General features: G+C 47.9%; 1 protein-coding gene across 1 annotated transcript; it reads left to right on the forward strand.

Moving 5' to 3' along the window:
* The first annotated feature begins 21,498 nt into the window (after positions 1 to 21,498).
* On the forward strand, positions 21,499 to 55,428 carry NAT8L (N-acetyltransferase 8 like). The gene is made up of 3 exons (XM_065060377.1): positions 21,499 to 22,083; positions 23,458 to 23,622; positions 47,221 to 55,428. Exons 1-3 carry the CDS (start codon positions 21,750 to 21,752, stop codon positions 47,586 to 47,588), a joined length of 867 nt encoding a protein of 288 aa, XP_064916449.1. The 5' UTR covers positions 21,499 to 21,749; the 3' UTR covers positions 47,589 to 55,428.
* The last annotated feature ends 7,558 nt before the right edge of the window (positions 55,429 to 62,986 follow it).

Raw genomic sequence — 62,986 nt, forward strand, 5'->3', positions numbered from 1 at the left:
AAGTTTTCTGATGGTCATTAAAAAAAAAAAAATGTTCTGCTTATTTTCTGTTTGAACGTTTATAACAGGATCAAAATTGTTAATCTGAAGGAGAAAATTTCAAAGATTGGAAATTGCATTGCATTCCCCAGCTCCTTGCAGCCAAAAAAGTATTGACCAACAAGGTATGAATCCTACAACCAGCGTGGTGGAGGATTTGGAAAAAAGTAGGTAACATTTGCTGGAAAGAGAAAGGTTTTATACACAACGGGGAAACTGAACATCATTTCCTCAAATGTCAGCGGAGTGAATAATCACATGAAATAAAATTTAAAAAAATCTTTTCTGCACCTGAAAAAATAGAATACTGCTGTGGGATTCCTGCAGGAAGTGTATGACTTAAATCTGATTAAATCAGATTTTGCTCAGCTCAGCTTGAGAGCATCCAAAGAAAAAAAGAGCTGATCTTCTGTTCCATAAAAACACAGCTTTTCCGCTATTTAGTTTTGGGACTAACAAAAGGAGAAGATTGTCATGAGTCAGAAGTAAATTGCTTTAGTATGAAATAATTTTTATTAAACTCACTGACCTCAACTGTTTTAATTTTGCTTGCCTAAGTACATTAAAGGGAAACTTTATCCAACATTGATACTCTGGTGTCTCAGGGATTATATATCAAGCTCAATTTAAATCACAGGTTTAAAAAATCGTGTGTTAGCTTTCCACACCTTATAAATGTTACGGGTTTCCTACTGCTCTTGCAGAATCGGAACCACCAGTCACTCAGCTCTCTAACTGTTGTTTGACTATGTGGCATTAAAGGTTGAATATTTTATTAGCAAAAGGAAAACAATCCTGAAATTAAAATAAAATACTCCACCCAATAGCCCAAATGCATAATGCTCATCCTCAGATCCAATTTGTGCTCTTAGCTGTCTCCAGAATATACTAATTGGATAGTTTTGACAATGAAAAATGTTTTCTAGTAAGATGCTAAGGGTGCACAAGATTCAATAACCTGCCAGAGTCCCACCTGCTGCAGTCTAAGGATGTCTTTTTAAAAGGAAAATTATCATAGCAAGAGAGTTTCTGGAGCTGAAATAATAAAAGGCTGCAGTTTGCTAAGAGCACAAGCATCATTTTGGGCACTTTGCACAGCAAGACTGAACTAATCAAACTTTCAAGCATAAATGCTGAAATTGAGTGGAAATAGCCCCAGAATCATAGTCCCAATGGCTGGAAGGGATCTCTGGAGGCCTCTTGCTCAACCTCCTGCTTGAAGCCAAACTACTGCCAACTCTAGATAAGGTCAGATGTGGCTTTGCTGGCCAAATTTTGAAAACCTCTGAAGACAAAGGCTGAAGCAGCCTCTCTACAACTTGTTCCACTGCTCTGCCATATTCCTCCTGAAATTATGTTTTCCCCACTATCCCTCCCAAGCTGCAGACTGTGGCCATTGCCATCTCTTGCGCTGCTCTGGTGTCCTGAGGACAGTTTGGCTCCGTCATGCTTATGATTGCCCATCAAGGAGTTGTAGGCAACTTCTCCATTTCTCTTTTATCTCCCTTTTGCCAGACTAATCAAGCCCAGCTTCCTCAGCCTCCCCTTCTAGAAGTGCAGGAGGTGCCAGACAATGGTTGTAGAAATGTGCTATACAATTGGGGCTCCAAAGAAGCCCAGGCATGGTGTTCCCATGCTGAACGCAGCAGAGAAATGCCGGTTTTAATGCATGGTTAGAAGCAGGTCTCTCAGTCCTTTGGAGACCTACACAGTGATGGAAACCTCCAACTAGCTGAAATAAAGAGCACAGCCTTTTCGGCAGAGCAGGGATGAGGTTGGTTCATGGACAAGGGGAAGGGGAGGGTTTGACAGGGCCATAATCTGTGGAGAAATTGCCTCCTGCTGAAACTTTCATTCCTCTGAAAGCATCTCAAGCCAATTAGCTTGCAATCTAATCTCCTGTCTTTCTTCTCAGGGTGATTCAGTTTGCTGTGGGTTTTATTTGCACATATGTGGTTAGAAGTTAAAGGGATGTCAGTTCTCTGTCTATGGGGACTAAGGGAGCTGGCTGAATGTTAGGCTGGAGCAGGCAAGCAATCACTGCACAATAAACAGCTTTTCCAAATGTACCTCTTTCATTCCCTCCTCTCTCACTCATTTCTCCCCATTTTTTAGTTTTTTGGGGTTTGGGTTTTTTGTTGTTTTTGTTTGTTTGTTTGTTTTGTTTTGTTTTGTTTTGTTTTTTTCCCCTGTCTTTTTACTCCTCTTTTAAAAACAAATATCTCTCTTCTTCCCCATCCTTGGTTTCTTTCCCCATCCTTTCTGCCCCTGCCCTTCACAACCATGTGGAAGCCTTGATGCCAACATTTGAGCCAAACTTATGAACCCAACTGCATTTATAAACTAAAGGAAAACTCCAATTTTTTTCTGCAGTGGGTCTGTTAAGCTGAGGTGGATTTGTAAGGGAGATATATTAGAGCCAATGTCTGAAAGCACTTACTACGTGTTCACAAAACGTCACCAGCAAGGGAAGAGCAGCCAGATCTCTGCGTTTCTGGAGACGTGCTCTCTGTCTCTGTCACAGTGGTATTTGTAGATTTGACCATAATTTACGGATGTCAGGCAGCCCAACTGGGGCAGTCGCTCTTACTGGGTCAACAGATGTCCAGAAAGCCTGACATATCCACCTCACACCAGAACATCTGTGCTGTAGCATCAGAGCAGTTTGATGGAGACTCCAGGAAGCCACAGGGGATCCTCGGTTGTGGCAGTAACATCAGCTGCTGCGTGACCCCCGGCATGGATGGCCTGGAGGGCATATCCCTACGCTTCTGAAGGCTTTTACAGCCATAATGAGCAGACAGTGTCAGGGCAAAATAGGGGACTGAGGAGATTTTTATCTGTGCCAGAGGCTTGCTGTGTTGATGTAGATGTCACTGTATTTTTGGTGCCTGGATTTGCTAGCTTCAACATGGGGATTGTGTTTTGTTTCTGCTTTTCCACTCAGATAATCAGCAGTGAGAGTTTCTTGGTGCCTCTTAAGCCCAGTAGAGACCTGATCTTTGATGGCACATCCCCTGAGCCATGAGGCCAACCTGCAGCACAGCCTGGAAGTATGTGGAGTTTCTCATTTTTGGGGCGCTGAAAATAAGCAGCTTTATTCATATAGACCTGAGACCTTCTTAACTATTGTGGAGGAAGAGACATGCCCCAAGCCCAAGTTTTATGAAGTCCCATGTAGGTGATGCTGGAATAGGGAGAACATGATGCCAAACCCTGGGGGTTGCTGTCAACTGGTAGCACTCACTCCTCCTTCACCACTGTCCCAGCAGCAGCAGCCCCCATATGGCAGATTCCTCCCTGCCCTCTCCATCCCTGCACAAAGCTTTCTGCATCTCTAAAGCCAACAGAACTAGGTCTGGAGAGGCTTTGGCCAGCAAGGAGTCCTCAGCCCCATCCTGCAGAGCTGTTCTGAGCAAGGGAATGGAGGCATCTCCCCATAATTTTCCCAGAAGAGGCATGGCCTTGATGGTGATAACCTCACCAGCATATATCACTTTCCCCAGGGAACCAGGCAGCCAGGAATGTATAGCTGAAAATGGAGAGGGAGCAATCACTGCTCCAAACTTCATAAATAGCACCCAGTAGCCTTGATCATTGCAATGACTGTCACTGGAGAAGGTGGGTGATAGACCATGGCAGGGCTAGAGGACAGTGTTTCAGCCTCGCCAAGTGTTATCACCAGGCCACACGTATCTCATGTTCTCAACAGGCTGCAGAGCCAGTGTGATACAAGGTACAGGCTTGTATAGACACATGTCCAGGACAGAGAGAGACTGTGAGCAGGTCATCCAATTCTGCTCCATCTTCCATGATCTCATTGCTACATCTGTCAGCACCATACTCCAAGGAAACCCCTCGCTGATAAAAGGTCTCCCCTCCCACTAAGGCAACAGTGCCCTGGCCAGACCTGGGGAAATCCAGCCTCCCTGGATAGACTGGTTTCCATGTTTGGTCTTCTATGCCTGTAGAAGAAACAGTGTCTCCATAAGGGAGCACCAAAGTGGGCTTGAGTGGGTCTCCTCATGTTGAGGAGCAATCTGGCAGTTTCTAAACCAGGGAGCAGTAAAACAAATGGCATGTCCGGTTGGGATGAGCATGCTCCTCTTTCATTACCTGGACCTTACAGCTCAGCAGGACGCTTTGCTCCTGACACACTGGGTCCAAAGTCTGACCCAGCTAAAACTCTCTTAACCAGCTTAAGGAGAAGGTTGTGTCTATTATAGATATAGATGTAGCTATTTTTATTGTAGATAAAAAGTCATATTAGACATTGCCAACATGGAGGAACCTTTTGTCTTGTGCAGAGCATAGAAAGTAAGCATGACTTTACCCAAAATTTTCTCTCAGATTTTAATATTCTGCGTTTTTTATTCTCTCAAACTCCTGGAGAGTGAGTGGTCATCCTGCATTGTGTCACCAGGGTTTTGCACCAGCCTCTTCTGCAGCAGTCAGGGTTCCTTAGAGGAAAAGTGTTGTATGAAGGAAACCACTTCAACTGGGGCTTTCAGAAAGAGAGATGTGCTGAAATTAAAGACTACTCTTGACAATGTTATATTAATAAATAGTCTCTTCCCTTCCCAGTCCCAGGGAAGAGCTCTCTCCTAGACGGGAAAAGCAGCTCCCTGTGTCACAAGCAGAACATCCGAAATTAGCCGAGGGGTTTGAAGTATTTGCCAGCAGTGCTCAAACAGCATTACCTCCTGGCAGGGTGCCTGGGGCCTCTCTGTCCCTGCTCAGAAGCCACAGCTGGTGGTGGCTGTTAACCCTTGAGGCCATCGCCCCATCCCCTAGCCAGCACAGAACATGATGGGGAGCTTTGCAGACATCCTTGGCCAAGCCTTGGGGAGAAACACACACAGACTGAAAGCCATCTGGAAGAGCCAACATCTACTGATGTGTCGGAGAGGAGCCCACAGAAATGCTGGGTCCCACAAGACCGCAGCAGAGCTACATGTTCCTGCCATGGTCAGAGAGACCCCGGGGGAGAACATGCCTCTGCTGTGTTACGCGTTTTACAGATGCAGCACATGCGGTCTGGGGAATTTGTCGTCTCCAAAGAGTTTAGTATCCAGGAGGAACTTAAAAGTACTGCTGGGATCTCAGCTCCACTTGGCTTTCTTCTTAAGGGTGATGACTGCAAACAGCATAACTTGAGATGTTGAATATGCCCTTGATGGTGACTAGAGATTGAAGGAGCAGCCAGAATATCTTTGTTTCTCCCCTTGTGGGGATTTGGTTGTGATTGCTGATCTCTGGCTGCCTCAGCTTGATTGCCATGCCTGTCCACCCCGAGGGACTGCTCATCTGGGACTCTCTCTGTGACTGTGGAGCTCAGCATGACACAAAGCCTGACTGACATGTGCAGCCCCTCTCCCTCCTTCTCCCCTGTTCCCCGTTAGATAATGCTAAATATTATCTTGTCCCAGGAATATCTTGTGCTTGAATTCACATCTCAGATCCAGGAGAAGCCCTGCATGTCTCAGAGCTCATCAGAAACCCATGATCCTTTTGGATGCCTAATAACAAAATGAGCACCTCCATCTCATTCCCTGACCTGATGTTTTCTCATGCACAGAGGTGATATCCTCCCTCCAAATATTTAAAAGGAGCCTATAGGAAAGATGGGGAAAGACTTTTTAGAAGGGTGCGTTATAACAGATCAAGGGGTGATGGTTTTAAGCTAGAAGAGGGGAGATTCAGGCTGGACATGAGGAAGAACTTTTTTACAATGAGGGTGGTGAAAACACTGGCCCAGGTTGCCCAGAGAGGTGGTAGATGTCCCATCCCTGGAGATGTCCCTGCTCATTGCAGGGATTGGACTAGATGAGCTTTGAAGGTCCCTTCCAACCCAAACTATTCTGCAATTCTATATTTTTCAGAAATAGACTTGCAAGTGCCACTAGCCCCAAAATCCTCTGTGCCACTGCTTCCCTCAGCCTCGCGGTCCTCTGATTTCTCCCCCTTTCACTGCCGGGGGCAGAGCAGGCTGGTGGGCATGCTGGCTCACACACACACACCTCTTAGCTCTGCTCTTGGGTCCCCATTTTCCACGCTCATGGCAGTGACAGGTTGATATGGCGTGGGTGGGCTGGGAGACAGGAGCACAGACAGGGACCCAGACAGCCCATTCTGGAGCACAGCAGCAGGGCGAGAAGCAAAGATTCCTGGAGAGTGTCAGAGCTGCAGGGGAACTGCAACCACAACTGGGAAACACAAGTGAACTTGCATAAATCACTCCACATGCCACATTTATTCCTCCAGTGCTTGTAGAAATGGCAGAGCCCAGCTACAGCTTGGAGTTTATTGGATTGCTCCTGGGCTAACGAGATTCGTGGGAAAATTAAAAATTGATCAGATGAGCTAAAAACAATGTATTCTGCTGGAAAAAAGTTGGCTTCAAGTAATTTTGCAACTCAGAAAAGTATTTTTTGAATATCGTTTGACATTGCTGAACATGTATTGTTTTGCAACTGGAGCGGGGTGATGGAAATGGAAGTGAAACAACTCAGTTGTGCTTGCTGGAATCTTTCTTTCAGGTTTACAGCTTGAAAAATGCTTCTGTGATTGTGGCTTTTCATTGCAACTCATGACAGATTTATTATTCTTTTTGCTTTGATACCCTAACAAGTTTCACAGGGAAAGAAAACCACACTCTGCCCAGCTCTGGCTGAGAGCACTTCGGAGTCATTGTTTTGCAGGAAAGGCTGTCGTGTGTACGCTGAAAACAAGGGTTACCCCAAGCCCAGTTATGCAACTGGGTGTTTTACCCAAACAGTGGTATTAACAGTCAACAAGTCAAAGCAACTGGAGCTGCTTGGGTCCCCAGCAGTGACAGGCTGTTCCAGTCTGGATGTGGCTGTCCCCACTGGGCATTGCCTACCTGCACCAGGGTCTGGGATCCCATTCAACTGCCCATGCATGCTCAAAGAGAAGATTCTTCTCTACCTGAATATTACTGTGGGAGTGAGATTATAACTGTCTACATAAACCTTCCTACAGAGCTTCTTCCCATCACCAAGGCAGTCAGATCTAGTGAGTGGATCTCATTGATCTCCTGACCTTAAATGCCACAATTAACCCAGACACTTAATATAAGGCCTCCAAATTCAGCCCAAAGTTCTTGCAGGGCCCCAGCACTTATTGCCCTAGCACATTTCACCCCAGCCCTGAAGCTCTGGCAGGAGGTTTTTGTGGCTGATGCCTCACCCTCTGCCACGCAGCAAGCCAAGGCTGGCTCAGGAGGAGAGGAGGATGTTTGTAAAGCGCCTTGGGGTGAGAAGCACCAGCAGCCCCGGGACAATCCCCTGCAATGGCCATCCTTCCCCCATGGTGAGAAGGCAGAGGTCCCTGCAAGAAGCTGTAGGACCTGTACGCAGCACGAGTTTTAACAGACTTTACAACAGGGATTGCCTCTGATATAAAAAAAATTAGCATTGTTAGCAGTACAGTCAAAAATCCTGGGAATCACTGAGCATCAAGACTGGTCAGAAAAGAGCGGTGGGTCCTTTGAACAGGACCTTCCTTGCGGGGTCGGGTCCCTTTTTAAAATGAAGGTACTGGCTCTTGCTTGCCTCTCACTTGGTGACTTGCTTGGGGTCGTTTTTGGTTTGATCTGCTGGAAGGGAGAGGCAAGTCAGGGCTGCTCTGTTTAGTCTTACTCATCTGGCATCTTGCTATCACATTTCTCTCCTGGCTGGACCAGCTGTTCCCCACAATCAGTCCTGCTGAGATAGCAAAACCAGCTAAACGTGCTGTTCCCAGTGTGTCCCTCCACCCTACAAACCTTACACTTTCTACAAGCCACCAAGGGAGGTCTCTATGCAGGACATGGGCCCCCCCATGGGGCCTCTGGGACAAGCAGAGAATTGCAGAGAGCAGAAGAGTAGTTTGCAAAACTTATCCTCAGCACTGGGGACCCAAGGACGCTTCACTGCAGACCCAGCCATAAGGAAACCAAACCTCACCACGGTAGCGATGTGTTCTCTGGGTGCTGTCTTGCCTTTCCTCCTTCTCCAGCCCTCACTTTCCCAGAAGGTGCAGGACATCTGGCCCAAGTGGCCTCCTGTGATGGCACATCAGTCATGTAAGCTCCCACCTAGAGAGGAGAAAGGAAACCTGTAGGGAAAACCCAAGGAGAGAAGAATTCCATCTTCTCCCTGCACATGCATAACTTTTTTCACACAAGAGAAGGGTATCCAGGGAAAGCTATTAAAAGCCCATGGCATCTCTCAGAGACCTGCTGTAGCACAGAGAGCTCCAGGTCAGGGTGCAGAAGGCATGGGCTGGGTGTCCCTGCAGCAAGATGGACAACCAGCCCTGGATGCCTTGCTCCAGGAGCACTGCACGGGCTTTCTCACCGAGAAAAGACAAAGCAGGAGCCTTGCAGAACAGATTCTTCTTCACTTCCTACCCTGTCCACAGCACCAGAAGCAGCCAAAAGCACAAGGATGCTCAGAGCCAGAGGCACAGGTTGTGTCCCCCGCCTGCCCCAGGAAGCCTCTTGGAGAAGTCGAGCGGTGGCAATGCCACTGGAAACCAAGGCAGAAACGTGCTGCAAACCACCATGGCTGCAACAAAGAGCTGAACCTCTGAGTTTCAGCTGACTCAGCTAGCAAACTCCCGCAGAAGGGCTGGCTTGTCTTCCCCATGGTTCTGTAACCACAAACAACACCAACAAAGGCCATATGATGTACGTAGCCACATCTGCTTTATCTGCTTTCATGATTTTTCTGGTGAGACTGAAGTGATGAGAAGAGAGAGTTTTTTGCTCACAGTCTCAACCTAAGCACAGCAGCCAAGGCTTATGCTCTAAATTAAGTACAAATGGTTGGGAAAAAAAAAAAAAAGTTTGTGGCTAAAGTTGAAGGAATTAGCCTTGTTTTGTCTACAAAAGGAGGCTAAAAAGCCATAATAGTCTTCCAACATGTAAAAGGTTGCTGTAAAGCAGGAGGGAGTCTGTTGTTGTCCCTTACCTCCTGGGAAGAAGACAAGAGGCAAGTGGAGTAATATCTCGCAAAAGTGACTCAGGTTAGACATGAGGAGTAAGTAAAAGGAAATTTAAACACCAGGCAATGAAATTGGAGATTAAGGTACTAAAGAAAGACACAAATCTCTGAAGGTTTTAATGACAGAAGAGACTAACTTTGACCAGGAATAATTTGGGAATACTTGTTCCTTACTTGGTGAAAGAATTCTGGCCCCATCTCAACCACAGATTCTGGTTTATGTGCTGAACGTGGGCAAATAGATGGGTAAAACTAAAAGATAAAGCTACTTTGAGAAATCACTGCTCACAAGAACAAGCCACTCTATGAAATACAACATTCCAACATTCTATACTCCGCTTACTTCCCATCTGCTGTACTGCAGTTACGTGTGTTGGTCAGTCCCTCACCCTGCCTTTCTGTCCTCTCCCCTTTCCCAAGCCCTGGCCATGCAATCCCTGGAAGCAGAGCTGCTACATGATATATAGTAGGTATTTTTAGCACGTGCATCACTATGGCATCTCCTCCTGCCTAAAAAAGCTGAAGTCAGGACCCAGTCCTGCTGTGATATGAACCTGTGGCTTCCAAGAGCCCGCGCATGAGTTGCTGAGCTGCACTTTTCAGATTACACAGTTTACTGAAACTTCAGGTCCAGACTGATTTATTGATGCTGCTGGAAGCCTGCAGACAAGGTGGTGACCTCGTGTTGGTGAGCAAGGGCCAGCTGATCTTCCAAGGTGCTCCTTCTTGAAACAGGTGGATGGAATCCCTCCTCACCCCAGCAAAATAAATGTGAGCATTGAGCATGTGTCAAAGTTGCATCCAGTGACCTCCTGATAACCAAGTGCTGAACCAGCTGAAAAGGTCAATAGCTTATCAGCCAGAACAGCTGGATCTAGTAAAACATGAGTTAAGATGGTACATAGTTGGCATTGCAGGAATAACAGATGTAGCCTGGGTTGTTTGTAGCAGCATGTTGATGTACTGAAGCAACTGAAAAGAGACTTACATGACCACAGGGTATCACTCTCTTCCCATCTGCTGAAACTGAGATGACCCGTGCACGTTATACAGATTTTCTGGTGACCAGGTTTCGGCACATGGCAGATACAAAGCAGATCTCACAGCAAAATGGGATCCTGGGAAGGGTCATTTGCAATGAGGGATATCTAGACGGAGCAGATTGCAAGGTAATGGATATAACCCATAGTTCCCTTTCGAGTTAGGAGTCTGCAGTCTTCAGTCCCAGGACTGACTACATCACCATGCGTGCCAAAAATCCAGATTTGCCATTTCACCTGTTGTTGAAAAGATGGTGATGTTTGCAGGTGAAATACACACACACACACACACAAGAAAAAAAAGGCAAGCTGCTGCTTAGCTCAGAGGATCTTTTATTGTCCAATTTAAAGAAGGCACATGGAGCAAGGTGAGGAAAGCAGCTTGCAGGGAGCTGTGAAGCCCCTAAGTCTTCCTGTGGGCCCTGTGATGCTGCACTGGCAGCACCTTGCTCCCAGAGCTGTAAAAGGGATTAACTTAACAAATTTAAAAAGAAAAATAAGGCTAAAATAGGAGTCTAAAATAAGAATCAGAATCCCTCTGGTAAATTGCTGAGCTTGGTCCCTGCTACGGAGAGCCAGTCATCTTGTGGGGAGTGAGCTATTTTCTGGAGGTGTGCTGGAAAAGGCACGGGGTATTCAGGGAGCAGCAGTGGGTGAGTAGCAGCAAGGGAGCCTGTGGTCCCCAAAAAGCTTTCCCACTAGGCTGGGCACTCCAGTGCACACTGTGGGGATACAGCAAGAACCAGGTGGACATGGGATGAGATGGGATGGGATGGGATGGGATGGGATGGGATGGGATGGGATGGGAAAGGCGGTGAGTTCAGTGCTGCTGATTCAAGACTCCCAACTCAAACTCTCAGCAAAATCTCCCTGTTTCTGGGCAAGGCACTGAGCCCCAAGCCTGGTGTGCCATGGAGGCACAGCGGAGTGCAGTGGAGTGCTGGCCCAAAAGCATGGGGCTTCTTGGAGCCCCATGACGCATGGCAGCCACTCCAGCCCCCAGCGCCCTGGCAGTGACCAGCAGCCAGTCATCTAGCAAAGCAATTTCTGCCAGGCCCAACGTGCTGCTGCTAGTACAGAAATTGAATGTTGAAGCTGTCAGCAGAAATTCCTTGGGGAGCACTGGCGGGTGGACGTGGGACAGCAGAAAGAAGGTTTTTCTTACCAGGTTTCAATTCTCACTTGGACATGCTGAAATTAGAGGCTAAGCCTTGAAGTCAAATCCTTTTCTCTTCCCTTTTGCATTCAGCACTACTCTTGATTTTTCCCTTATAAAATCTGTTTGTCGAAGCCAAACATGATACCTCCTTGTGAGGCAGGCTGTAAAACATTTGTCCTGAGTTTTGAGATGTCTCTGCCTCTTGCAGAGGGCATGACAGGAAGGTAATGGACACTGGGGCATTCAGAGAAGCCATATAATGCAGGAAACTGGGGCTAAGGAGCTATGTGAAGGAAAACCAGCTTTCCCGTGTGGTGGAAACAGGTCACAAATGAAAACAACATCAAACCTAATTTCCTGGTCAGTGTTAAACCTGGGAAATCATCACCAAAAACCATCAATTTATTTTGCCACATTTTTTTCCCCCAGGAGCAGCAGACTGGCATGTAGAGCACTGCTTTGTCAATGAATAACCATTCCTTATGGAGGTATTTACAATAGAGGCACGTGAAGAAGTGCTGGTTGTTAGAAGGGTTTTGGTGCGATCACGTGAAGCTGATGAGTTCAAGCCTTGTGCCTGTCTGGATGAGAACACCAGGAGGGACAATGGTGTAGGAAAGCCTCTGTGTGTCTCAAAGAGAGAGGGAGGGAAGGAGTGGCGTGCAGAGGTTTTTCCATGCCATGCTATTTCCTGCGGGCAGTAGCTTATGTGTGGTGCTTGTCCTGGCAATGCACTGTAGTAATCCTGAAGTTAACCTTTTCTGGCCCTTCAGTATGTTTTCCATCAAGCATTTCTGAGTGCTGGTCCCTTGTTGTAAGAAAGCATATGGTCAGGTTTGGGAAATAAAATCTCTGAGTGTCTCACCTGCACTTGAGCTCCATGTTGCAACACCCAGTGGGGGCTATGAGCACCCGAGCTGAGCCCACAGCAGATCTTAGACCCACGTTAGCACTCTGCAGGTTTATCTGTATTTCCAAGGACCTGTAGCTATGAGCACCCTTCTACACAAGCTGCAGACTCTGGGCCCCAAAAGTTAGACCAAACCTGGGAAAGGCAGCTCTGCACTGACGCAGGATGGCCTCACTGCATGGGCAATGTGTCCTCCTCTCCAAGACCCGCAGCACAGCCTGCAGCCTCAGCCAGACTTAGACTTGAGGCACTGGCTGCTGAAGCATCAAAAAGAGAATGTCTTCTGTATCTCTTTGCTTTTCTGCAGGACCCCTCACTTTGTACATGAGCTCTTTTCCAGTGGGGGGACAGAAGAGGAGCCCCGGCCATGGTCTCTGTCCCTGGGGCAGCAGTGATGATGCTGTGCAGTACTGGGGAGGGCCACTGGAGGTCTGTGTGCATTCGCGTTCTCCTGTTCACTGTACAGCGCTGCACAGTGCAGGATAAACCCCGCTCGCCCTCCCCTAGTCTGGGCAGGACAGAGCACACACCTCGCCAGGCCAGCCCCACACCCCACGAGGAGACTTGGCTCCTCTCTGAGCATCCCAGGGCAGCTCCGGGGGGGACTCACCTTTGGCTTCATGGTGGGGTGAAAATCCACCTGCAAAACAGGAAAAATGGGAGGATAGTTCCTCTGGCTCTTCTCCACCTGGGATGCACCTCCGGCAGCTGGAACCGTGCCAGCAGGAGAACCCTGCTCTCTATTTCCCAAGAAGCTGCTTGCGGCTCTCACAAGTTTGGAGTAAATTCATCCTCATTCCAGATCAGCACGAATTTGTCAACCTTCAGGATATGCAAACCTCCTTCCTTTTCCTGGCCAGCTGAAATCATGGACAAAGCGATGTTGGGGGTCTCACAATAAGGCTCATTTTCTCCAGGATGGCAGGTTCCTCGCTGTCCTCCAGCTTCTGCAGCTCTAGCCCTGCACCTCTTGACTGTATCCACATTGTTGCTTCTCTGGCCCCTGCCGCATCTGTTGTCCTGACTTCATTTGTAATTAATTTCAAACACACTTGTGAGCCGCAGGATAATGGCGTGAGTGTGTGTTTGCACAGCGGTTTTCATTCCGGGAGGGTGCTCACCCACTTTCCCGGCTCAACAAACAGATGGGCACAAGACAGCAGCTGTCTGACGTGGAGGTGGCGGTTCAGCGCCGGCACCAAGGATGCAGGATCACAGTGGTGGCTCAAGGGTGACCCACACCAGCTGTGTTTCAGCCCAATTTCATCCAGCCACAACTACATGAAGGCTTCTTCCCTGTGCTGGTCTCTGCAGGATGCCAGGTTGTGCTCATTGCTCTGGGCTGCGATGCTCTGGGATATCACCATGTGCTTTGTGAATTTGCCCCGTGCAATGAATATAGCATGTCACCATCATGAAAATGCCACTGAATCTTTTAAACTTCACAAGTTGCTGGGACTTAAGTTTTGAAGGAAGTACAGCACCCCAGGATCACAGCATTCCCCATTACCATGTGGTGGCCCTGGTCAAAAGGCAAAGCTAAACCTTTCCTTCCAGTTTGAGAGCAGAAAGAAAACTAAAAGGACTGATTGTTCACTCATTTTTCAGAGCCTGGCCATTCTGAGGCCAGGGTTGTTGGTTCTGGGTGCTGCCACCACCCTTTCAATGTCTGAATCACACTCAGGTCCCAAGCTTTTCCACTCAGATGATTTAGGGCTGAAGATTTCACTTGTCCCATGCCCCTGTGACCCTCCTTACCTATAACCGCATCATAGCCACCACCTTGCTCTGTCTGGGAGCTCCAGATGACAGTGATGGACCTTACTATGAAAGGAAAACAGAAAGCAAAACTAAAGTAAGTGACAGCCATCAGAGCCTCGCTGTCTGCTTTGCAAGAGGTCAAACAAAACCTTAATATGGCTTCTTATGAACTGAGCTTCAGAAACCTGCTGCCATGTTACATATCCACAAAACATCCCCCAAACAGCTTTCAGTTCAGGTTGGGCAAAAGGTAACCAGAATTCAGCCAGGCCGTGGTGGGCAGCGTGCTCTGGAGAGAAGGAAAAGTGGCAGCAAAGGCACCGCTGGAGCTGAGAGGGACCAGAGGTATGCGATGCTTTTGTGTAAGAAGGAGGATGCAGGGCTGTGCTGGGGAGGAAGGAGACACAAGGATGGCATAGGGAAAAGGATGACCAGGCCCACGAAAGCAGGAGCATTGCTGTTTTTCACAAGGATTACAGCTCGGAAGAGGAAGGAGATATTAAATTACACTCTTTTTCAAGTGGCAGTGATAGAAAATTCAGATTGCTTTCCTGAAAATGTGAACCCCACTGTTTTTGGTATATGAAGAATAAATACCCTGCACTTGCCATGTTTCCAGCAAAATCAGAGCAGCACACGCAGAGGAAACCAAAGTGGGCCTCACAGCAGACTCCAGGCTGAAGCTGCTCTAGCTTTGTCTGCCCTAGAAAAATGGGGACTCCTCCTTCTCTGGGCAGCTCTTCATCTGATGCAGAAAACCAATGATGTGGGACTGTGTCCTGCTCCAGTGGGCCTGTCCTCCTGCCCCAGCTCTGAGCTTTGGGGGTGAAACCTTCCATGAGTAGGTGTCCAGCATGCCCTTTGCCTGTGACCAGCTTGGAACTTGCCCTCAGCTCCCCAAAAATCCCTTCGCAGCCCCTAGTTGATGATGCCCAACACCTTTCCCCATTCCCATGCTGGTTCCGAGGAGGATGCTGGGCTCCGTGATGTCTCTCTGGAGAAGAGAGACAAGCACTAGGCAGCTGTGGGAAGAGTGATTTGAAGAGCTTGAGGCTCCCCAGGCAGCCAAGGGGGGATCAGGTACATGCCATATGTTTTGCTTCTCCAGGAGGAGCCCAGGTTTCTGTGGTGCCTGGAGAGAGTGTCCCTCTACCCCACGCGCAGAAGGAAGGGGACCTGGGGCCCTGCAGCATTGGGACCTGGAGGCATCACTGAGCAGGAAAACTGGAAATACCTGAAAATTTGCCTCAGCTCCTTGCTGAAAGGCATTATGCAAGGAAAGGAAAATCCCAGCCTGGATCAGTGCTGGAAAAACCAGTGTAAAATCAGCTCTGACATGAGCCCTACCCATATAGGGGATGATGTATATTACATCCCCCGAAGCAACACGCACATTGCTCCAGGAGTTCGGGGCACTCACTGGCCGTTGCAAGCGGTTACAGCACAGCTTTGCAGGACAAGATGAAAATGCAACTTTCCTTTGCTCAGCAGCCAAACTGACTTCCAGTTGTAGCCAAAAACACACAGATAACCTTTGCACATCTTTTCCTGCCCTGTCATTGCGGAGCCATCTTGGGCCAAGGCATTCGTCAGTTGTATTTTGAGGTTTTTCCACCTGTGGTTGGTTTGACATCTAATTTCCCTCTTCTTGCTACAGAATATCCTAATCTCTTCTCTGTTGCAATTTTCTGCCTGTTTTCCTCCTTTTACCTCTCCTGAGTCCCTTTCAAACTCCTTCCCCTCTGCCTGCTGTCAGTCTGCAGTGCCGCCGTGAAGAGGGGTAAATAAGATGCTGCTCATGCAAGTCCCTTCAGCCTCCTTACAAGATCATAAAGCTACAGATGTGCTTTGGCGATCATTGGTTAAACCAACTGCAGTTAAAAATGCCAGCGAAATAGCTGTTGGTTGAAAGTACAGTCATTAACTTTGTGTTCTGCTGTTCCTCCTTAGCAAAGATGGATACACATTGACAGAGTTGTTCATGATACAGCAAATTTTGTAGTAGCATGACTCCCCTGACCCAAGCAGATAGCCAAAATTTGGGTGGCTGGAGGTTACTTACAGCAAGAGAAGGAGCTGATTGTGGAGGCAGGTATTTTTCCAAAGTGGTGTTGCTAATTTACAAAGAAGGTGCAAAGTCCTACTCTGAAAATCCTGAAAAATGAGCATTTCCCAGCTCACACCACCTGTGTCATCCCCACATACACAAAAGCTCTCGTGGTCTCAGCTTTTCTCAGGCCACACATAGTCCTGGTCCCTCCTCCATGGCACCATGTGCCCAACTCAGCCCCCATGCAGCCTGTCCCGTGTGTCGAGGAGCCTTGCTCTGCATGCACAGCTCTGTCTCCCACAGCTAATTACAATGAAGGTCTCTGGAAAAAGCTGGCAAGCAATTCAATATTTTATTTTAATCCAAGCTTGCAGCAATAATATTAACAGGAATAAAGACGTGTTGTCTCCTCAAACCATCACACTGAGTGTCAGGAAATGCTGGTCCTTGACTAAAGATGTTTTAAATCTCTGCAGACCCTCTCCTGTTTGAAAGTACTCCTCACTGTTGCACTGAGATGCTCTAGACAAATCTCCGAATAATCATTGGATAGGTCTGAAACCCAGCTCAGAGCTTAACGTTCCTGTCATTAGAATGGAGATTCTGATGTAACATCTGCCATAGATGTTACTGTACATTAAATGTATACGCAATTTCAAAACCACTATTCGGAAGAGGATAAAGCCAGCTGTGCATATGTACACTGGGAAACACCTGGATTTCATTCACAACCCACGAAATTCTTTCAACCCCAAAAGTTGTAGGAAGAGATTAATCTTCAGATATTCCCCAGGGAGACTCCACAATCGAGCTAGTCACCCTGCTCTCCCTTTAAAGACAAACCCAACCACTTTTAGCATATGATTCATCCAATCTATTTTAAGGGTCCACATTGGGATGGGAGGCTCTGTTCCTCCAAAGAGGTTGGTTTTCCCCCTTTGCTGTACCCACAGCAGAAGGCAGCCAGCTCTGACACCGAGGTCCACCTGGCAGAGGTCTGTGTTGCTCAGCAGATCACACCTCTGGCCCCTGGTTACCAATTCACAGAGTTTTACAAGTTGGAAATAATTTGGCACATTGGGTTTTGTAGTGATTTATTATTCATGGCGCCCAGACCACTGCAGAAGGAGGGAGCCTGTGTCGCCCTGTGTGAGCCCTGTCACAGCATACAGCAGGACTGGGGAAACTGGGATGTGTGTGTGGTTCCTGTCAACCACTCGCACGGCACAGGTGCCGCTGCTGATGACGGCTGCTGAGCAAAAGATTTGCAAGTCCTCAGCCTTGGAGGGATCTGTGCATTGGGGAAGGGGCTGGCAACACACTGTCAGCGGGAAATAAGTGCCCTGAAGAGAAGCTGCTGCAGTCAGAGTGAGTGCAGTGAGAGGAAATCTTGGGATGCTAATTAATCCCACTTTAGGAAGATATTTATTAGGCAAATGCCTTACATTCATATGCACATCTGCAGTCAACAGAGAGGCTCTTACTTTTTTTCCAGCCCAGCAAAGCTGCAGGGCGGGAGGCTGCTGCAGCCAAACAGCTGGCGGTGCTGGGGGGGCTCAGCCTGCTCCGGGCGTTTCGGGTCAAGTGTGGAATTGAAATGACCAAGGTCCAGGTTAGAGGAGAACCCAGAGGTTGAATCATAGAACTGTTTTGGTTGAAAAAGACCTTTAAGATCATTGAGTCCAAACAATAGCTGAGAAGAGCTTCAAGCCTGGGTATTTTCCTTCCTCGCTTGCAGACAGAGATGGTGCAAAGGACAGGGTGGGAGCCAGCCCTGCCAGACAGCATCATCCTGTTGGGAATCACTGCATTAATATAACCTGGGGCAGATTTTGCTGTCAGCCAGTTAATTGCTGAGGTCGATTGATACAGCCCCTGATGAGCAAAGGATTGTGGCTGCTTGTAGCTTTCACAGAAGAAAGGTAGAGCCAGCAGCATCTCTCTCCTTGCCCAACAGTTACTGAGCGGTGGGCCAAGGAGGTTTGCAGGGAACCTGCCTTGGCATTCCCAACCCCTTAAGTATAGATGCTCTGCAAGAGTAACGGCTCATCCCAAATTGTTTGCTTTGTTTGCAACCACACATCTCATTGCTTCAAGAGCTACAGCAAAATCCAGTTGGAAGATGTTTCAAGTCATTCAAAGCCCAGGGTTAGACACAAAACCTGTATTTTTGGATCAAGAGTGGGGTGTGAGCTTCCCAGCAGGGGAAGCAGTAATTCTGTTGTACATCTGCTGGGTGCTTCCTACAGCCTGTAAAGGGGAGTGACTCCCCAAAACCCAAGACAAGAGCTGCAGTTTTGGGAAGGACGAATAATGACATTTCCAAGGCTTACTGGTTTGGTGTGTTAATCCAAAGCAAAGTCAGCCTAAAGCAAACCTGCTGAAGGCAAAGCATGTTTTTTACTGAAATACTCAAAAATCCCCAGCCCCCAGAGCCACACAATCTGCCCTGTTTTTTTGGGTTTTTTTTTCCTGGCCGTACCAATGGATCAAACATGTATACAAGCTCTTTCTTTACACTGAGCAGTGAAAGTTGTTGAGAGCACAGACACAAAACTCAAACTCTAAACTGTCCATCTTAATTAAATTAGTTCTATCCATGAGGTTCAGCAGTCGGTCATGGCATGTGGGAGATTTACCCTCAGGTCCCGGAGGAACGGGAGTAAACCCAAGAGCAAAATCCTCAGTGACTTGGGATGACAACTGCGTTCTTAAAGACTGAAAGCTCCTGGCAGAGCAGTTGCCTTGCCAGCAAGCTGCTGTTAACAATATCCTTTTTATTCCAGGGGCCCAAATTTGCCGTCTGAGAACCTGACTGGCTTTTGCAATTGATTTCAGCAAGGCCCTTGATTTTCACTGACATTTGCTTCGGTCAGTCAGAGCCGTCTGCTTCTTCCCCATCCCTCCTCCCCACCATGCAGCGGCAGCCCCAGAGTCTCCCTGTCCCACTCCCCCCATTTACAGAGAAAGCTGAAATCTAGGATTTGCAATAAGAAAGGCAAAGTTTGGCATTCAGACAGCAAAGAAGGACTCAGGAAACTGGTCCGGTGCCTGTGTCTTCTTCGAGTTACTGCATGATGGTGCATAAATCACTGCATCCCTCTGTGCCTCAGTTCCCTCCCTGTGGCCAGGGATGACGATGCCCCTTTATCTCGGGGGAACAGGGGATATTAATTACTGTTCATAAGATGCTCAAATGTGGCAGCATAAATAGTAAACAAGTGTTTAGTGCCTTTCTAAAGATAACTCATCTGCAAACACTCAAGTCCATAGCCTGGGACTGGAATTGGGAGCTTCCCTGGCTGTTATATAACTGCAGTGGGATTTTTTTGGTGTTTGTTTGGTTTTTTTTAAGGAATGGGTTGTTTTTATTACTGTAGTTATTTCATAAATAAGCAACACATCTGACTAGAAAGGAACAAACAAAAATAAATGCCTGCTTAACCCAGGCATATGGAAACTAAGCGTTATTTTAATTATATTTTTGAAACAGCAACCTCCTATCTTTGCCCTGAAGCTTTCAGAATTCAAAGGCAAACACTACCCTGATTTTTTATTTCTTTTTCCCCCATCCATATACTCTTTGCCTTTGAGTTGGTAAGCTTGGGGCTGCCAGGTATCTCCCGAGCACAGGAGCCCAAGTAATCACTGCTGAGGTGAGATGGGGGGATGCGGTATGTCTTGCCTCTCCCCATGGGGGAATCTCCTTCCCATGGGAGGCTCCATTCTCCAGCAGATGTTGCTCCTTTGCCTAACCCATCCATCAAGCAGCAAGGCTGCTGTCATACCTGCACCGTGCCATCTTTTTATAATCGTACATTTTGATCTCCAGTTCAGACAGTCACAGACTTTGGTAGCTGGGAGTTGCTCTGGCTGCAGTTGCAGAAGATGCTCGTTAGAAAGGGGAACTCTGCAGGCACTGGAGTCTGCTGCTGGTGAGCAGGCTGGCAGTGCCGCAGCCTCTGACCACGCGCAGGTCCCGCGGTTCCCGGAGCAGGAGCTTCTCACCAGGGATGCCACATGCACTGCAAGCCTGTGGGGTGCTGGCATCACTTCTCTGGGTGGGAAGGTTTCCAAGCCCTTACCTAATCCTTCCCTCTCTCTCATCTCTATTACTTTTGAACAATTTTTGATAGAAAAGTGAAGCAATGTAACCACAATGAAATAACCACAGTGAAATCAAGCTTTCGCTTGGCGAAAAGATCCAGTTACTGTGCATCTTCCTGAGGACGTACCCCATGAGCTCCTGTGACAGCAAGTCCTGCCAAGTGCCAGCAACACAGCTGCGCATGCTGAGGGGTGCACCTCACGGGGGAACGCAGGGATGAAGCTTCTGCGGGGTACATGGGTGCATCTCGCAGGGGCTTGTGCTCCTTGCAGGGGGATGCAGGGGTGTAACTCAAAGAGGGCTGGGTGCAAGGATGCCTCCTGGCTTGGGATGCAAAGGGGCACCTTGCAGGAGGAGACACAGGTGGAACTTTCAGGGGGATGCATGGGTGCGCTTTGCTGGAGGGGCATAGCTGAAGCTTGCATGGGGGTGCACCTCCCGGGGGGATGCACAGCTGCACCCCGCAGGAGTGGCTCCACGGCTATCACCTGGTGGAGGGCACACAGAGAAAGCTCTCAGGGGATGCACCTCGCAGGAGAGGGGGTCGGGACATCCCGGCTCCCGGCCCAGCATCCCCCCGCCTCCGCCCCGTCCCTGCACCGGCCGCGCACGGCGCATGCCTCGGGCAGATGCCGGCCGGTTCCAACCGGGAGAGGCCGAAGATTTTCGGGTCCTGCGAGGAGAAGGAGCCCCTCCTCCTCCATGCGCACCCCCGCCATTCCCCCCCGCCGCCTCTTCTCTCCGCCCCGCGGAGGGGCGCGGAGGCGTCGGGGCCGGCGTGGGACCGAGAGGAAAAGTTACCGGCCGGGGGTGCTTATGTACGGGCAAAGGGATTTATTTAGGGCTCGGGCGGCGCTGGGGACATCGCGGCGGCACACACCCCCGGCATACACCCCCAACCACTGCAAAGTGTTCCCGCGCAGGGTGGCTGCGGCCGGGCCGCCGTTCCGCGGAGCGCCGCGCTGGGGTGCGTAGGGCTGCGCCGCCGCGGTGAATGAGTCACCACGGAGCGGCCCACGCCGCAGCCCGCTGGGACGCGGTGCGGTACGCGCCACGTAGGGTGTCCCCGTCCCCCACCGCGGCCCCGCAGCCTTCCGCGCAGGGATGATTCCGCGCAGAGCTCCGCGCACCCGCAGCGACTGTTCCAGAAAGCTGCCGGGCGTATGGTACTTTCACTGTAAATAAATAAATAACAGTACGCCCACCCTACACCGGTGTATACGGGCAGGGAGCTGCGAACCCCCAGCAAGAAGCCGGGGCGCCGCCGCCCCGCGCACAGACGCGCCGTAGTAATTTGCAAGGGGCGGTGCACAGAAGGGGGGGAGAAAGAAAGGTGTCCCGCCCTCCCCCCCCCCGATCACATGGCGACCCCGAGCAGCCAATGCGGGGGGCGCTAGGACCCCGGGGACCCGCGCCCCTCCTCGCCCCCACCCCCCGCCCTATAAATGCCTCTCCAAAATGCAGCGGAGCTCCTTTCTCCCGTCCCGACCGGCTGCGCAGCTCCGCGCCCCGCGCAGCCGCCGCCGCTGCTCGGCGGGTCTCCGTCCCTGCTCCGCGCCCCGCTCCTTCCCCCTCCCCTTTTCCTTTTTTTTTTTTTTTTTAAGATTTTAGTTTTTAATTTCCCAACCCCCTCTCCCGTTTTTCTCCTCCGCCCCCTCCCCGCGGCCGGTTTGCATGCATTGTCTGTCTCCCAAGATGGTTTGTGAGACCAAGATTGTGGCGGAAGATCATGAATCAATCCCGGGATCCAAAAAAGACACGATCATTGTTTCTTCCTCCCAAATGTGGCCCTCTTTGGCGGGCTCCCCTTCCTCCCCCCCGCCTCCCCTCAGCCCCCCAAAAGAGGACCCCCGCCGCGACAATGTCTATATCCGTGAATTCCACCCCTCCGAGCAGGAGGTGGTGCGCCGCATATTTTACGAGGGTATCATGGAGCGGATCCCCAACACGGCGTTCAGGGGGCTGAAGCAGCAGCCCCTCACTCAGCTGCTCTACGGGCTGCTGGCGGGTGAGTATCTGCTCCCTTTTGGGGGTGGGGGTCGCGGGTTTTTTCTTCCTCCCTCCTTCCCCCCCCCCCAACCCTGGGTCTCCACAAGATGGTCGGAGAGGCGGGAGGAGCCGCGGACCCGCTGCGGTGGGAGCGCCGCAGCATCGTGCGGGGCGGCCGCGGAGCCGCAGCGCTGCGGCGGGGGCTGGAGCGGGGAGCCTAGAACCCCTGGGGGATGCGCGACCCTGCGCGGGTTGTAGAGGTTGGGGAGAGGCGAGGGGGAATCGCCGCGTAGGTTGCAGGGGGGTGAGGATAGAGTCGTCCTTGTAGTTATTTCGGGCCTGAGCGGCGCGGGGGGGGGCAGCGGTGAAGAGGAGCGGTGCGCGCACTGCACCGCACACTGCACCGCCCCCGCGCAGCCCGGTGCGGGGGGGTCGCCGCGTGCCGGCGTTGCTTGGAGACGGTCCGGCCCGCCACCGGAGCCCCCCCTTTCTCCCGGCGTGGGGAGGGGGCAACCTCTGCAGCAGGGCCGACCCGGGGGGCGGCTCATCTCCCAGAGCTGCATGGCCACAATAGCGCCTGCAAGGTGCTGCCCCCCCGCCTCCCGTGCAAATGAGAATGTGCCTCCCCCGTGCAAATAATTGCACGGAAGTGGGAGTCACGTTGTTACTAGTGTGTGTCCCCCCACCCCAAGCAAGCTTTGGGCTGGTTTCTCTTGCCCTTGGTGGTTGCAGGCAGGTTGCACCCCCATGTGCCAGCCATGGGGGAGAAAAGCGCCCTGTGCTGGAGAGGGACCCCCCATCAGGCAGCTGGGGGGCTCAGCCGGCAGCTCTAGGGGGCTGGGAACATACTGTCGGGAGCTGCCATCTCGGGGGTATCGGCGGAAGCCCCCTAGGTCTTCAGCAGCACCCTGGCATCAAGGCGGGCAGGGTGTCTTCTCCGGGAGTCGGTGCTTCTCACGATGGCAATGGTGATGCCGCAGTGGAGAACACATGGCTGCGGAGCGGCGTGCCCGCAGCCTGCCTGTTCCGCCCCGCATGGGTTTTGGGTTCACCGGGGAAAGCAAAGCGGGGGCCTGGGGTGTCCCCACCAGCCTCTCTCCTGGGCGGAGAGGGCTTTTGGTGGGACCTGCCTGCATGGCAGCATTGTCCCCACCGGCTCTCTCCAGGCACCCCATAACTTCTCGGGGGTTCTCTGAGTGTGATACACAATCACTTAACATGATAATCTCAAGAGAGTCAATTCTGTGTGTGCTGCAAATGTGTATTTTCTCTGTGCCTGTTTGGTATTTTTTGTTGTTTTGTTTTGTTTTTAATAATGAGTTTGTATTCCGAAATCAACACTAAATTCTCTTTTCTGACAGGTATCGTTTATTTCTCTTCCTTATCTCCATAGTAATATGCTTTGTTGTGACCAAGTCCTTCCTGCTGACCTGCTGTTTGCCCATCTTTCTGATGGGCATGAGGTACTACTTCAGTAGAAAAGTTATCCTCCACTATCTCGATTGTGCGCTGCATACGGACATGTCCGATATTGAGCAATATTACATGAAACCGCCAGGTGAGTATGAATTCCCCGGAGGAAGCCTTTCCCCAGCCCTGCTCGGGGAACATGGCTGCTCTGTGCTGCTGGCGCCTTTTCCTCCTGTCAGCAGCACTGAGCAAGCTCAAAAGTTGCCAGAATGCAGCTCTTTGGTCACACCAGGTTCAAAGCCATCTTTGGTTTTTGTTTGGGCTTTGGTTTTGGTGTGTGTGTGTTGGTCTTTCTTGTTTTGTTTTTATTTATTTTTCTTTTTCGTAAGATGTCTGGTCATCCAAGGCAGCTCCCATCCTCCCCCTGAGCACGGCATTCCTGGGTCCCACAGCAGGCTGGGGACCGGGATGTGGGTGCTTGGGGACACTGAGGCTGAAGGATGCAGGTTATTTACTGCTTATTAGATCCACCCCAGCCCTTACTGCTTGAGCTCTGTGCTGCTCACCGTTGGTATTAGTTTTGAGGGCAGGAAGAGGGGCAGATGAAAGGCATTTTATCCCAAATACTTAGAGGAACCTGTTTTACTTATTGCACCCATTTCCCCATTTTATTTAAGAAGAACATTCCTTAATGCCAGTGTTTTGGAAGAGGCACAGATCAGGTATGTAAAGGGATGCTGCCTGGATTTGATGTAGTATGCATTCATCCATTTGTTACATATATAGATGTAATAAAAAACATAGTATCTAATGATAATATGTGCTTGTTAAGATGTAAAAGATCTTTTATGGGATTTTTTTTTTAAAAAAAGAGCCTCTTTAGCACTTGTCAGGTGCTCTTTCCCTTTCTGTAAGCATACCTCCATGTTGAGGACTGGAGCAAGGGTATGTCTGGGCAGTCGCTTGGGGTTTGAGGTTTGCTTTTGGTGGTTGTGTAGCACTAGTGATGAGCTGGGAGAGCAGAAGTGATGCCAGTAACCTGTCTTAGTTATTTCCATCTTGTCAGGGTACCTGTTCTGTTGTTTTTCCATGTGACCATATTTTCGCTGTATCATTGCTGTTCCCCGGGTATGACAGATCTAAACCTGGGCACTTTTAGAGGACTCATAGGAAGCACCATAGCCACAAACTTTCCTTCACTTCTACTGTGCAATATTACATTTTGCTAAAATGATGCTCCTCCTGTAATCATCATCCCCAAATACCTTAGATGTGCTTACTTTAGATTTCATTTCCCATCATGGTGCATATCTTGTACAGATCTTGTCCCATTTTATTATACACACAGGTCGTGTTTCATTTACAGTGCTTGTTTTTGTAAAAATTACAAGTCCCGTGTGACTTGTATTTTAAAAGCTCAATCTTCATTAAAGGTGGTGTCACAAAAATAAAAAAGAGGTTTTAGCAAAACATTTTGGGACCTCTGCAGGAAGGTTCAACAATGTATTATGCTGGAGAAGGTAGCTGGGCACTCCAGTAGAATAAGAACAAGTAATATGGTGTTAATAGGTGTTTAAACTGCGTCGTTCATTAATACTTGGGACTTGTATGGTCACAATTCAGGGCATGGATTAAAGTGCCTGTATTTATAACATTAGAATATATAGAAAATAAAGGAAAGGGACTCAAATGAAGACTAAGGAATGCCTTTGGTTTGTTTAAGGTCAGTAATGTTATCCAGTTCAGCTGTGTTGCCAACATGTCTTTGAAACCTTAGCGTTGTTTTTATTTGGTACCTAAAAGGGCTGATTTCAATTGTAGAGTAAGTGTGTGGGCTTTAATTTTTGACAGAATTTAATCATGTGTAATTAGGCTTCTGCAGTGCCATAAAAAGTAGATTTATGGGATTGTTGGTGCTTGTTAAAGGTTCTTGATGATAGTGGTGCTATGCGAGTTGAAGTTGTAATTGGGTAAAAACCAAAGAAGCTTTGGGGACTGGGGAGGAGAAGGGCGTCCGTGGGGTGGGACTGACATGACCAGGGATGTCTGTCCATGTGCCTTGAAGCTGAATGGTGCTATTTGGTGTAGCTGTGCACAAGGCATGAATCCAGTGTTTTGCTCCTGTTTTCCCCAAAAATACAGTTGCTGGGTTTCTTCCCTGTAAGACAATGGTATAAATCCAGTTGCCTTGGAAGAAAGAGTTTTGTATGCTTCAGAAGCCATCTGTTGGAACATGAGGAGAAAGGCTGCATTGGTGCTGCCCATCCCACCCAGAGGACAGAAAAGTGACAGTAAAACAACCTCCAGCCCCGAGTTTGTCTTTTGATCAGCTAGTTTACAAATTAGCACAGAGGCAGAGACAATTGCTGAGGGAACGAGAAGGGCTTGTTCTCCTGTGCGTTGCTCCAGCTGAGTTCTTAGTGAGAGCTTTCTGAGTGATGTGTTAGGGAAGAAATGGTCACAGGGACAAGGGCCAGAGAGGCTGGAGGTGGTCAGAGCTCAGTGGGACAAGTTAGAACCACCAACCTGATGAAACTGGATATGGGCCTGGCTTTAGCTGGCAGTACAACTAGGCAGCTTCTTGTTCCTTCTTTGGAGAATCTGTGTTAACCTGCTTGAATATTTTTTTTTTTTCCTAGCACAGAAAATAGGGCAAGGGAGCATTTTTGTGGTGGGTTTATGCATTCTTGTTTCTTAGGGTGACTAGTAGATCTGGGATGTGATCTTAAAGTCTCGGATCATGATGTTGGTCATGGTTTTGCTCTTGGCCTGTGTGAGACCCAGGCATGAAAACCTGCTGTTTGCAGGGGGCTCCTTGTGGTACCCAGGGCTGGGGCACCACTGTAAGGAGCATCTACAGCATATAGCACCTGGTAAGGCAGGCATCTACAGTGAGGGAGTATTTTAGCTGTTAAAATGGGTCATTCATGGTGGCTTTGCCAAAGCATCTGCAAAGACGTGGATTGGATTTAAAACCAAACCAAAAGGACCTGGCTTGTCATAAGCACCCAGCTTAATGATGAGTGTTGAACAATCCTGTGAGTTACATCATATTACAGTTTTCCTTCTGCAGTTTTTCTGAACCGCTTGCCTCCAAGTTATTGTTTTAAATATCCTCTGCTGAGTTCTGTACAAACTGAAAAGTATGTCCTAACAGTGATTCTGCAGAGATAAATTAGCCGAAGTTTAATTGTTTTCTCTTGCCCTTCTATCCTTATGCCAAGGATCTGGCAGAACACTTGGGCCAGCGCTTAACTTTGAGCTCGTATGCAGCTGGGTGACATGAAATTGCTGTTGACTGGAAGGGAATTGTTTGTGTTGAGTCCTGTGCTGGGGTCTTAAAAGAGAAGGCTGAATGGTTCAGACACCTTCCTGAGCTCCTTGTAAACTTGCATTTTACGTTTTAAAATAGCACTTACTGGAATTTTCTTTTTTTTTTATTAGGCTATGAAAAAAGTCACTGGGACGGTAGAAAAGAAAGAAGCTGGATAATGGGCTTAATTGCCAACCAGAGTAACTTAGGCTCTAGTAAACAAAAAAGAAAGAGGAATTAGTTTTAAATAGAGCCCTGCCTCTTGCATTTCTGTACAGAAATGAGAGAAGCACAGCTGGAGCTTCTTTTATACTCTGATTTTGATGACTAATCAATTTTACAGTGTCTCTTCAAGCTTCTGTCCCAGTCGGTTGTGTTGCAGTTGTTGATGTGTTAGAGAGATTCTTGGTCAGGTTGAGGTCTCAGCTGGAGAGCTGATGGAAACCAGGACTCCAGTGCAAAAACCGCTGCTCTCCAAGGGGAGCAAAGCTGGGGCTTTGGCTGATGAGCTGGCATGTCTTTCTGTGGTGGCTTAAAGCATTGTCTCCTGCCGCTGGTGTCCTGCCAGGCTCTGCCGAGGGGGTTGTGTGTGTTGTGGTGGTGCAAAGACCTGGTTTGGTTGGGAGCTGGCCTTTGCTGGTGGCTTTGGGCACTGGTGGCGAGTTGGGTGGCTGCATTGCAACGCCCAGTGCCGCAGGGCAGGACGGACAGACAGCTTGGATGAGCAACCTGGAGAGCTGTGGCTGCAGGACCTGGTGGAGTCTTGAGAGCATCTGCCTTGCGTAATGCAGCAGATGAAGCCGAAGTGGTTGCTGCAGGAGGTGTCAGGTCACATTAAACACGCTGCGCTGAGAGCTGCGGTTTTCAGCAGTGGCTGCATGTCTGTGGCTCTTGAGCTTTGGGCAGGTGGGGAGGGCATGTACACTTCTGCTGTCCAGGGGTGAGCAGAACCTCCTCTTTGTCCCCTGGTCTGTGAGGGTGCACACAAAAAGCCTGCGCTAATATCCTGACCTCCCTGGTGGGGGACAGGGACTGTGTCCCAAGGAAGAGGGGCTGCAGGGGGTTGGCTTATTGGGGTTCAATTCCTGCCACTCTTGGGTGGCACGTTCCTCAGCTGAGCCCAAAGGTGGGTTGCCCTGCCCTTCTTGGCAGAGGTTTTGGGATAACATCCTTTTGCCACTTGGGGTAGGACCAGAGCTGGGTTGTGAGGAGGTAAGATCCTGTTTACTGCTTGTTCCTTTTGAGGTGTTTCTCACCTTTGGTGGGATGTTTGTCTGGGTAACAAGCAAGTATTTTGGTTGTGTTCTTGAATCGGGCCCTTTTGTGGTGGGCTTGACGCCAGAGGGACAGTGCTGACACCAGAGGAGTTGAAGCCAGGTGTTTGCAAAGAGATGAGCAGCTGGATGGAACGTGTGTGGTTCCTGCTAACCCTGCTGAGCCCCGGGGTGCCGGTGGAGTCGACAGCAATGAGTTTTGGGTGCTGGGCTGGTGTGGGGACTGCAGGGAAAACACAGGGGCTGCCTTGGGAGGAGATCCTCAACCTGGGAGCTGTGGTTGCTCTGCCTTTACAACCCCTATCACAGAGCCCCTTGGCAGAGATGGCCATGAAGCCCAGTTCATCCACATTCTGGGTAATACTCAAGCTGCCAGATAAGCAGAAGCTCCACTGTCAGCTGATAACATTGTTTGGAAAGAATAAAGCTGCTCTTGCTTTGCAAAGAAAGGACTTAGTTACCTGGCGCCCCGGGAAAGGGCTCAGGGCTGCAGCTTCCCAGTGGAGGAATGTGTTTTTGGAAAGTGCTGCCCGGGAGGCAGCTGGAATCTAAAGCATCCCTATCTTCTGCATTTGTCAGTGGCTGATGCAGCGCCCTGACCTCACGTATCTGCCAAACCCCCGAGGTAGCTGTGGTGTGTCGGGATTTCCACGCATGCCTCTCCTCATGCACCGCACAGGGCCTTGGAGAGTCTGGTGTGGGGCTGGGAGCTAGAACACCCTGAGGAGAGACTGTGTCCTTATCTCCATTTCGGCATTTCCCATCTCCTCTCCCCACTGCTGCTGGGAACTGAGGTCAGGTCTGGTACTCCTGGGAGCATTTCATGTGCAGGCATCCCTCTGCAATTCAATGAGGGTGCTGCTGATCTCCATATCAGAGAGAACCTGCAAGATTAGGATTAGAGACCTTAAATATATTTAGTAGTGGGAAGTACTGTGTCTGAAAGCACAGGGTGTTTCAAAAAGATGGACCCAGTTTCACGATGGCATCATGTTACAATTACACAAAAATTTACAAGCGGTTTAATGAGTTATAGAGTTTTAGTAACCTTTTTGTAAATGTTCCTTCCACCTGCTGTACAGACAACACCAAGACAATAGTTGAATTCATCCCAAATGCTTCTCACTTGGATCCATCTTTTTGAAACACCCTATAATTTCAAGGCTGGCCTTCTGCAAGGGGGATGGTTGGGGATGATGCTGCTTCGCAATTCCCAGCATCACTTTTGGGTTTGTACAACTTAGCAGCACCAGAGCTGCCTGATTTGGCATTTCTTATCTCCAGTTTGTTGGGAAGCAATGAGAAAAATAACTCAAGTTCCTGAGTGTTGGAGATATGCTTTGTCCAGCATTAGTAATGGACTGGAATATTTATTCATTCATATTTATTCATTTATTATTTGAATCATGCAAAATGTGTTTAAAGTTAGGTTGCCAAAACCCACCTCTCCTGATGCATCTTGCACTTCATCACTCGTGGCTGCCTTGTTTTGCTGCAGAGGACCTTTGGCTTTTGTATCTGGAGACATTCCCATCCTGCAAGTGCTTAGCACTGCCTCACAAAATCTGTATTATTCAGGGTTTTTTGCCCACATTTAGGGTGATCATGTAGTGCAGAGTCCAAAGCGGTGCTGACAGCCAAGGGCTGGCTCGTGGGGAGAGCTGCAGTTGCCTGGTGAGCCTGTAGATTCGGGTGTTCAGGGCTGTGTCACACACACAAAGGCGACAAACACATTCATGGGCAAACCACTGCAGCCTTCCCCCCACCTATTTATTCCTAGAGCAGGAACACATGCACAAACCCATTCCTCAGCGTGCACATCTGTAGGACAAAAATAGTTTTCCCTTCGCATCCACGAGCTTTGGTGTGGTCCCATGTCAATTTTAGATTAAAATAGATTTTCTAGTAAATTTTGCAGTGCTATATAACCTGTTTTTTTTCCTTCTATGTGTCCAAAAACTGTCTCTAAAGGTAATCCCTAATTGACATGACTGTCAGTTAATGCAGTGGCATTTGTTGTAGCCATGACTGGGTGGATATCATGCTTCCAAATACAAGCTCTGCCTGCAGGTATTTAAAAACCCTGGTGCATACAAGTGCTGTTTGTTAATCTCCAACACAAGAAGTAATAAGTTGTGTAAATTGAACATCAGTTGTTTTTTAGGCTCAGTTTACTTCTCAAGGCCATCAAATACAAGCCATGCTGGACTTATGAACACGAAGAGGGCAGGAACATCAGGCATTCTGGGTTTTTTTCTGAGTAATTTTTTTGTGTTTTCTGTCATTTTGGATGTTTTCTGGCGTGGTTGTGTGTGATTTCTGACAACTGTCTTAGTGAATATACCTAAAAAGGACTACAGAATTTTCTCCACAAACTTAAATGCAAAGTAAACACTCTTATAAAGGGTTTTCAGTGGCGGCTCTTCCTTCTCTTGCTCTTTTTAGGAATGGTGAAGATGTAAATCAACTACCCAAAAGTCTGTTTCAGGTTAAGATCTTCGTAATAGCTGAAATTGAGGTTCCATGTTGGGTATCTAAATCATGGCAAGAGTTCTTAAAGCACAAAGCTTTGAGCCCCTCTTGATGCTGAATTTTGGATGCAGGAACATGAATGGAAAAAAATCTTATTCCCAAGTACATTATTATATTATATTTAACCTCTTAGGATTATTGAGAATTCTCTGTGATCAGGTTGGTTCCTCCCAGTGTGCGTGACCGGGGCGCCAATACTATAGAAATTACTGCTCAGTATTGCTTTCTATCTTAAGTCCTGTAAATATGTTGAAAAAGCAGTTTTTAATGTAAAAGCTCTTTTATTTTGGTAATGCAGCACTGCGGATCTGTTACAAATAATGGCGTGTTTGATGCTACACCCTCCCAGACTAAAGCAAAAAGAGATTTTGCAGAGTGTTTTGCCGGCATCTGGTTGTGCGAGGAGCTGAGGGATGTATGGGTCTTTGTTGTTGCTTTCTGCATCAGCGAAATGGGGAGCTTCAAAGTGTATTTCTTTTAGTTTTATGTTTTTTTTCCTCCTGTAGGAAGCTGAGGAATTATGTGTAAATTGTTTTGAACTGACAAAACTGCATTTTTAAGTAAGCCACTTGCCTAGATTTATCCTCTGTCCCTGATAATTGCTATACAGGTTGCTCCCACTCTTTCTTGCCAATGTGCTTGAATCCAGACTCGGAAACTGGCATCAGAGATACAAGTTTATTTGCCTTTTACAGTTGCAGCTCCTGGTCTCTGTGCTAATGCTGTTAATTGAAATGGGGGGTGATGGACCAGCTGTCCAGCCCTGAGGGGCTCATCAGCGTGTCTCACATGCAACACCCATTTCAACAGCTTTCAGATAATATCCACATTTGGGAACCAATAGTGATTCCTTGATTTTATCTTTTTTTCCATTTTTTCCCCCCTTCCTTTCACTGACACAGCAGTTCTGTACCCTGCTTTTCCAGTCGTGTGTCAAATTGCAATATTTGCTTTTTTCTCTCCTTTGAATTCTGCTTGACCCTCTTGTCCATCCCTGTGTCGAATTCTCTGGTGGCTTTGCCTGGTGTGGTTCTTGCTCCATTCATTGTGTGGTGTCTCCCAAGAACGGTGGTCCCACACCCAGCATCCCACTTTGCACCTCTCTGATCTTTCCCCCCTCAGCCCATTATGCTTTTAAATTTATGTCCCTTTACTTAGTTTAATTCTGCAAGTGCTTCTCTTTCTTCATCTGTTGTTCAGATATTTTGCATGGTGAGCCCAAGTATTTATTTCTGTTGGTAGAATACTCAGAATAACAAAGATGGAAAATAAATAGAAGTCAGCAGCACAAGAATATTGTGTCTGCTAAGCTGCAAACAGAGTGCGTCAGCGCACAAACCCACGTGTCGGTGGTGCTGAGGAGAGAACATTTTGCCTAAAGGCAAATAAGCTGCCAACAACAGAATTTCTTACACCTTCTTCTGAGCATCTGACCCACATCACTCCCAGATATATCTGGTTGTGGCCTACTGATCGTCTTTTCCACTATGATTTTTCCTATAAAACCCATTCTTCCCATTTTAATAGGATGCATAAAATAATTGTTGCAGTCAGAGTACAGCAAAGAAAAACCACAAATCCCCATTTAATTTGCTGAGATCAGGGGTTTTTGTTCTTTTTTTGGAGGTGCCAAATCTGTTCATCCTCCTTGGAACAGTCAGAAACGCTATGTAACACTTCTAGTGAGAATCCAGGGAAGACCTAAATCTGTAGTCTTTCAATTTAAAATAATGTTAAATAGCAGAAATGCAAAGAGAAGCTTTTGAAAATAGCCTGTTTTGGAGCACCTGCCATTTGTAAGCAGTTTTAGATGTTGTTAGTTAGAGACAGCAATAAATGCATGGGAGATACATGCTGCTGCCTGTTTAACAGCAGTGAGTGTCTTGGTTAAGTCCTTGTTATTGGAATTACATCATTAGTGCTGGAATTCGTTAAAAAAGGGAGAAAGCGAGCTGGGGGGGGGGGGGGAAGTTACTGTACAAAACGGGTACTAATGAGAGATTTTTTTTATTTTTAAATCCAAACTGTTTAAAAGGGCTATTTGTAAAACACCTTTTCAAGCTCTTGCTGCCTGTAAAGTCAATTAGATTCACTTAATGGCTAATATACGTCCAGTGTGATTTCAGATCCTGCAAATGTTCAGAGGATAACATCAAGCCGTGCCTCTCGGGCAGCAATTTTCATTTGGGAATAAGCCGTCATCAAGTTTTATGGGGCTTTTTTTGAGCCTTGAGTAGTCTGAAAAGCATCAAAGCATCTGCAAGGATTCTTGAAGTGGGAACGCTTTTCACGGATAACTCAAACAGCTAAAGAGGATTTCGGTGAAATTCTAAAGGAAAAAAAACCCACTTTCACTGGGTCTGAACTCTGGGAGTTTGGCTTAAAGATTCAGTGGCGCATTTGCTTTAACTTAATTGTGGGCTTAAACCCCTTGTCTCTGGTTGGGAGTTTGGAGTATACTTGGGGACATCCTTCAGTAGTGGTCCAGGTCCTCTTTTGATCTTTACAGGAGACCTGTGACATAAATGGGAAATGTGGTGATGGAGTAAACCTTGAGTTGGCTGTGTGTGTATCAGCTGCCTGCAGGATGAATTTATGATGTTCTAGGGAAAACTGGTGCATTGGGAGGAGGAGTTGGTGCAGCTGTGAACCTGTTCTTAGTTATATTAGTTCTGCTGTTTCTTAGCACCAGGTGGAGGGCTCAGTGTTATTTAGTGTTGCTTGTGTACTTGGGAAAATCCACTTGATCCTCAAAGTACTGCATTTCCACCCAGGTTTGTGTGGGTTTGCATGCCTCCTGGCTGCTGTAGGTGCTGTTCACGTTTATAAATCAATCCTCTTTCTGTGGGTACTCGGTGAATGAGTTTTCCCCTGGCTGATGGTACGTGGTATAACTCACTCCTGGACAGTGGGAGACGTGGCTTGTTACCTGCTCACTCCATTGATTTATTTTGCAAGTCTCTTGCAAATCCCTGACTCTCATAACTGGTCTCGAGGCTGTGGCCCGAAGGAACCCCACTCATGTGGATGTAGGATGCAAGATGTTGGTACATGGGCATCGCAGGAGGTGTGGGAATAACTGGATTAGGCTTTTGTAGTGGCTTTTTGGCCTGACTGGTCTGGCGTAGTAGTCTGAACACTTGGCAGAGGTTTGTTGGGTTTTGTGTTTTGTTTTTCTTTTTTAATTTTAGAGATTTACACATGTAATTTTCATTTTCTATTAATGCACCATCCACAACATGTCTGTTGTCTGTGCCCAGCCTGACAGATGTTCATGTGTTTATGGATGTAAAATTTTCTTACACTGCCATATTAAGTAAATGTGCTAGTTTCAGTCTGGAGCAGTGGAGTTTGGTAGAATTACGGTCAAGACACATTGGCCTCGATGTATGAGAAGAGAGATACAGAAACACATCATTTGTAGCAACACTGAGGAGTGTTTCTGCACCGTGTCAGTGCTGTGGCTTTACATGGAGCATTGCCACTGGTTTGCTGAGGGTAAAAACTGTAGTGATGTGTGATGATGGAGGCTTGTACTGCTTAGGAGGTCTTGGTGGCATCTACAGCATGGTGGGTGGAAGGAGACAATACTGAGGCTTTGTAAAGGGCTTTCTCAGGGAGGCTCAGCATCTCCTGCAGCCAGACTTCACAAGCACAGCAGGGTGGGAATGCAACGGTAACCCCGTCTGCCATTTCTACCTGACAAATGGAGTCACCACCCACCATGTCAGTTGGCTGAGGGTTGGGTTGGAGGTGTGGGAAGGTGCAAACACCAGCCTGCAGCTGTCGGTGGGTCAGGTTCAGCCCCATGGCAGCATGGTGAAATGCCTCAGGGTGGTGGGATGAGCACCCCTTTCCCTGCTCTTCTAGCAGAAGATGGGCTGGTTGGGTCATTGAGTCATCAAGACTTGTTGCTGGAGGAAGACCTCCAGTGTTTGAAGCATGATGGTGTCAAAGACACTTAGGGAACACTTGGAAGGTTTGCTTCCAGAGAGGTTGCTAGTTATTTATTCATTTTTTTTTATATGGGCCAGGAGTTGCATTTGCTGCAAACAGAAGCATTGATCCTCTCTTCTTGAGCTCTTCCAGTCCATTGCAATGGGTTTGGGAGGCTCGTTGCAGCATGGCAGATGGTGACAATTCGTGTTCTCTGATATGATGGGGTGAACTGGCCCCAGCTGAGTATAACTGGTGTCCTTGTTGGATTCCTGAGCTCTGGGAAGGGTGAGTGTGTGGCACAATTTCAAGCTGCTGTGCTAGAAATAAGAAACGTTTATTGCTTGCAATAGGCTCAAAGATATCAAGCCATGTACTGACTGACTTCAGCCTGTAGTTTGTGCCAGATCTGTGTCCTGAACCGTTTCTTTTTTTTCCAGTATTTTCCTCTGCATTGAGTAATGAATTCTTTGCTGTGGTGTCAGATAAAACATAACTCCTTATGACTTGCTGTTTCACTCCTGTGGATTATTAATACAATGAAAAGTTAGAGGTCAGGGAGGTTTGATTCATTGTGTTAGCAGCAAGGTAGGATTCTTGTGAAACTCAAATCATCTGCAGAAAGAAAGGTGTTGAGTGCAGCAGAGTGGTATTTATTGTTAATTTTAGGAGAGTATTGTGGGAGTTTCTCTTTGCTGTGCAGCACTTGGTGAAATGCAGTCCCTGCCCATCAGTTCCTGGTACGGCCCTGGCAGGAAAGCGGGGGAGCTGCCCTGGAGTCCAAGACTTTTCTGGTCAGTGTTTCTGCACGTGAATATCGTGAACTGCTGCTCGTCGCTATTGCTCATGGGCTGCTGTGGTAGCGAGCTCCTAATTCAGAGGCTTCTGAGGGCAGCAGGAGTGTGCTAAGGGGGAGAAGAAAAAGCATGTTCAGAATCACTGCAACATGCTGTACAGCACTTTTTGGCCACATGTATTCATCCTTTACTTGACTTACAATTTAATGTTGTGCTGTTGCCCTTTTCTATCACTTCTCTGCCCTACAGACGCACATTTGGGTATGTTTGCAGAACCAGTCAGCATCTGCCCCAGCACTTGGGGAGCCCCAGTGCATTGGAATTGTCTTGCTAACTTTATTTCTGGCTAAAAGCAGTTGTTTGCAGTGAGCTGTGCAGGCTTTTGCTGTGGTCATTTGCAGAAGAGGGGCTCTCCCGGAGCATGACTCACCTGAAAGGTGATTGACCTCGGTTGGAGCAGCGTAAAACTCGTTGCAAGTCCTTGTAGAGCTCAGAATTGCATTTATTAATTAACTTTAAGTAAACGTAACGTTAGTTTCTCTCTTTGCTGTAAAGCATTTTGTGCAATACCAGTGTAGATACAGGCACTTCTACTGAACTAAAGGGAGTCTTGGCTAAATTTAGACCAGATGAGTGATGGTGGATGGTGAAAATAAGATTGGTTCTATCCATTTTCCCTGTATGATTTATGGCTAGGCCAATTGCTAAGCTAAAACAAAGTCATTTGATGATTATTGCTCAGTGCCTTTTTACAGTAATGCATATGAAGTAAAAGTCAGCCAGTAAATAGTGAATTCTAGAACCTCCAATAACTGTAGATTTCCCATTTTTTTCAGTATTTGGAAGTGGAAAGTGCTGTCATATAAGTTCAATACCTTTCTGTAAGCAATAAAACCATATAGTGAAAAATTGTGTGTAGTGAAAGATTGATGTAGAAGATGGAGACCAGCCCTTAACAATGTCCTTTAAGGAGCTGGCTTAAAACACAACCAGCAAGACATTTTATCTTGTAATTTAACTAAAAAGAAGCTAATCATCATGTCAGTATTTTGCGCATTTCATCTGTAGATGCAGACTGCCAAAACTGGCAAAAGGGTTTGATTTCTTTTTTCTTTAAGCTTCTAACTAAAAACCAGTCTAAATTCTGAAGTGCTGATTTACTTAAGGTCTGACTCCGCAGTTGATGGGCTTAGTGCGGATTTTGGTTGCATAGGGAACATCTACTCTGAAAGCAGTTAAGTACTTTTTTCTGGCTTTGTCCGTTTGTGCAGACGAGTCTGTTCTGCTGAGCCAGCTCTGCTGAGCTGGGACTCCCATCCAGTTCGCTCTGAGGACAATGCTGGGCCAGAATCACATATTCCAGTCTTTATCCACTCCTTTAAGCTATTTAATTCTTTGCTTATTGATAACAATTGCCCATGTGCAAAAAAAACCCACAGACAATGCCTGTTTTCTCAAACTGTGCTTTCTTTTGATGACCCAGCAGGTAGACCCCAATCACTACATCGGTAGTGATTTCTCTTTCTCTGTAGTGTGTTCTTTTCAACAGTGGAGAGCAGAGTGGTGGACCAGGCTAAACATGCCCTGATAACTAGGGTACTTCTAATCCTCTGTAACTGCGTCTGCAGCTTTTTCTTGAAAAACTGTGATGCATTGGCTTTATTACATTTTACATTTATATTTTGAAGGTGCATTGTAGCCAGCAAATAGAGCCAGATATAAGATTTTAAAGTCCTGCTGTTGCACTTCTTAATATAGCACCCTCTGAAATGTGCTGGAAGGGCTGTCTTTACCCTGTCTGGATTTCTGGCTGTCTCATCAAATGCCTGTTCCTGAGATTTGCCGAGTACTTCCCTGGGCTTTGCTGAGCTCCCCTGGTGCTGTCATGTGTGGTGACACTCTGGGCCCCACAAGACTATGAGGGTGGTGAGGCACTGGAACAGGCTGCCCAGAGAAGCTGTGGATGTCCCATCCCTGGAAGTGTTAAAGACCAGGCTGGATGGGGCTTTGACCAACCTGGGCTAGTGGAAAGTGTCCCTGCCCATGGCAGGGGAGTTGGAACTGTATGATCTTTAAGGTCCCTTCCAACCCAAACCATACTGTTATTCTATGTCTGCAGCCTATTTGAAAAATTAACCCATGAAATGCTGATGTGGCATATGGCCAACAATACCGTGCATTGACCCAGACTTTCAGGCTGGGTCCTCCTGAAGCTTTAGAGGAGTAAGGTGCGTAGGCAGGAGCTGTCACATAGGTGTTTTGGAGGAACAGGGTGAGGTATAAAGTGAAGGTCTTAAGAAGGTCAGAAATGCCTGCTGGGTTACATCCCCAGCAGTGACAGCAGGAGACGCTGGCTAGGACCCAACCTGGCTACTTTCTGAAGTCTGTTTGCTGCAGAGTGTGTTTTTCTCTTCTACAGTCAAAATATTAGAGTTAAGGTAAACTAGCTGTTAACATCTTAGTGGTTTCCCAGGGGCTTTGACACCCCAAAATGGAATACCTCTGATAAAGTAGCTGAGTGCTCTTGGGTATGTACAAACTCCATCAGGAAGCACAGAGCAGGCACTGATGAAAGTCAGTTCTCATCCTATTATTCTAAACTGCAACCCCACCACCCTTTCCATCAGCAGGTGAAGGTAAAAGCTGTGCTGTGGCAAAACCTCCCAGTGGGACCAGCACCTGTGCAGCTTGTTCTGCTCCAAGTTTATCAGCGGTGGCACATTATGGCATATTCCAGTCTGAATCCAAATATGCTTTTGGGTTTGCACAGATGTTTAGGCCAGCTCTTGCCTGCAGTACAGAACCCCAGCACCCCCCCATGTCTCATTTTAAGTTCAGGTTCATCAGCTGCAGAGGCCACCTCCAAATTCCCATCTCCTGGGGTGGTTTGAGACCTGTTTCTGTCGATGACTGTGATCGTGGTGTTTCTGGTAGCAACCATGCTGTGGCTGTGTTGCAGGTCAGATGCTGGATGTCCTGGATGTCACTGTCACCCCACTGATCCCCTGCTGATTGCAGCTCTGGAGGCTTTGCCTGAGATGGCTCCAAGTAGCTTCAGCCTTCAGTTACAACAGCAACAAAGCTGAAAGGTAGCAAGGATGGAAAAAAACATAGATGGAGAACTGGCTGAGCTGGTGGCTCGGGACCAAATCGTCCATCTCTTTTCATGCTGTGTAGGTGATCTCATTGCCGGCTGCCCAGATGCCCCATGAATCAAGGGGTGTCACACACCCTCGGCATATAGATGCACTGCCCTGTGCTCTTCCAGCAGAGGATTATTTATAATGGGGCAATGAATCTTGTGGTGGTAGGTTATGTGGAGTAATTTATGGGAAGGAAGGGGGCCCACAGCCTTTCTAATTTCATGCATGAATAATTCTCGTGTGTCCCTGACATTTTTTGCTCCCCTATGCCTGGGCCTCGTCTGATGTAAAGGGATGCTCACAGGTGTCAGAGTCAAGGCCTCTCAAATCTCACGTGGTTTCCATGGCCATAAACCACTCTGAGATGCCATTATTTTGTCAGAGCCCTCCAGGAATGCCTTTCAACTGAAGTCAAGTGTAGAGTTATTAGCAGAAGTTGTTGAAACTGTTATGCAGCCCTGTTTGAAGCTCAGGGGGAGCTACAGAGTGTTTCAGAAAGATGGACTCAATTTTAAAGATTTCAAATCTACCACCTGTAGAAAGGTGGAAGGGAGAGAAACTCAAGACACGGGGAAGGTGGAGATATGGAGCGATAATGTACCTCATAAACATAGAAATATAGAAACAAATCCCTCCCTTACTGAGCAGCTGCAGTCTCCAGCAGCTTGCCTGCCCTTGGTCAGTCCCCGCACCCCAACTGCCTGTGTCTGTGACCGGGCAGCAGCCGATGTGCCGTGTCTGTGCCCCAAACTCCTTCCGCCAGCAGCATTCACATCACAGCAGCCGTGCTCTCCCAGAAAAGCTTCCTTTCTCCCTTGACGTTGATGTAACTTGGCTGGTCTGCCCTGTGTTTCACCAAGGATGGAGGGGAAGGAGGAGGGAGGATCGCCTCAAGTGCTGTGTTCCTCTGCTGCCTCTGCATATCCCAGACAGGATAAAAGGGCAGGGATTTAAATGGCATCAGCAACACACGGTCGTGGCATAACCAGCTTTAGGCTGGAGACTCTGTCCACTTGCTGCCACATACTCGCTTAAAGCAACGTATATAAATAGCACTGGCAGAAGAGGCGAGACACTGAACTTGGGGGCTTTTTACTTTGTCATCTATAAATAAGTAATAATTGCACAGCATTGTGGCCAGTGCAGGACACCCCCTGGTTCGCTCTGTACCACCTTGCTCAGACCATCTCTGCTTGGCTGAAAGGGTTGCTGCTCTGGCCAAAACCACGCTGAAAGATGTCACTGGGAGGCTGAACAAGTGACTCCAAGGGCAAGTATTTAAAGCTTCATGATGTGACAGCATGTTGGATTTCCTCTGTCCTGGTATTTCCGCGCAGTGGTGCTGCACCGGGCTGTGCCGTGGTACCTCAGTGGTTGCAGGGAGGAGTTTTGGGGGCATTTGGACCTCTGGGATTAGTGAGCCAGTCACTTTTGGCAAGCTTTTATGTACATGTATTGAGAGCGAGGGACACAGGCAATTGTGAGTCCTGTCCTATGGGAAGAGCAGGGATGATTTTTTTTCTCTAGGTAGGCGTGTTTGTTGTGGTTTTTGGTGTATGTTGTGTTTTTTTGTTTGCTTCTTTTTTGTCGTTTGTTTTCCTTTTGCCCCTTCCTAGTAGCCTGAGGGGAAAATCTAGGATAGAGAGGGTGGTTTGTCCTTTTGCAAGACGCTGCTCCTCCCAGCAAAGCCCTGAAGACATGCATGAGCCTGTGGGCAGCCTCCCTCCCCTCCCAGAGCTCACACTTGCACATCACATCTCTGACAGGGATGCATTGTCCCAGTTTTTAATTTTTGGGGGCCTGGCCAGAGTTTCCCATGACGTCAGCTTCCTTTTCTCGCGGTGGCCAGTCCTTGGATGCTTTCCTGGCTCTGCTGCGAGCACACAGAGGAGCTGGCGTTTGCCTGGCAGGTTCCCAGCAGCGGTGGCTGTTGAGCAGCTCCCTTGGTCCTCTCATCTGACTGATGCAACCTGAGTGTGAGCTCAGAATGTTTTAGGGCAGCAGAGCTTTGCTTGCTCCTGTAGAAATACTAGAATTTACCGTAAAACAATGGATTTTAAGAGGTGGTGGACAGAGCTTTGCTTTGTTAGAGCAATGTGTGCTCTTAAATTCTATTTTTTGGGGTGGCGGTCCTCAGTCGCTAAGGGACTTAAGCTGTGGGAACCTGCTATATTCAATCACATAAGACTCGTGCTGATGGAGAAGGCTGATGTCTCATTTTGCCCCCCTCTCTTCTAGCAGTACGCTCTGCTAGTACTTTTGGCTCCAATCTTTCCACCCATCCACCCACTGGCCTTTTATTCACTGAAGAGTGTAGAAGACTTTGCAGCAAAAATAAATGAATTTATTTTCGCCCACGATCCTCGTCGGCTGTGTGGGGAGAGCTGTGCAGCTCACGGCGGCGGAGGAGAGCGGGAGAGGAGCCTTGCAGGGATCCCATGGCATGTCCTTGGGCAGGAGCAGGGGGTGCTTTGGGTGGAGGATGAGCAGCCAGCGTGATGCCACCACTCCGGGGAAGCCCTGGAGGCCTGGGGCCTGCAGCCATGTGTGGAGCCTGGAGGTAGCCGACAATGTGGGAAGGGGGTGGGCAGATTCGAATGCTCTCTCTTGGTCCTCAAGAGCTGAGAATCATCTTAAATTTTGAGCAGAAAGACAGTGCCATCACCTGTGCTTTCAGGCCCTGTGTGCCTTCAGCTGAGGAACCACATCCAACCCTGCTGGGTTATTCTCCCCACCAGTTCGTTGCTGTTGCTTTTAGTAATTTCATTACTACCATGGCGCTGTCTGTGTCCAGTAAGCAAAATATACCTGAAGTTGATGGTCCTATAGGAGCAGGAGGCTTGGCAGTGGTGAAGTCTGGGTTCACAGACAGCTCTGTGGTTTGAGTTAGTTGCTGATAAGTTGGTCTAGTTGGTTGTCCAGAGTATGGAAAGATGTTGCTGAGAGACAGACAAACACACAGAGGAGGACAGAAAGATAATGTAGAACTGCTGGCCTTTTGCCATGTCATGTATTTCAGATAACTTCAAGGAGGCAAGAGATACGGACCCCTGGCTTTGCTTTATCTTACAGTGCATCCTGTATATCTTTTTAATCCCACCATATCTCTCCTCAACGTTCCTGCTCACAAGCAAAGTGACCTTCCTCATGTACAACTTGCACCAGTACATGCACATCCAATCCAGTTTTATCCTGTGGCTCATGGTCTTAAGTGCAGCAGGATCCTTGTGGCTTGATAAGGCATGGAGATACCTTGGGTGGGTCTTTCCAGGGAAAGGCGTTACCCTCTGGAGCTCAAATTTCGTGTCTTGAAACCTGTCCCCTGGTGACCTGGGCTCCCAGGCTGACTGCTGTCAAGATGCTGGAGGAACCGTTGTAAATTCACCAGACCTGTGAAGCATGAACAACCCAAAGTAATCTTCCTTGCTACACACATCACAACCATTTTGTGCTTTTTTTCACAGATGTGTGCATCCCAAGTTTTTATTTTTAGTGATAGAATGGTTTGGGTTGGAAGGGACCTTAAAGATCATCTAGTCCAACTCCCCTGCCATGAGCAGGGACACCTTTCAATAGACCAGGTTGCTCAGAGCGCCATTCAACCTGGCCTTGAGTGCTTCCAGGGATGGGGCATCCACAGCTTCTCTGGGCAGCCTGTTCCCGTGTCTCACCATTCTCATCATAAAAAAATTTCTTCCTTTATTACGGCTTTTGCCTCTGAGTTCCTGGGGTCCGGACTCTGTGTGGTGAGGCAGCAGGCTGGGGAGCAGAGGGAGCCCAGCAGGGTGGTGGTGGGCTTTCCATGGCTGCTTCTCCGTGCCTTTGCCCATTGGCAGCCCGGAGTGGTGGGGGTGGACTGGGAGGCATGGGGCAGTGCTGCGGAGAGGCTGGTGTTTAGCTGCAAACATCTGATGCCCCCAGTAAGCACCTCCAGTACTCCCGAGTGGTGCTCACAGGGCAGGTGGAGTTAAATGCAAGTTGTCCATGAAGAACAGACCTTGGACTGACTTTTCTTGCAGGGTCAAAAACCAAGAGAGGAGCTTAGGGCAGGGTGAGCTGGAAGGGCTTTGGATGTCCATAGTGATGAGTGACAGGGGAACCCCAGGAGATGGAGGCAGATGAGAGAGAAGGCAGAAATGCTGACAGAGGTGAGTATCTGAAGGGCAGGGAGAGTTGTAGCCATCAGGGTTTATTTATCTTTGCAGCAGTGATTATTTTCAGATAGTGGTGTGTGAGAGTAAAACGTCAGCTCTTGCTATTAATAGCACTGTGAGCAATAAGGCTGTTGTTCATTACTGACAGGTGAGATGAAGCTAATTTTATTTCATCCTAGGTGTGAAAAAGTACAAAAACAAGACAGACTCTGACTCAATCCCTTTGGCCCAGAAAAGGTGGGTAAGAGACTCCCCCAGCCCTGCGGGATGGCAGCGTGGGGTGATTTTCTCAGGGTGCTTCCATCCTGCTCCAGAGTAAGTGCTGCTGGAAGCGCAGATTCACTGAGGAGGAGCAGATGGCTGAGATTGCTGAAAACATGGGGAGTTCAGGTAAAAGCAAGCCAAAGACCTTCAGGTTTCCTGCTCTGAAACTGGAGGACTTAGCCCAAGGAGAAAATATCTGAGCCTGAGGCCAGCAGCAAGTGGTGGCACCCAAAAGAGCTTTTGGTAGCAAATGCCCATCTGAATGAGGTGCAGCTCTCTAGAGGAGGGGTTTGACAACCCCACATGTGGAAGCTGCTCCTGGGCTTGTGTCATCTTTGGAAACTTGAGGTGTCTTTAGCAGGTGGCCCCTGGTGATCATAAGAGCAGGCTCAGACATGGGATGGGCAGCGGGTAAAAGTCTTGGGGACTGATGGTGCTGGTGTAAACGAGAGCAGAATACAACTTGTGTTGTTTGAGCAGATGTGTCCAGTCTGCTGCTAATTATAAGCTTTGTGTGCACAACACGCCCTAGGAGATGTGCCAGATACTATTTCTTTTCACATTGAACTCAAAATCATTACAATTAAGCTTTAAAGTTGTAAGTAAAAACTAACAAGGAGTGTGGGTTTGCTGTCACGCTGCTTGCAACCAGGCTGGTCCCCACTGGGATGGATGTGTGTGAGGGTACAGCCCCTGTCCTGGAGGGTGGTTGGGGGTGTGAAGGGCCTTCTGAGCTCTGCTGTGGTGGACATGTTCTGATTTGGGTTTTAAATAGGCAGAAGACTTAAAAATACTGGAAATGTGCTGTTTTATGAAGGTGGGAAATATTGATGGTTGAGCTTCAGCAGCCTCTCTGGCTTGGCAGGGACAGAATAGAGGTGCTTGCTAAGAAGGGAAAATTGGGAATAAAAGTGGGAAGCCATGAGGGAAGCAATCACATAACCTCGGGCTGAGAGAAATCTTGATGATATCTGATTGATAGGTTCAGGTGGAGTTTCTGTGCCCCAGGCTGGAGGACAGGGACATGGTGGCTGTGCCACCAGCTGCAGCTCGGCAGACACTGGTCACTGGCTGCTTTGTGGCACTTTGTGGGGCTGTGTCAGGACAAGGTGGGTGATGGAGACAACACTGCACCTCCCTAGGGGAGCATCTCACCTCTGCTCCCTGAGTACGGGGAGTTCTGGACCCCTTCCTTGGGCTATGCCATAGGAGGTGACACTGGTGGCTGTGCATGTAGGGGTGAGGACCACCACTTGATTTTGGAGCGTGTTTGCCTTGTGACTGGAGGTGTGATGGATGGGCTGGGGGTGCGTTGGGCAGAACTGCTACGTGATGAGGGGTTTAAATCAAGGCTGTGGAGCAGAGAGTGGTGAGCTCTCACAGCCCTGTGATTTGTATTCAGATGGAAAGCAGCTGCTGAGTTTCAGCACTTGTAGGTCTTCGTCTGGGGTCGTGTCTGAATAAATTACATTTTGAGATCCAGGCAAATGCAGGGGAACAAGCCGCACTGTGAATGCAGCAGTGGAGGAAAGACATTTTAACTGCTCGTGATAAATGGGTCAAGATGGGTCCCGGTGTTTCAAAAATTAGCTGTTGACCTAGATAGCGACAGTGTGATGACTTGCTTGCAGGGAGAGCAAAAGTGAGTGTTCCTGGAGTTGCACATCGCTCTGAAGGTGGGGACGAGCCCGATGTGCTGGGTTGAACCTGGGCTGGCTCCCGGTGCTTTGTTTGCAGCTGACTTTTCCCCCTAGCTGGGCTGTACTGTGGGGAAGACCTCAACCATCTCTTTCTGATGGCTTTGCCGAGTAGTCCTGTGGCCAGCAGCTGGGGAGGTACCTTCCTGCCACCCTGTACTTTGTTCTCCTCCAGTAGTGAAGCACCCTCAGAGTCACCTTATTCATTTGCACTCTCCCCGACCCTGCATTTTGCAAGGGGAGCAGTGCTGTGCACCCCTGAGCACCCACCCATGCTGTTTAACACTGGTCCTTACAGATGGGCGTTGTGTGTTTGAGTCAGGGCCGTTGGTGGGGTTGATGCTACACATGGAGCTGCCACTCAAGTCAAGTTTCCTCTGCTTAGCCCTGGAGAAGGAGAAGGGCACTGCCTGCAGCAGATTCTGTTGTGCCAGGGGTTTGTCCTGTGCTGGGATCCTCTTCCTCCAGCTGAAGCCACATTGCTCCTCAGCACTGAAAGTCTACATGTTCCTTCTTGGCGAGAGACCTGTCAGTGCCCCTTGTTAGCTGCTGTAATTGAATAGTGGCTTTCTTGGGTGTTAATTAAGAAATACCCAAGCTAAGGTCACAGATGCCCTGTGCTGACAACACGAGTCTTTTCAGCTCAGTTAAAGATGCTTTTCCTTCACCAGGATTTCCTGTGAAGATCTTTGGTTAAGACCTGAGTAATTCAGTACTTGAATTTCATTTTTGTTTCTTTGGTTGTGGGGTTTTTTTGTTTATTTGTTTGCTGTTTGTTTGTTTCTTTGTTTATTGGGGGGGTGTTTGTCTTTTGGTTGGTTGGTTTTGTGTTGTGTTTTTGTTTGGGTTTCTTGTTTTTGTTTTTGTTGTTTTAAGTGCCCTTGCCAGCAAGGCCAAGTGATGCTGTAATACTTCAGAGTTAAAGCAGTTTCTAATTGCATTGGCTTGAATGTCTGTTGGCCAGTACAAGCCATGGAATGGTATCAGTACCTCTCTCCAGCAAGGTCCAGTTTTATTTGAACTTCATCACTGAAGCTGCAGTCAGTGCACTTGGGACCCTGGGGGTTCATCCCAAGCCTGGCTGTGTGCCTGTCAATCTGCTGGACTTTGATTAGATGGCTTTTACTTTCACCCCTTGGAGGCAGCACTTGCCCCACCAAGCCTTTAACCCCATTGCAGAGGGGCAGTGCTGTCCCCCTGCACCCCCAGAAGGGCAGCCTGTTCATTGAGCCTCATCCTCATTCCTGGAGCAGCGTTGGCAGCTGACTGGTGACAGGGTGCAATTAAGGATAGGACTGGTTTTGCTCTCTGAAGCTCTATGTGGTTTTGGCCCGAGTTGCTTGAGCACTCTGTTTGCAGCCCACAAGATGCTCTCACCAGGTACACGCAAGCAAAGGAGGAGCAGCAGCACCTCCAGAGCAAGGGGAGCCTGGCCATGAGCACCCCAAACTGGTGGGTGAGCCTGGTCTTGGCTGTGCAGAGGAAATGCTTTTCCTGGGGAAATGCATATGATGTTTTTCCCTGTTTGTGCTTCACTGGCTTTGGTGGTCCTAGTTTCTCATCTTGCTGCCCAGTTTGAATTTCCTATTTGAAACTGTCATAGGCAAAGCCCGCACTGAGCCCCTGAAGTCCACAGGAGGAAGATGCACTTACACATCCAGATGTGGGTGGTCGGGAATAAGCCAGGCGGTCACTTATTTAGCTTTTTCACATCAGGTCCTCATGGGTGGAAAAGGGGGTGTCAGGAGGAGCTGCTGGGAGGCCTGAGCCATCAGGGCTGCTCTTGCATCGCACCAGGAAAGCAACATCCTTTTGAGTCCCAACAAGAGGCTGGGACCATGGCTGGGTGTCTGGCCCTTGGCAAACACAAGTTTCCTGGATGTGAGGAGGCTCCACCACCTGCCCTGTGCCCGGGCATGGGGTGTCCCATTCCAGTCCTCTCATCTGGCTCCCTGCCTCTTGCCACAGCACCAGGGAAAGGGGCTCAGCCTTCCCTCCCCTCACCGTCATCTGGGTTGGATCCTACCCTCCCAAATCACACCAGAGATGCTTTGGGGACCACATTGTGCTTCTCCATAGCTCTCAGCTGATAAGCCCAGTCATGCCCTGCCTGCACCACAGGCGAGCTGCTCACCTGGAGACAAGAGCCTCTGCAAAGTGCAGCTCCTGATGGAGGAGGAGTTTGGCAGCAAAGTGGACAGGGGGCCGTTTGTACCACTGCTGGGTGCCGGGGTGGGATGCAACAAGCAGGGAAAAATGGGTTGTGCTGTGCTGGGAGGGATCTGGGACTCGCTGCTGTGAAACCAGTGGTAGGACAGGAGAACATGACTGTGCAGGTCAGGAGTTGCCCATCATGTGCCACTGTGAACTGAGGATTGTTCCCTGTCTGTCACAGCAGCCCACATGTGCTTTGTAGCGCTTGGTCCCTAGCAATCTCACATTTTGGTTTGTAGAGACTTTCCTGTGCGTTTTCCTCTGGAAAACAACATTCCCTTCATAGTAGCATAGGAAAGTTTGGTCCTTAGATTTCTGACCTCGAGCCCAGCTCTCATCAGCCTGTTCACAAGCGAGTGCCTTGCCTGTTTTTTCCCATCCGAGGTGGCCAGTAGCTACAGGGGCTGCTTTATCTCCCGCAGGCTCCTGCTTCTGGGTCGCCGTCCTGGATGGCAACGTGGTGGGGATCGTGGCGGCACGGGGCAACGAGGAGGACAACACGGTGGAGCTGCGCCGCATGTCCGTCGACTCCAACTACCGCGGCAAAGGGATCGCCAAGGCCCTGGGCCGCAAAGTGCTGGAGTTTGCCATGCTCAACAACTACTCGTCCGTCGTGCTGGGAACCACGGCCGTGAAGATGGCAGCCCACAGGCTCTACGAGTCCTTGGGGTTCAAGCACGTGGGTGTCGTCGAACATTACGCCCTGCCAGGGATGACGCGCTCCTTACTGGAGAGAATGTTTTTCCAGCTCCGCTATCACCGCTACCGCCTGCAGCTGCGAGAAGAATAAAAAATAACCCAACCAACCAAATTTTCTTTTCCCCTCCTACCCCTTCAAAAATAATAAATTGCCCTTCTCTTTCTCGTCACCGTTGAATTGCCGATTTTGGGTTGAGTGTTTGTCCCCTCACGTCATCTCTTGGTTTGCTCTGTGCAGCTGGCTGTCCAGCCGAGCAGCGCTCCTTCCTCGCGTGCTGCAGGCGGTGGCGGGCGTCCTGCGACCCGGCGGAGCGGAGCGGAGCGGCGGCCTCTCCTTCCCAGGTACCTCCGTAAAGCACAGAAAACTCTAACTGCAAAGTAGTCCCACTGCTCTGGTGTACATAGTCTTCTCCTTTTCCAAATGTAAGATAACATAGTGATGCATTCATAATAGTGCAGAAATATTACTTGAATGCAGTTTTCAGTATTTCATGCACCAGTAAGTAGAATATGCATTCGTCTAACCGTTATTTACTGGTTAATAGTTTTCAAAAATAAGGTGGGGGGGTGCAAAAAGCCCCCCACCCCAACCCGCTTGCTACAATGCATGAAGAGGAAAGCGCGTGCACGCACTCCAGCACATCGCCCTGCCACCACGGCACTGGTGTTGCACTTTTATTTGGATGTGCCTCATTCTGCCAAATGTCTGAGAGACCCCGGGTGCAACCGGTAACCACGACTCCGCTCCACCCCCCCCTCCTTCCTAAGCCAGCACAAACTCGGACCGACTGAACTCTGAGCCCCATTGTACCATAGTGTGAAGTTCAGATCAAACCTAAATGTCTCCCGCGCTGTTCTGTAGCCACGCGTAACCTGCAGTCCTGGGCCAGGCTCCGCATGTGCGTTGGACTTTCTCTTCGCTGCCTTTTGGGGTTTTGTTTGTTTGTTTGTTCTATTTTTAAGGGTTTTTTGTTGTTGTTGTTGTTGTTATTTTTAGTTTTGGCTTTTGCTGAATGGTGTCATTGAGGCGTAATGGAGGCTGCAGTTCCTATGGCAACACATTTGCACATTAATGTGCACACCAAATCTAACCACTTCAGAGAAGCAACATGTGACAGATAATCGCATTTTGGGGAGCACCAGGGTTGGGGGAAGCATACTTATTATCTTAACTAGCTGCTTGTTCAATAAATGTAGATGGCCTCACTGCAGCCTTCCATCAAAGGTAGTTAACTGCTTTAATGATGTCAGATTTGTGAATTGTACAATGCAAAAAGCAATGCAAAGCAGATTCGGCATGTGTCTGTACCCAGTATGTATGTACAGTGCCTGCCAACTAAAGAATAACCAAGACTACAGCTTCTTCTAGCCTGAGATATCAACTTTTATAACTTATTTAAACAAATAGCAACTTTGCATGAATTATGTCTTGGGGAAAAAGAAGATTGGTAGGCTTTCATTTTTAAAACGTCGTATCAGAAGTATACAGAAAACATTTCTGGCTGCACTTAATTTGGGGTGGGTGGAGGGGTTCAGCTCTGTTAATACATTTAAAGGGAAAATCCCTTTAATTTAGTTCCTGGGGGGAAACAGTTACTATTTTACGAGGTGTTATGTGTGGGGGGTGGGAGGGGAAACGAACACCTGTCACGATGCACTTGATGAAAGGGTAGAGCCTGTGTTAACCACGCTGGCACTTGCAAACACAAGGGCAGCATCAGCGGGAGAGCCCCAGCAGGGAGGAGCCGTGGGGTGAGATGTCACGGGCCCACGCGTGGGATGCTGCCTGCATCTCGCTTGGACCCAGAGCTGCCCTTTCCAGCCCAAATGAGGGTGAGGGCAGCGGGGAGGGGGCTCAGCCCATCTGTCCCTGCTGGGGCTGTGGGCCGGGCACTGGTGCCACAGATGGAGGAGCTGGAGGGGCAGAGTCCCGGTGTGTGTCTCAGCAATAAGGGGGGAAAATTAGGATGGTGAATGAAGGGCACTGTAGCAAGAGACCGTGAGTTTAATTAACAAAATTTCTGTATGGGGCACTATATTTTTAAAAGTTCTTTCTATGCTGTACATTTCTCCTGAAGCTGAAATAATGTATTGTTGGTAGGGGTTTTTGTATAGTGTACAGAAATTGGCAGAATATTTTCTTGCTGCATTCAGTGATTTATTAACCGAAGTAAAATAGACAAATATAAAGTGTTAGCAAAAGTTGAAAGAAAAAAAACCACAGAACAGTTTGTGCCTTTTTTTAGTTTATTTTTTCTGTTGCTATATAATCACTGCACTAAAACCTTTCCAGAAGGGAAAAAAAAAGCAAAACTAGTCTCTTAATAAGGGAGGAATACATAAAGCCTAAATTGAGTGTTAATTTTTTTATTGGGATATTTAATTAAAAGAATGTCGCTGGTTTTATTTGATACCTGTGCCTTTGTAATAAAACTCCACATCCTGTCAGAAAAGCCAAACCAGGTATAAATCCCACCAGATCCCACAGATGCAGAAGTACCATCAGGTTACCAGTATTTTCTTTAAAAAAAAAAAAACAAAAACAAACTTGTAAACCTTAACTAATGATATTGCAGTATCTGATCGTAATACCTGTTGAGTTGCCTGGGAAGGGGTTGCTTTGGGAAGGTGCAGCTTTCGGGATGCTGTCTGCATTCTTCCCCAGGCACGCCAGCTGCCGGAGGTGCACCGATAAGGATTGAGTCGTTGCCACTTGGCCGGTAGCTGCTGAGCAGATTTCTTCCCTTAATGCTTCTGCCAGTTGCTTTGTGACCGGGCTCTTTGGAACAAATCCAGCTGGTTGCTCCCAGCTCTCCAGCCGGGACAGCTCGTTTCTGGAGGAGAGGGCTGGCTGCCAGATGGGTTGGGTTTTGCTTTCCTCGGGTGATGGAGAGGGCTGGCGGGTGGAACGCCGCTGATCCCAGCCCTGGTTTTTACTGGAGAACCCACATGGCTGCCAGAGCTGTGTCACTGGTGGCAGCAGTGGGATGGGGTACAGGACCTGGGGCGTTGCTGCTGCTTCCCCACCCAGAACTGCTCTGAATAGGATTAGACAAGGTTGGGCTTAAAAGCTTTGAGTGATACTGTCCGGTCATCTGCATTCATGGGAAGCTTCCCTAAATGTGATAGCTCAGGCGAAGCTCTGGAGACAGAAAGCCTCTTTGTGCTGCTCTCTGTGACCCCCAGGCTCTGGACTGTGCCGGGCTCACCCGCTGTTGTCCTCGGGGTCCAGCCTGCCTTGTCCTCACTGCCTGGGCCAGTGTGCTGGTAGAGACCACAGTGCAGGTCACAGGGTGATGTGTTGAGGCTGACCTGCCTTGGGTGGGTCCATCCATCCGTGGTGTCTCTTTCAGGGTGCACTGGTTTAAACAGCATTGCATGGAAAAGTGAGATCCCACAGCTCATCGCTTGTATCCCCACCACTGGTTTTGCAGCCCCCCCTGGGGAGCTTCTTGCTTCTCCTGCACCATGCAGCTATGGTTGACACAGTCCTGCATCAGGACCATCACCATTTCCCTTTCTCTGGTCTTGAGCATCACCTTCTGAATGCTCCCATCCCAGTTCAGCATCTGAGTTGTGCAGAGCAGCACAAAGTGGTTGTGGGTTTGTCCTGAGCAGAAGAACTCGCCATCTGGACCTACTGCCAGAAACCCATTGAGAGCCTATTGCCAGTTGTCAAGTCTAATTCCAACACAGACTCACATCAGTATGAGGTGGTTCTTAACTTATTTTGGTGGTTTCTCCTTCCAAGGACACTTCTAGCTGGAGTTTGGGATGAGTGGAGCTTCTCTTGGGTCTTAGTCTCAGTTGGTAGACATCGTGGCTAGTAAGACTGCTTCAGATTTAGGCAGAGCATGTGTTGGAGATGTGGAGGAGCTTCCCCCAGCTGTGCTAGGTGCTATTTTTCATTTGCTGCGCATGTGGGTTGTCACAGCCCACTGCCCTTGTCCTGCATGCTCTGTGGTGTTACCAAGGACACGGTTTCCTCAGCTGCCAACTCTCTCCTTGGCATGGTTGCTTTTTCTTCTGATCCCTGGGTAGTGGACACTGCTCGAGTGTCCTCTGCTTGGAGGGGACTGGCGCAGAGCCCTTGCTTACTGGAGAAGGCACCTTACAGGCTGTGATGTGCACGTACATGTTTCTCTTCAAAAAAAACTTTAAAAAGATTTTAAAAGGGGGAAACTTTGCATTGCAGTGGCTGAGGTCCAGAGCCTCGGGGCTCCGCCAGCCCTGCGGCACAGCCTGGGCAATTCCCCATGGAGTGAGTGGGAATGCCCTGCGCATCCTCAGCAAACTGGCATCCCAAGCACGCACAGTATTTGGCAATAAGCTCTGTGTGAAGCTTGGCCCCTGAATGGTCCCTGACCAGTAATGCTGAGCAATCCAAGCAACAAGGAAAGTGATTTCTAATCTTACTTGAAACCCTTGGACTGGTATTTGTTGTAAAATCATGCAGTGTTTTCCCTACGCGAAGCAGACAGCACTTGCAAAATGCCTGGAAACGGCAGCCACAATTCACGTCTGCTGGGATATGCCCTTTGCAGCGCTTCTTGCTGCAGGAGAGTTTGGGGCGCTGCCATCAGCACTGATCTTTTCCCCTACACTGCTGTTACCGTGCGGTATGTGGGATGGTATTTCTGCGCAAGGCTTTACCTCTCCCCGAGCGGGCTGCCGGCTGTACCCTGGCACAGGACTGAGCATCGGGAGCTGAGCTGTCACCTGCGGGTGACACGCGGTCCATCCACTCCCATCTCTGTGGCGTGTACGACTCAGAGAGCAGCTGCAGCGGTGGAGGCTGCTCGGGGAGGAGAGATGCATGGCTGTGGGGAGCCATGGCCATGGGGTGCCTTGGGTGTCGGGTGTTTCAGGCTGGGCATCATGGAAGGAGACAGCTGGCAGTGTAGTCAACCCTGTCAGGGAGAAACAGGCTTGTTTTAAAAGGTGTTTGTTGGAAGCAAGATGAGTTTAATGGTATTATAAGGAGCCTGTAAGGATGTCCTGTGTCCTTCAGGTCTGAGGTGTGGTAGCGTTGTGGTGGTGAGTTGGTTGGTCGTCGCAGGTGGGGTGCAATGGGGGTGGTAGAGGCAGGACCAGCATTTGGGATGCTGCAGAGGTAGTTGTGCGGCCAAAGACAACATCACAGCCCGCAGGACACAAATTGTTGCTCTTCTGCTCTGTGCAGGATGGATGCACATAAATCCTTAAAATCCCAAGGGCCACCTCTGCATCTGGACTCACTTCAGCATCGCCCTTCAGCATATACAGCTAAATGACCCCAGGGACATCTGGCCTCAGGGCTGGGACCTGGACAATTGCTTCCCCTCTGTCTTTGTCCTCATGTGAAATGAGGATGATTCTTTATGTCATGACAACTGAATTTATTAGTCCCTGTGTAGGAGAAACAGGACTGAGGGTTGGCAGGTGGCTGTCCAAGTTCGGATGTGCCCGCTGGGGTCTCTGTGCCTCACTCCTGCAGCCAGAGCAGAACGTGCTTGGAGCCTGGGTGAGGATCAGGCCCCTTCCTTGCTGTGCAAGCTGCACCTCGGTGCTGGGGAAAGCAGGATAAGGCTCTGGAGAGCGAGAACAGAAAGTCCCTTGGTCAGAATTCCCCACGGAACTGTGGTTTTACAAAACCCCGTCACCATCCGTGCTGCTGCCCATCGCTCACTGACCCGTCCCCGGCCGTGATGCAGCTCTGCTGCCTTTTAATTTGCCAGATTGGCTGGCCGAGGTGCAAATGGATAGTTACTGACTGTAGGGATTTCCGAATTGCCAAACACACGAGGGCAGGAACCAGCTCCAGTTACCTCTGAATTAACAGTCTCATTTTTAACGTGCTGTGTTTCATTAGCGCTGCCATGATGCTCTTGGTATGCACTCTAGTTAAAGCTTAATAAAGGAATTTTAATTCCAGGCTAACTGGAGTCTTGTGGTAGAATACAGTGTACCACGTAAAGAAAACGAAGGGGTGCAAACTGTTAAGTAAGCTTTAACGTGCAAAAGGATAATTTTATCTTTTTTTTTCTCCCTCGAGATAGATCCACACAGAATCTTGAGCAAAAAATTGTGTGCTCTTGCATCCCTCAGTAATAGCAACAATGCACAGAGATTATGCTTATCTCCCACTGAAAAACTGCTACCTGAGTGGTCATTTGGAGTACCTTTCATTGAAAAGAAAATAAGAGGATAATTTGAACAACAGAGGGTTTAGTTAAAATACAGTATAATTTAAAACAAGTTCTAAGTCAGCATTTGGAGTTTGATCACTGTTTAAAATCGCTGTTCAGTGCTGTCTTTGTATTACACAATGGTCAGTTGCGGGAGAGAATATGCTTTTAACATCTAGTGGTAGCAGATGGACTTATTGAGACCAAGAGCATAACAAATACGTAATGCAACTGTAAATTTATTTATGAGTAAAACGTTTGAATGCAGAAGCAGCTACTGCTATGTAAGCATAATGAACATATAGCTAACATTGTTTTCAGTTTGTTTTTCTCCAAAGCTTAGTCCTTTTGACTTGTAATATGTATATTTGCTTTTTTTAAAATCTAATTAGGTTTAACAAAACATCCGTTGCTTTGTGAGTTGTACTTACGATTGTGCTGGGCCGTTAGCTTTAAGCAGTTTGTGTGCTTGTGTTATTTTATTAAAGCAAAAGTCTTCTTGAGACAAACGCGGTAAAGGAAAAAATAATCATTATATTTTTGGTAGTGTTAAGCAGATGTGTGGTATGCATTTGGAAAATGTCCAATGTCAGTTGAAAAAACAAACAAAACTGGGGCTAAATTGCTTACCAGAACTGCTCATCTCTAAGGCAGTGGCTTTTTAGTTCATGGGTTCAGGCTAAACTCCTGCCTAAACAGAAACTCAGATTCCCCCAAGCAGCCTCTTACTCTGCATCTCTTCACCCTTGTACAAGACCGATGTGAAATGAGTCTCGCGTTTTCTACGTCCGATATGTACTGTACTTCGTCACGGGAAGTGGCTACAAGTCCTCAAAGAAATATGAACATATTTTAAAACAGCAATAATTAGCACTGTAAAGCAAATGAGAACGCGGGGGAGAGCACAGGGAGGTGGTTCAGGAGGATGGTGCCATTAGGAACATGCTACATCAGCGCTGCTGTTGCACCTGGTGAGCAGGTGAAGCACTAGAAAAGGCCACCGGTCTCTGGGGTGGATCCTCACCTTGGCAGAGAAGTTGCCCATGAAGGGTCCCTCTGCTCGAGTCGTTCTTTGGTGTTTTAAGTCCTTGCATGGCACAGATGTTTCACCTTCGTTTTAAGGGCGAGTTATAGCAAATGCCATTCCTTGAGGGAGAGACAGACCCAAGGAAGAGCTGTCAGTGTGGCTCAGAGGAAAGTAAATGCTCATTGCCACAGTCTCATACTCCAGCGTGCTCTGCTACCGCGCCGCTGGGGCTCAACAACAGCAGAAAATAGAATAAACTAATATAATTTCCCGATGGAGGGAAGCAGCAGTCAGCTCAGTTGGAAAGCTGTTTGCGTACCGTCCAGGCATATCGACACGAAGCAGTTCCTCTGGCATGGCAGGACGTGTTGATGTGCACGAGTTTAGCCCTTGGTGTGCTTTAGGCGATCGAGCTCCCACCTGCGCAGCGTTACCGCTGTGATGGGGGCTTATCGGCCATCGGCAGAGCCCTGGGGGCCACCAGCTCTCGGGGACAGCTCGGTGTCCTCGGGCAGGGCCGGGTGAGGTGCTCTGGGCAAATGACTTGTAGGTACTTAAGTTCTGTTCCTGATGGCCGCTGTAACTGTGAAAATTAACCAGACCTGCTGTGATAAATTTGGTTATATAAGGTTTATTTGGTTAATTTTTTATAAGTGAAAACTGAAAAGATGAAAGAGAATTGTAATATGAAAGCAACTGCTGTAAATAATGTATGAATGAATAAAATCTAAAACTTATGTCAGTTTTTTCCTAAACTGTTTTGCTGTTGAGTTACTCACACCACAGTGCAGATGGTGCCTCCATCTTCTTCAGCTCCCAGTCCAGCACGGGCAAACACTACTCATTCTGTTTTCATTGATAAATAGGAATATCTTTATGCGTGTGTCATGCATGTCCTTGGATTATATTTCCATGCTGTTCCAGCTCGCTGACTAATAATAACAAGCTCAGAAGTGTCAATGTTCTTGGAGCTGCATATAGTAGTAGCTGCATATAGCCACCCCTGGTCACTGCACTGCTGGTGCTGCCCCGTGATGGGACCGTGCCTGGTCTGCCTGAGGCCACGTGCCCTCACTTGCTGCTTGAGATCCCACCTGAGACTGGAGATAGCCCTGAGAGATGTCTCATCAGAGCAGAAGACCAAAGAAAACCACATGGAGAGATAGAGTGAGTGGTATCAGTGAGGACATTTTTGTGGTGAAGGTACATCTGTGCAGGCTCCCCAAGCCACACAAACCCCTTTCTGTTCTCTACATCTCTGCATTTCCGTAGGTAAAAATGAGCAAAAATGGGCCACTCCCCACTGTTTGTTAAACCTCTACAAGGCTGATTCTGATCACCTCTTATCATAGAATGTCCTGAGTTGGAAAGGACCCACAAGGATCATCAAGTCCAACTCCTGTCCCTGCATAGGACAACCACAAAATTCACACCATGTGTCTGAGGGTGTTGTCCAGTCTCTTCTTGAATGCTGTCAGGCTTGGGGCTGTGACACCTCCCCATTGAGCAGCTCTGGGACGCAGGGAAGCCCTGACCTCCCATGTAGGGAGGGGAGATGGGGCTCCAGCCTCCGTCACCTTCCCGGGGGTGGGGGCTGAGGCTTTGGGCCGGGCAGGATTATCTGGCGGAGCAGCCAGGCAGGGATGTGCCGTGTGAGGTTAATGCCTTTGCAGTACAGATCCAGCCCCTGTCACTTCTCTGCTTTATCCAGATGTGCAGACACCCAACAGCAGCATCTCCCTCAGAGGAGGCGTATCTAGTACACCTCTGGGACTGATAGTACTGTTTTGTGGGTTTCTGAGAGGAAACAGCTCTAAGTTCACTCATGTGCAGGAGCTTTGTTTTATACGAAAGCTACCAAAAAGCCCTCACCTCAGAACTGCTTTAGCGAAATAACAGGAAAGTGGCAACAAGAGCCGTTAGTTTTAGAAGCTGTATTGTGGGTGTGCTGTGTGCCTTAAAGCACCTCAACTAACTGGTTATTTGGATAAAAAATTCTAATCCTTGGGGACAAGGACTTTGTGCCCATGCCCTGTGTCCCCCAGCATGTGCCTCATGCTCTGAATAAGACAGGACCTCAAGATCCGTCCCCGCATTGCGGGTTCCCAGTGCAAGCACTACCCATGTACACCTAATGCCTCCTGAAAAGCCAAAGCAAACCCACCACAAGCTGTCCCCTCTGCCAAAAAGTAGGGAGGCTGAGACTGGAGCTGGGCAGGGAAGCTCCTGGGTCTGACACATCCTGAGCAAATAAAGCCCACTAAACAGCTTTTAGCTTGGCCAAACAGCCACCAAAATGTTCTGTCTACCTATCTATCCACCTATAATCTGTCCATCCATCCATGCTGGCCAACCTTTTGCAAGGGACAGAGCTGTGAAGTCCCCACCTGTGGGTTCCCAGCCATGCTCCACCACAAGCCCACTGCCCCCCAGGCAGCTCCTGACTGTGGTCTGTGTGTTGTCTATCAGGTAGGCAAAGAAAATAGTGCTATGGCAAGCTCTGGGGTTCCTCCAGTCCTCACCATGTCCCCACAACTCCAGGGGTTGGGGGTCATTTCATATCTGGGCTTTACCAGGAGCCATAAACTAGACCTTCGTATTCTTATCTCAGCGGCAAGAGCTGATCAGCAGCAAGGTGACTTCTGTGACCTTATGGTTGCATTTCTTTTAGTACAGGTGTATTCTGAGCACAACAAGCAGGATATATTTGGGACACGATGCTCTTGTAGCAGTGAATGTGGTGAGTGTGCTCACCTTGGTGGGACATGGTCTGGTCGTACAGTAGGACATCCAGCCTCACTGCTCCAGGCTGCTCCCCTTTACTAGACATCCCACCACTGTGTGCCAGCCTCACAGAAAGCACTCAGACATCTGCTTGGCTTCAGCCAAGGAGCCGCTGCTAACTCTAACAGAGTTATCATCTGCTTCGAGTGCTCCTGGGGGTGTGCAGCCTGATGGTTCCTTCACCTGTTTGGAGTCTCGTTGAGCTTGCTGTCACATTTCCACCTCTGCTCCCTCAGGCCTGTCCCTGGTTCACAGCACCACACACGCAGCCACCTCGCTTCTGTTACACGAGTGTAAGTACCACAATTAACAGCTCTTTTTGTTTTAATAGATAGGAAAAAAACTCATGTGTTCCAGTAAAGATGAATGTGTCCCTTCCCAAAGATTATTCTGTGTCACGGTTATTTACAACCTCAGTGGCCAAGAACAGCAAAGCAAACCCTCTTCTTTTTAATTGCCCATCATCTCAAGATATAGCCACGCTCCTTCAGGAAGCAAGTACCTTGGAAAAAGCTTCCTTTTGAAAGGGACTCCTCATCAAGCGGGCTCAGGCACCGCAGGACGTTTGCTTGGCTCCCTGGAGTCCCCACAGCCCACGGTTTGGCGCAGCACTGGCATGTTATTGTCAGGATACGTTCAGGCCCTGGTAGTTCTCACCACCAAAGTTTTCCAGGTTGATCTTCCTGCGGGGTGACATCTGTAGAGCTGTCAGCTCTGTCGCTTAGTAGCAATTGTGTATAAAATGCAGGAATGTCAGCTATTGGTATGGGAGAAAGATGGAGCTTGAAGGTTTCATGTTTATGGTCATGTGTGCTAATACGATTCTTATAAAATGTGTCAAATTTGTCAAGAAATTAACCTATTAATTTCTTTGAGGTACATTTTTGTTCTTTTCTGTGCTTGGCTGCATTTGTAAAGTCAATAGAGTAAATTAAACACCTGAGGCCAGTTATAACAGAAGAGGAAGGAGCATTGGAGAGAGATAAATCTTCTCGTCTGGATGTCAGAGGCAGGGTCAGGTGAATCATGCTCTACAAGTGCTCATTTCTCTCCACTAATGACCAGTCCAAGGTGAGTCTAGACCAACCCAGCAGTAGATGTCTATCCTATAGACACCCAAGGGGAGATAAATCCTAGCACGGTGTCTCTATGGAAAAGCTTAATTGTACCTGAGAATTCGGGGAAGCTGAAGGAGAAACAGTGTCACTTTTTTCAAGCAAATATTAATTTGGGCTTTAAAGGTTTGTATTTGCATTCAGTCATCAAAACTTAAAGCCTGAACAGTGAACTACGCTCCTAAAAATGATCTGAAATTGTTGTTAAAGAATCAAAGTTTTGGTGATGTGCAGATAAATTAATTGCAAAAACTCACCTGGTCTATAGTCTGTTCCAACACCTCCTGCGTTGGTTACCTGGTTACCTGCACTGTGGTTACATCTACTAGACAGAAGTGTGGAATTAATTGCTCACCAGTAATATTTATATTACAATCTAATTACTTAGTTGGATTTTTTTTCCTAAGCAGAAGAGAACTGATAGTGTAGGAGAAGAAGAATAAACAGCCGCTTTATGTTCCTCTGCAGACAGGTAGGTGGGATGGAGAACAGGAAGACCACAGCAAGCTTAATAACCTTTGATTCCTCTTTATTTGTTGTATGTTATGACTCATATTTTATCCTGCAGCAACCCTGAATAATAGTGTTAAAAAAAAAATAGGATCATTCTTTTGATTCAGCTGTTTAGGGACAACTTTGGTTTACATCTGGCAGGCTTATTTATAAGAAAAGCTCCTACAGCCTCGTAAGCTGAAGAAACCTTGTTTCTCAAGTACAGGAGAGAATGGTCTGTATGATGAGATGGGCTTCCAAGCTTAATCTTTTGTGCCCTCTTCTTTGTGGAATGGCAAAGAAATCCAAGAAAAAAGTAGAAGCTTAGTCTTACAGGTTGTGGCTTATTTTGGAATATTTTAAGGAACAGGAGAAAAAATCTAGAAGATGGGCCTTAAAAAGAAACAACCCAACCTTTAAGTGATCGCGCACTAGGTGGGCATTTTGACAGAGCATCAAGGGGAAGAGCAAGAAGGTTCAGTACTGAAGCAGAACCCACCAGGTGGGTCCTCTGGAAGGCTCTTCTCACTAGAAGCATCAAATAGTGTTTAGGGAAGAGACAAGCAAATGGTTACAAATACTCGTTCTTGGCCTTTGTCTAGCATGCAGAGTGGAGAAGTGTCCCTTCAGGTGTCCCATTGGTGACGAGCTTCTCCTCCTGCTCTTAAAGGCTGGGAGCTCTCAGGGCTGCTGCACTCCAGTTAAAGGGAAGGCCAAGGCTTCGAACCCAAGAGGATCACACCAAAAGATGAATTTAGGATCGGATGTTTTCTTTAGATATACAGATTTTCTTTTTGTTTGTTTGTTTCATGGATATGGAGCAGCTGCTCTATCCAAGAGGTGCTTGCAGGGCAGTTAGTCCTGTTTGGACAGCTCTGGTCTGACAAAAGCCCCCTGCCTTGTAAAATGACCTCATTCTGCATGTAAAACTGCACAAATAGCTAAATTTTCACTCCAGCTCAGAAGGTGGGCGAGAGGAACCAAAATAGGGGAGACTTTGTGCCAAGCCTCTCAAAGCTGAATGCATGGTGTGTGCAATGCAAGGCTGTGTCTGCCTTTGTGATTATTAGACTCTGTATGTCAATTCACCCAACAACCCATAAAAATGTGCGCATTTCTATAACAAAGCCACCATTTTTCCCTTACTAATGTATAGGTGTATATCATACATCCACCTCTCCTGTGGAATCCACTGTAAGAAAGAACCCAACTGGAAATACTCCTTTTGCCTCACAAAGCATGTTGTATGGGGTTCAAGTGACAGGGACAATTACACTGACCTACGACTACCTCCATTCCCATTCAGTTTTGCAGGTGTTACACACAGAAGAAATAAATTAACTGTTCATCAGCATCTATTTCAGATAAGGGTAAATGGGATGTCGAGGTCCTAGGAAGGGTGGGGAGCTGAAACAAAAGGGTAAGCAAATGAAAAAATGAATAACCAAGCCAAAAAAAAACAAAAATCACACAGAAAACTAATTTCTGTTAAATTTTCATGTGGCTGAGGTGTTTCTCGCTGATGCTGGATCTGAACTCTTTGTCGCTGCAATATTAGCCTCCTAAATGTCAGCTGGTACCCGTGGTTTTCACACACACTCTCCTTCAGGCTGGCCATCGGGAGGAGAACTGCAATTCCCCTTCGTGCTTCAGGTCTGCGCTCTGTTCAAAACCAATATTTGAGATTTTGGGATCTTGGCAAGATTCCCTCACTGTGACTTGCAGAAATAACTGCATTTAGTGAAAGCAGATGCTGGTTTTTCACTCTCATTCCAGCAAACACAAACACAGTAGACTTTGATACGAATAGTAATTCTGTCTAGAAATACAAAGGACGTGATTCAGCTGGCTAAACATAAGGATGTAGTAACGTTTGAGACACCCTGTGTTTAGAGGATCTGAAGTGGGTCCAACCAGACTGTGCATTGCTTTGGGAGAGCTAAAAACCTGGAGAGGGAAGCAATATTGTTGTCTTCTCTCTTACTCTCCTGCTGAGTCATTTAGGTTTATTATATGTTATGTTTGCATAGCAAATGCAACCAGTCACACAGATAGCTTGAGCACTTGCAAGTTAAGTAGCCTAAAAAATAAATATTGTTTATTCTCTAAGGGATTGTATATCTTGACTCTGAACGTCTGAAAAGCACAACCCAATCCCATGATTATCTACTATTTCTACTGCAGCATTTTAATTAATATCAGTGTCATGACACCTCTGGTCCTAGGAATGTGCACTGCCTATGCATAATTAAAAACAAAGATAGATTTCAATAGCACAAATAATAGCAAGATGAACAGGGTACGTGATAAAACAGTTCCTTTGTCATTCACTTTAGCAAAATTAATCACAACACTTCAATACGCTAATAAACTGCAAAGTTATTCATTGAGATGGTTTGTTACTTCGTCATGTCACTGTGTCAAAGGATTTGTCACCAGCGCTTCTGCACAGATTTTCAGTATTTTTTTGCATAAGTAAAGAAGTCTTAAGGAAAAACAGCACAGAAGCTCAGGCCCTACAGAAGGCCAAGTCAGAAGTGTAAGAGCTGTGAATTTAACATACTTTGAGCATGCTAAAATAGAATAATATATCTAAATCTGTCTTATTTTCCTCCCTGTACTCTAAAACTCATTCTGAAAACAGACCTGTTTTTAGAAGCTATATGATTAAACTGAAGAAATGTTTTTTTATCGATGTGCAATAGCCTCATAGTCCTTGTATGTAAACCACCATATGTTTAATTGCAAGCTATAAAGCTCATTCTGTAAGCATCTGGGTGACTGGCCGGAGGTCACAGAGCTATTGCTTGCAGTGTTGTATATTATTGCATAAAAATCTGTGTTGGGTGAAGAATGATGTAAGGGACAACATTCAAGATTATTTCTTTGTTCCCCTCCCACTAAATGAGAGAATGTTACACACATCTGTTTACATTCACATTACCACTAATGAGTTAATAAAGGTGGTGTGATTTACATGTTGTGGAGCTGAAGAAGACATGTTCAGGCTACTTTCACTGTCATGCATCCAGCTTTGGACATGATGCTCTCAAGCAGCGTGGTTGGATCTGCGATGGTCTTCAGCGTGCAGATCCCCGTGACATGGTGAGACTGACTCTGCCAGTTACAGGCATTTTAAGAGATGGACCAGAGTATCTTTGCCTCTTTTCCCACCTTTCCTTCAGGAATACCCACAGAGTGAGGCTTTCAAGGGCTTCCCCTGGGTCTGTGAATCCGATGGATGTGTTACGGCCGGGGGGCAACATGGCGCAGAGGTTCCTATGGGACCTTCGCTGGAGCACTTACCCTCACCAATGGCTTTTGCCGCCCCCGCCGTGCTCCCCACTGTCACCCCACCAAGCCACCCAAGCTCTGCCAAGAATGGATTCTTGTTATGAGCACGAAAGGACTTGCTGAAATTCAGTACAGTAACTTTTTGGTTAGTTTACTGTGACATGAAATTCTTGGAAGTGAGATGCTTATCTCAGTGTTATTTCCCTGGTAAAATGTTTTAATTAATGAAAGCCATTTTATTCCTACTTAGTCTTTATTTTTGGTAGTGCTACCAGGGTTAGACATTTAACTTGTAAATACCAAGCATTTTATCGCTCCTGCTCAGTCTAATAAAACCTATGTATGACTTTCTCCTACAAACCATTCCAATTAGGACAAGTCCAAGGCTTCAAGTGGGTCAGTTCCATTTGCAACCCTCACTTACTTTACAAGCAGATGAAGCATCTGTTTGGCACTGGAGTTCTTTGGGATGGACCGTCAAAGGTCACATTCAGTGCAGGTGAGTCCAAAATAGTCTTTAGAGACGAGGCATTTCAGAGTCTAAGGAAAACAAGAGGTATGTGACCATTTCCTGTAAAAATCTATTTGAAACAACCTGCCTTGGTAATAG

This window comes from Columba livia, chromosome 4 (genome assembly GCF_036013475.1).
Source record: "Columba livia isolate bColLiv1 breed racing homer chromosome 4, bColLiv1.pat.W.v2, whole genome shotgun sequence".
In the NCBI taxonomy this organism is placed as follows: domain Eukaryota; kingdom Metazoa; phylum Chordata; class Aves; order Columbiformes; family Columbidae; genus Columba; species Columba livia.

Coding starts and splice junctions, on each gene's coding strand:
- NAT8L (XM_065060377.1), top strand. CDS start 21,750: ATGCATTGTCTGTCTCCCAAGATGGTTTGTGAGACCAAGATTGTGGCG. Junction 22,084..23,457: donor GCTCTACGGGCTGCTGGCGG/GTGAGTATCTGC, acceptor TTATCTCCATAG/TAATATGCTTTGTTGTGACC. Junction 23,623..47,220: donor ATATTACATGAAACCGCCAG/GTGAGTATGAAT, acceptor TATCTCCCGCAG/GCTCCTGCTTCTGGGTCGCC.